The 71,194-nt window shown below is 43.2% G+C and overlaps 5 protein-coding genes across 6 annotated transcripts; all 5 read right to left on the reverse strand.

Moving 5' to 3' along the window:
- Positions 1–5,266: 5,266 nt before the first annotated feature.
- Positions 5,267–9,004, reverse strand: LOC116365264 (ladderlectin-like). Its single transcript, XM_031817947.1, has 6 exons — positions 8,880–9,004; positions 7,773–7,860; positions 7,316–7,431; positions 6,812–7,003; positions 5,630–5,744; positions 5,267–5,510 (listed from the first exon to the last, which is right to left on the reverse strand). Exons 1-6 carry the CDS (start codon positions 8,892–8,894, stop codon positions 5,419–5,421), a joined length of 618 nt encoding a protein of 205 aa, XP_031673807.1. The 5' UTR covers positions 8,895–9,004; the 3' UTR covers positions 5,267–5,418.
- Positions 9,005–22,454: 13,450 nt separating this feature from the next.
- On the reverse strand, positions 22,455–26,291 carry LOC116365267 (ladderlectin-like). Its single transcript, XM_031817950.1, has 6 exons — positions 26,167–26,291; positions 24,946–25,033; positions 24,489–24,604; positions 23,984–24,175; positions 22,799–22,913; positions 22,455–22,698 (listed from the first exon to the last, which is right to left on the reverse strand). The coding sequence occupies exons 1-6, from the start codon at positions 26,179–26,181 to the stop codon at positions 22,607–22,609; spliced, it is 618 nt and encodes a 205-aa protein (XP_031673810.1). The 5' UTR covers positions 26,182–26,291; the 3' UTR covers positions 22,455–22,606.
- An 8,371-nt stretch (positions 26,292–34,662) lies between these two features.
- On the reverse strand, positions 34,663–38,561 carry LOC116365265 (ladderlectin-like). The gene is made up of 6 exons (XM_031817948.1): positions 38,437–38,561; positions 37,201–37,288; positions 36,744–36,859; positions 36,259–36,450; positions 35,026–35,140; positions 34,663–34,906 (listed from the first exon to the last, which is right to left on the reverse strand). Exons 1-6 carry the CDS (start codon positions 38,449–38,451, stop codon positions 34,815–34,817), a joined length of 618 nt encoding a protein of 205 aa, XP_031673808.1. The 5' UTR covers positions 38,452–38,561; the 3' UTR covers positions 34,663–34,814.
- Positions 38,562–43,218: 4,657 nt separating this feature from the next.
- LOC116365266 (ladderlectin-like) lies at positions 43,219–46,522 on the reverse strand. Of its 2 annotated transcripts, XR_004208085.1 has the most exons (5): positions 46,396–46,521; positions 45,288–45,375; positions 44,831–44,946; positions 44,346–44,537; positions 43,219–43,289 (listed from the first exon to the last, which is right to left on the reverse strand). XR_004208085.1 is itself a non-coding variant. In XM_031817949.1 (4 exons), exons 1-4 carry the CDS (start codon positions 46,408–46,410, stop codon positions 44,508–44,510), a joined length of 249 nt encoding a protein of 82 aa, XP_031673809.1. In that variant the 5' UTR covers positions 46,411–46,522; the 3' UTR covers positions 44,345–44,507. The 2 variants fall into 2 exon arrangements, 1 of the variants encoding a protein (XP_031673809.1); XM_031817949.1 differs by lacking the exon at positions 43,219–43,289 and having other exon boundaries at positions 44,345–44,537; positions 46,396–46,522.
- A 13,425-nt stretch (positions 46,523–59,947) lies between these two features.
- LOC116365263 (ladderlectin-like) lies at positions 59,948–63,694 on the reverse strand. Its single transcript, XM_031817946.1, has 6 exons — positions 63,570–63,694; positions 62,462–62,549; positions 62,005–62,120; positions 61,520–61,711; positions 60,311–60,425; positions 59,948–60,191 (listed from the first exon to the last, which is right to left on the reverse strand). Exons 1-6 carry the CDS (start codon positions 63,582–63,584, stop codon positions 60,100–60,102), a joined length of 618 nt encoding a protein of 205 aa, XP_031673806.1. The 5' UTR covers positions 63,585–63,694; the 3' UTR covers positions 59,948–60,099.
- Between the last annotated feature and the right edge of the window lie 7,500 nt (positions 63,695–71,194).

Consider the following 71,194-nt stretch of genomic DNA (forward strand, 5'->3'; position numbering starts at 1 on the left):
GTGAAACCCAACCTGTCAATATATTTTCATACATTAAAGTTTATCGTTTTTGGTACAGTTGTGTCATAAATTTTTTTCCACTGATTTTCTGTACACTCACATGGCAATCATAGATAAAATACTGAATTCTGGTTTGTGGAATATAGAGGAGGTGGTTGCTGTGTGGGTGGGAGGTTCTGCCTGTCCCTTGTTCTCAACAGGCAGCCAGTCTCGGAAGGGGGACTGCAAAGTCCAGGCACTGCTGCGCTCTTGAGAACAGGAGCAGAGTTAAAGGGAACAGGGTAGGAGACAGACACATAAACAAGCAAACACAGGTTACACTGAGAACATGTCATGGATTAAAATCCTGCAGCGCACGCAAGGTCCCCCTGCTCAAGCCAGCACATGTCCAGGCCCGTCTGAAGTTTGCCAATGACCATCTGGATGATCTAGAGGAGGAATGGGAGAAGGTCATGTGGTCTGATGAGACAAAAATAGAGCTTTTTGGTCTAAACTCCACTCGCCGTGTTTAGAGGAAGAAGAAGGATGAGTACAACCCCAAGAACACCACCCCAACCGTGAAGCATGGAGGTGGAAACATCATTCTTTGGGGATGCTTTTCTGAAAAGGGGACATGACGACTGCACCGGATTGAGGGGAGGATGGATGGGGCCATGTATCGCGAGATCTTGGCCAACAACCTCCTTCCCTCAGTAAGGGGCTGGGTCTTCCTGCATGACAACGACCCGAAACACACAGCCAGGGCAACTAAGGAGTGGCTCCGTAAGAAGCATCTCAAGGTCCTGGAGTGGCCTAGCCAGACTCCAGACCTGAACCCAATAGAACATCTTTGGAGGGAGCTGAAAGTCCGTATTGCCCGGCGACAGCCCCGAAACCTGAAGGATCTGGAGAAGGTCTGTATGGAGGAGTGGGCTAAAATCCCTGCTTTAAGTAATTAATGCAAATTAATGACTTAAAAATCATAACGTGATTTTCGTTTTAGATTCCGTCTCTCACAGTTGAAGTGTACCTATGATAAAAATGACAGACTTCTACATGTTTTGTAAGTAGGAAACACTGCCGATTTGGCAGGTTATCAAATACTTGTTCTCCCCACTGTATATACTGTACTCTATACCATCTTGCCTATGCCATTCTGTACCATCATTATGCACATGTCCCTTTACACTTGTGTGTATTAGGTAGTAGTTTTGGAATTGTTAGGTTGGATTACTCGTTGGTTATTACTGCATTGTCGGAACTAGAAGCACAAGCATTTCCCTACACTCGCATTAACATCTGCTAACCATGTGTATGTGACAAATACATTTGATTTGAAGTAGCTTCAGGTTGTTTTGTATGCAAATGTTTGAGATTTTAAATTTTCACTTTAACAGATGGTGACCCCAGCTAGGAGCGAAAGAGCAGCGAGGTTTTCCCCAGGTCTCGCCTTCCTTTCGTCCTTCTTCCAAACCAAGTCATTTGCCCAGAAGTCATAGCACTTGGTCCCCTTCTCGATTCTGCTCCTGTAGCTCTCCACCTGCGCCTTGTCCAGTCTCACCTTGATTGAGAACAGGAATAAATACAATTATATTTCCTAGGAAGGTGGTCCTCCAAGGCGTTCTGATCTGGTTCAAACATATCAGGTGGGGTTTCAGTGATCAGAAAGTACGTTATTCAAAAATTTGAAAGACTACAGTATGTGCAATAACAATTGCATTGCTTACCTCAGTCAACAGCTGCGGCTCCCTTCCGTACTAGGTGGAGGCCTGGATGCTGCTGTCGTGTGCAAAGAGAGACTTACCTTCAGGTTGTTCTCCCATCCTTCCTGGTACCAAATAAAGGGACTTGCCCATGGCAGTCTTGAGGGTCTGGTTGGTCCAGTCACCAAACCTGGAGGAGGGGGTAGGAAAGCGATCTCTATTGACAATGTACCATGGAAGAAAAAATAAATAAATACATTCCAGCGTTCATGACCTCGGTCACTCAAGGATGACCTTGGGTGTTGATGTCCACCATAGTCTTGGAGGTGGCCTCGCCAGTCTCGTCCTTGATGGGTATCATACAAAACAAAAATCTATTTTTGGTTCCAAGCACCTTTAATGGTTTACGGAAGGGAGTTGAGTTAAGCACGTCCTCCTTCTTCCCTTACTGACCCTAATGGGTATTGCCGCCACCTTCACCTCATTACTGTGATACAATTATACTAGCTAGCTGTGCACGGAGGGAATAAACACACTGAGCATCATGCGATTCCATATGAAATGCATTTCCAATGCCCTTTTTACAGAAGATTTCACATGCTTATACAGACACCCAAACAGCAAGCAATGCAGATGTAGCAGCATGGTTGCTAGGGGGGAAAAAGACCTCCCTCGAAAGGCAGGAACCGTGCTCTGAGGGGTGGCCAGTCCTCTTCTGGCTGTGCCGGGTGGAGATTAGAGTACATGGCCATTAAGTTCAGATCGTTCAAGCTGTTATTTGACCAGCAGGGTCAAATAAGTGGTTGTAGGGGGTGCAACAGGTCAGCACATCCGGAGGAAACGTCAGTGGGCTTTTCATAGCCGAGCATTGAGGTCGAGAGAGAGTCGAAAACAGCACGTCCGATGAACAGGTACCATAGCTGCAGGTAGAACAGTCTAATACAGTTGGCTCTAATAAGTACTCACGTCTAAACCCAGCGAGAGTTTGGAAACGCAAAGCTACATTCTGGGATTCTACAAACCAAACGACTGCCCCACAGGGAACGGATGGAGTAGGGATATGTGACACTAATATTCACACAGCATTCTGACATCCACGTGATAATTTTCAACTTTGAAAGCTACACACACACTATTCGTTGACATTAGTGTTAGTAGAGTAATAAAGCAAAAAAGAAACATCCCTTTTTCAGGACCCTGTCTTTCAAAGAATTTGTAAAAATCCAAGTAACTTCACAGATCTTCATTGTCAATGGTTTAAACACCGTTTCCAGACGTTAATGAATATGCACCTGTCGTTAAGACACTAACAGCTTACAGACGGTAGGCAATTAAGGTCAGTTAGGACACTAGAGGCTTTTCTACTGAAAGACACCAAAAGATAGACGCCCAGGGTCCCTGCGTGAACGTGCCTTAGGCATGCTGCAAGGAGGCATGAGGACTGCAGATGTGGCCAGGGCATTAACTTGCATTGTCCGTGCAGTGAGACAGGAACGACAGCTGATCGTCCTCGCAGTGGCAGAACACGTGTAACACCTGCACAGGATCGGAACATCACACCTGCGGGACAGGTACAGGATGGCAACAACTGCCCGAGTTACACCAGGAACGCACAATCCCTCCATCAGTGCTCAGACTGTCCGCAATAGGCTGAGAGGCGCTGGACTGAGGTCTTGTTTTTCATTTTTTTATTTCACCTTTATTTAACCAGGTAGGCTAGTTGAGAACAAGTTCTCATTTGCAACTGCGACCTGGCCAAGATAAAGCATAGCAGTGTGAACAGACAACACAGAGTTACACATGGAGCAAACCATTAACAAGTCAGTAACACAGTAGAGAAAAAAAAGGGGGAGTCTATATACAATGTGTGCAAAAGGCATGAGGTAGGCGAATAATTAAAATTTAGGGATGATCAGTGAGATACACCTGCTGGAGCGCGTGCTACGGATGGGTGTTGCCATCGTGACCAGTGAACTGAGATAAGGCGGAGTTTTACCTAGTATGGACCTGTAGATGACCTGGAGCCAGTGGGTCTGGCGACGAATATGTAGCGAGGGCCAGCCGACTAGAGCATACAAGTCGCAGTGGTGGGTGGTATAAGGTGCTTTAGTGACAAAACGGATGGCACTGTGATAGACTGCATCCAGTTTGCTGAGTAGAGTGTTGGAAGCCATTTTGTAGATGACATCGCCGAAGTCGAGGATCGGTAGGATAGTCAGTTTTACTAGGGTAAGCTTGGCGGCGTGAGTGAAGGAGGCTTTGTTGCGGAATAGAAAGCCGACTCTTGATTTGATTTTCGATTGGAGATGTTTGATATGAGTCTGGAAGGAGAGTTTGCAGTCTAGCCAGACACCTAGGTACTTATAGATGTCCACATATTCAAGGTCGGAACCATCCAGGGTGGTGTGCTAGTCGGGCATGCGGGTGCAGGCAGCGATCGGTTGAAAAGCATGCATTTGGTTTTACTAGCTTTTAAGAGCAGTTGGAGACCACGGAAGGAGTGTTGTATGGCATTGAAGCTCGTTTGGAGGTTAGATAGCACTCTTGTTCTCCATGGACTTCAGTGTCCCAGAACTTTTTGGAGTTGGAGCTACAGGATGCAAACTTCTGCCTGAAGAAGCTGGCCTTCGCGTATTGGTTCCTGACTTCCCTGAACAGTTGCATATCACGGGGACTATTTGATGCTATTGTTGCCGGTGAGGACCTGCCTACGTCACCTATGGGCACAAACCCACCCTCGCTGGACCAGGCAGGACTGGCAAAAAAACAAAACAAGCTCGTCACTGACGAGTCGCGGATATGTCTCACCAGGGGTGGTCGGAGTCGCATTATAGTCTAAGGAATGAGCGTTACACCGAGGCCTGTAATCTGGAGCAGGATCGATTGAGGTGGAGGGTCCGTCATGGTCTGGGGCGGCGTGTCACAGCATCATCGGACTGAGGTTGCTGTCATAGCAGGTAATCACAACACTGTGCAGTACAGGGAAGACATCCTCCTCCCTCATTCTGACATGACCCTCCAGCATCAAATACACCACACTGCTAGTTCTGTGGGTGATTTCCTGCAAGACTGGAATGCCAGTGTTCAGCCATGGCCAGCGAAGAGCCCTGATTTCAATCCCATTGAGCACGTCTGAGACCTGTTGGATCGGCGGGTGAGGGCTAGGACCATTCCCCCCCAGAATTGTCCGGGAACTTGCAGGTGCCGTCGTGGAAGAGTGGGGTAACATCTCACAGCAAGAACTGGCAACCCTGGTGCAGTCCATGAGGAGATGCACTGCAGTACTTAATGCGGCCAGACACTGACTTACTTTTAACAGACCCCTTGGTTCAGGGACACATTCCATTTCTGTGGAACTTGTTCAGTTTATGTTTGTTTTTGAATCTCAAATATTTAAACATGTTAAGTCTGCTGAAATTTAACGCAGTTGACAGTGAGACCACATTTTTTTTACAACTTTTTGGGTCCTAAGAGAATTCTATTCTTCAAGAAACAATGGATCAAAGAATTGAAATGCCCACTGGACACCCAGACTGCATCTTCAAGAAACAAAGTGAAGCAATGTTAAATAACGACTCATGAGATTAAATACGTACACCAGTTTTATTGACAACAAGCTACAATAGTTACACAACAAGTCAAATGTATTTTACAGCAACAAATACCTTCAAAGTAATTCACTATAACATGAAACATTTGCAGTTAGGATGCTGACACCAGAGTAGCATTTTCTGTTTCAATTGACAGTTTGAAGGATTAAACAGGTTCTTATGGAGCACACGGAGGGATAGCTCTTTCCACATGAGACATCGTTCCAGCCGTTTTCAGCTTAAGAGGAAACACGAAATAGAAATTACCTCTCGATGTACACTCGAAAAGAGAAAAGTAGCTCACATTTATTTGTTAAACTTACTCAAAAAAGTTTAATTTGATGAATGATAATGTACCTCCAAAGTTGAAATGAATACATGGCTCTCTGGCACCATTGTTGTTATTCGGCTCCCCTTCAGCCCAGCTCTCGTGATCAAATTTGGAGCCGTCACTCCAGAACCATAGCCTGTCCTGTGTGGAAGTAGTGAGATCTCAGTATCAAATGTTACATGTGCTTGCTGAACAATTTCTAAAATACAACACTCATGGTCTTTCCTCCAACAAAACGGTAAAAGCCACCACTAGCAAAACGTGCAGACTGACACTGGAACTGTTGGGTGAAAAAAATACACAAGTGTTGATACACATTTCTAGAAATCCCAAAATTAGAAAAAGACAGCTAGTAAGTCGTTTCTGCGCCATAGCAAAGAGGAAGAGGCGAAGCGAGAAGGATAACTATAAGCCCAAAATCTGCCTTCTCAAGCGGGTAGCGTTTTTCCTGGTCACCAAGCAACTCGTTTTTGTATGGCCGTCAATAAGATGGCAAATTTAATTAACGAAAAACATAATGGCTTATTTGAGCAAATATATACGTTTTGTAATGCTTAGGTCGTTACGAGTACTGATACAAGTAGCACACATGACATGCCAGAAACTGAGAAAAACATTTCTCTCCGAGTTGTGCCTGTCCCTCGAATCTGCCCGACATTGCAGACTCTTCACATCGTTAGAGGCCAATGGAGTATCTGGTTCATCTAATGGATCATCTAATTCATCTAATGGATCATCTAATGGATCATCTAATGGATCATCTGTGGCAATTGCTCTGGATATTTCGAGATGCTCAACTCAAATCTAGACCTACAACCAACAGTATTTCTTTTGCTTTTGACAATGACTTCACGAGGCATAGGTCACATGCCTAAATACTTAAAGTCACATTAATATCAGTTTAAAGAGATGACATTGGGCCATGTTTACTTGAATAGTGTCTGGTTAAAAGGTAGGCAAGTAACTTCATGCCTACTGTGCCAAAGCAATTTACAGTTATTAAAATGGTAATATCCAAATTCCACGTAGAACTCGAGTTGCGAATGTCAATCTTTCCTCTGCGGTACCTCAAACTGTGGTCATTACCAGCTGAGAAACTGGCCAGTTGATTACTCCTGGCACAGAGTTGTCTGACCAGTGTCTTAACACCTACTCCGAGCTGATGGTTTTATTAGTCTTAAGTATTAAGGCATCTTCACTTTGGGTACCTTTTCCACCTTTGCTTGAACAGCATCAAATCCGCCAATCCAGGTAAGAGGGAAACTGCCAGTCGTGATCAACACCACCGCCTGTAGAAATTGGGACTCTTCATAGCTGTGCACAGATGCCAGGTTTGCGCCAAGGTACTTTACAGTGTTGTACACAGGCTTCAGTTTTTGTCCAAGTAACTGACAGTGGCGCTAGAGCAAGCAGTACACAGAGACAAAGACATGTCATAATGGAAGCATTAGTCAGTTGTCCAGTCTGAGAATTTGTCTTCTGGAATCTCAAATATAGGAATTAGTTCATCTCAGTCTTAACCCATGCCTTGAGGGTTCTAATATACAAGAGGGCCCAACTCCACACAATATTGAAAAGCCTATAGAAAATTGCAATTACAGCATATTAAGGGGACGTTCAGTATTTTACATGAGGCGCCTGTTAAAATAAGGCCAAAGCACCTTAAACTCAAAAACTAAGTTGACTTCAATTGTAGAAAGTAAGCATTATACCTCTGCATTGGGCCATGTCCTTGCAGTTTTGACAAACATGAAGCAGCGTGAATTAAATTGGAACCAGCCTCTGGGGCATGGGTTTCTTTGGTCTGCTGCAAATGTCACCAAATCATCTGAAAGGAGAAGACAGGGAGGGTTCCGAAATTGCAGCCGACTTTAAAGGATAGTCCAGACTGACCCTTGCATCAAAAATAACATTTGGAGATCAGTCATGCCACACTACAACAAAACATACACAATCAATGATGTAAAGCACAAACTCATTCCACAGAGCACAGAGTGTCTACAGGTTTTCGCTCCTCCCTCGATTGATCAATTTAGGTCACTAATTAGTAAGGAACTCCCCTCACCTGGTTGTCTAGGTCTTCATTGAAAGGTAAGCCAACTGCAGATGCAAGAGACTCCGTGGAATGCGTTTGACACTCGTGATGTAAAGTGTGAGGCTGACTCTTACTTGCTATGCGCGCAGTCATTCTGTCGCCCAGTGTAAAGGCAGCGCTGAGAAGCAGTAGAAGGGTCAACATCGCCATGGTGATAGTCTCCTGAGAGACACACGAGATAAGCCATCAGTGTTTCCCCAACCTCTCCTCGAGTACCCCAGCAAGTCCACTTAACACATTCAACTAATGAAGGGCTAAGGAATACCAGGTATCATCTCTTCCACCACAGAGTAGATTAGCCTGGCACACGGGAATAAGGAGAAGTCTATGCTCTTGGGTTCTCCCCGAAACAGCACCCTAGATAACTAACCCCGATGCATGGCACACCTAGTAAGTCACCTTTTTGCAAATGAAATTGGCTGGTAAAGTACATTTTTCTAGAGCAGGAGACTCAACTTGCCTGGCATGAGCTACCTTTATTAATACACACGTCGCAAGCGACTTCTTTCAAATAGGCTCATTCTTCTCTGCCCTACAACTCTTCAGTGTACCGGTCTGGCAATAGACACAGTAAAATGAGTAATAAACTACTAAAGGGGCCCTATAAAAAAAGCTGTGATTTTAAACCCCAAATTACAGCCATTTTCATAAATGTTCTCAGTTCAATTTCCTGGTTTGCCACTCAATTACAATTGGTAATGGAGAACAAAATGTAATGTTCTGAGTCCATGGCAGTGCTTAAATCACATCAGAATACCATTTCTTTTAGGTCTGGAAGAAAAGTAACTAGCGATGGTTCTGTATTGCCAATTGATGCTCATTTCATGGCAAGGTTTGCAAATAACAAAAGATACCATTTCTATACTTTTGACAAGTATACCTTGCAGTTAATACTTAGTTGTGAAAGAATCTGGCAACCCACTAGGCATCAACTGGCTACACAGGGAGTGAGCGACAAGGCAATATTGCTGGAAATTGGCAGATATGGTTTTAAATGTGACGTTTTAAGCCAATAGTTACAAACTACTATGAACGGTTGGAGACCCCTGCCCTATGTAACGCACTACATTTGAACAGGGTCACATATGCCCGATGGGTCCTGGTCAAAAGTAGTGCACCACATAGGTTACCATTTGGGATGAAAGCAGATACAGTACTAGATGACTATGTTGAACTCTCACCTGTAGTCTGGTCATGTCAGCGCTCTGTTTGTGAGTTGAGTTCTACTGCTTCCTGCTCTCCTTTTTTAAGGACCCATCCAGTCAGACCCCTCCCTCTCTCATCCTTTAACCGGTCAAATAATCAACTAATCATCAAGCTTTTATCATTTGAATCAGCTGTGTTGTGTTAGGGCAAAAACCAAAACGTATAGCCACGGGAAGAAGTTTGTTGGTGCAGGGTACTTTTAATGAATGTTATTTTCAATTGGGGTGCTGGAAAAATATCTTTGCCTGTGCTACAGGCGCTCTATTGGTCCACTATTATAGCACAACTTTTGTGAAAATGTAACAAATCTATAAAAAGTGAACATATATATATATATTGGACACACCTACTCATTCAAGGCTTTTTCTTTATTTTGACTATTTTCTTTGTAGAATAATAGTGAAGACATCAAAACTGTGAAATAACACATGAAGGCCTGATTCACACAGTCTCCTCTGAACAGTTGATGTTGAGATGTGTCTGTTACTTGAACTCTGTGAAGCATTTATTTGGGCTGCCATTTCTTTTCTTCTCTTTTTTTAATTGAACCTTTATTTAACCAGGTAGGCAAGTTGAGAACAAGTTCTCATTCACAATTGCGACCTGGCCAAGATATAGCCAAGCAGTTTGACACATACAGTGGGGCATAATTTGCAAATAAATTCATTAAAAATCCTACAATGTGATTTTCTGGATTTTTTTTGTCTGTCATAGTTGAAGTGTACCTATGATGAAAATTACAGGCCTCTGTCATTTTTTTAAGTGGGAGAACTTGCACAATTGGTGGCTGACTAAATACTTTTTTGCCCCACTGTACAACAACACAGAGTTACACATGGAGTTAAACAAACATACAGTCAGTAATACAGTAGAAACAAGTCTATACACGATGTGAGCAAATGAGGTGAGATAAGGGAGGTAAAGGTGAAAAAAAGGCCATGGTGGCAAAGTAAATACAATATAGCAAGTAAAACACTGGAATGGTAGATTTGCAGTGGAAGAATGTGCAAAGTAGAAATAAAAATTATGGGATGCAAAGGAGCAAAATAAATAGATAAATAAAATAAAATAAATACAGTAGGGAAAGAGGTAGTTGTTTGGGCTAAATTATAGGTGGGCTATGTACAGGTGCAGTAATCTGTGAGCTGCTCTGACAGCTGGTGCTTAAAGCTAGTCAGGGAGATAAGTGTTTCCAGTTTCAGAGATTTTTGGAGTTCGTTCCAGTCATTGGCAGCAGAGAACTGAAAGGAGAGGCGGCCAAAGAAAGAATTGGTTTTGGGGGTGACCAAAGAGATATACCTGCTGGAGCGCGTGCTACAGGTGGGTGATGCTATGGTGACCAGCGAGCTGAGATAAGGGGGGACTTTACCTAGCAGGGTCTTGCAGATGACATGGAGCCAGTGGGTTTGGCGACGAGTATGAAGCGAGGGCCAGCCAACGAGAGTGTACAGGTCGCAATGGTGGGTAGTATATGGGGCTTTGGTGACAAAACGGATGGCACTGTGATAGACTGCATCCAATTTGTTGAGTAGGGTATTGGAGGCTATTTTGTAAATGATGACCGCAGCTGTTTTCCAATCTTTGGGACGACACGAAAGAGAGGTTGAACAGGCTAGTAATAGGGGTGGCAACAATTTCGGCAGATAATTTTAGAAAGAAAGGGTCCAGATTGTCTAGCCCGGCTGATTTATAGGGGTCCAGATTTTGTAGCTCTTTCAGAGCATCAGCTGACTGGATTTGGGAGAAGGAGAAATGGGGAAGGCTTGGGCGAGTTGCTGTGGGGGGTGCAGTGCTGTTGACCGGGGTAGGGGTAGCCAGGTGGAAAGCATGGCCAGCCGTAGAAAAATGCTTATTGAAATTCTCAATTATAGTGGATTTATCAGTGGTGACAGTGTTTCCTATCTTCAGTGCAGTGGGCAGCTGGGAGGAGGTGTTCTTATTCTCCATGGACTTTACAGTGTCCCAGAACCTTTTGGAGTTAGTGTTGCAGGAAGCAAATTTCTGCTTGAAAAAGCTAGCCTTGGCTTTTCTAACTGCCTGTGTATAATGGTTTCTAGCTTCTCTGAAAAGCTGCATATCACGGGGGCTGTTCGATGCTAATACAGAACGCCATAGGATGTTTTTGTGTTGGTTAAGTGCAGTCAGGTCTGGGGAGAACCAAGGGCTATATCATTTCCTGGTTCTAAATTTCTTGAATGGGGCATGCTTATTTAAGATGGTTAGGAAGACATTGAAAAAAAATAACCAGGCATGATGAGATCCATATTCTTCCAGGATACCCAGGCCAGGTCGATTAGAAAGGCCTGCTCGCTGAAGTGTTTCAGGGAGCGTTTGACAGTGATGAGTGGAGGTCGTTTGACCGCTGACCCATTACGGATGCAGGCAATGAGGCAGTGATCGCTGAGATCTTGGTTGAAGACAGCAGAGGTGTATTTAGAGGGCAAGTTGGTTCAGATGATATCTATGAGGGTGCCCGTGTTTACGACTTTGGGGGGATACCTAGTAGGTTCATTGATAATTTGTGTGAGATTGAGGGCATCAAGCTTAGATTGTAGGATGGCTGGGGTGTTAAGCGTGTTCCAGTTTAGGTCGCCTAGCAAAACGAGCTCTGAAGATAGATGGGGGGCAATCAGTTCACATATGGTGTCCAGAGCACAACTGGGGGCAGAGGGTGGTCTATAGCAGGCGGCAACGGTGAGAGACTTGTTTTAAGAGAGGTGGATTTTTGAAAGTAGAAGTTCAAATTGTTTGGGTACAGACCTGGACAGAACTCTGCTTTGCAGTAGATTGCAACACTGCCCCCTTTGGCAGTTCTATCTTGTCTGAAAATGTTGTAGATAGGGATAAACATTTCAGAATTGTTGGTGGTCTTCCTAAGCCAGGATTCAGACACAGCTAGAACATCCGGGTTGGCAGAGTGTGCTAAAGCAGTGAATAAAACAAACTTAGGGAGGAGGCTTCTAATGTTAACATGCATGAAACCCAGGCTATAACGGTTACAGAAGTCATCAAAAAAGAGCACCTGGGGAATAGGAGTGGAGCTAGGCACTGCAGGGCCTGGATTCACCTCTACATCACCGGAGGAAAAGAGGAGGATAAGGGTATGGCTAAAAGCAATGAGAATTGGTCGTCTAGAACGTCTGGAACAGAGAGTAAAAGGAGGTTTCTGGGGCGATGAAATAGCTTCAAGGTATAATGTACAGACAAAGGTATGGATGTGAATACAGTGGAGGTAAACCTAGGTATTGAGTGATGATGAGAGAGATATTGTCTCTAGAAACATCATTGACACCAGGAGATGTCATCGCATGTGTGGGTGGTAGAACTAATTGGTTGGATAAGGTATAGTGAGCCTGACAGAGATGCTCTACAGTGAAATAAGCCAATAAACACGAACCAGAACAGCAATGGACAAGGCATATTGACATTAAGGAGAGGCATGCTTAGTCGAGTGATCAAAAAGGTTCAGTGAGTAGTTTTTTATTAATTTTTATTTTACCTTTATTTAACCAGGCAAGTCAGTTCAGAACAAATTCTTATTTTCAATGATGGCCTAGGAACAGTGGGTCAACTGCCTGTTCAGGGGCAGAACGACAGATTTGCAACCTTCCGGTTACTAGCCCAACGCTCTAACCACTAGGCTACCCTGCCGCCCCTGCAGGGTAGTGAGGTTGGTTGGGGTCACGGCGATTCAGACAGCTAGCCGGGCCATCGGTAGCAAGCTAGCATAGGATGGAGGTCTGTTTTTAGCCACCTCGTGCGTTTCCGTCGGTAGGATTAGTGGGGTTCCGTGTGGTAGAGGGGATCAATCCAATTCGCAAAAAAAATAGATACAGTTATAGAGGCCCAAGAAAAAGAAAAAAATTGTCCGACAGATCTATTCAGATAGCAGCCGATAAGACAGCTAACGATTAGCGGACCCCAGATGGGCGTTCAGGTAACGACGCGACGGAGGAGCCAGCTGGATAACTCCCTCGGGCAGATAACGTCGGTAGTCCAGTTGTGATGTCCCGGTGGGGCAGTAAAACGGGTCCGGATAGGTGATTGTAGCCCAGGAGTGGCTGATGGAACTCTTCAGCTGGCTAGCTCCGGAATAATTGATGTTTGCACCGGGATCGAAGTAAGCAGATAGTCACATGGATAGCAGCTAGCTAGCTGCGAGATCCAGGTATAAATGTCCAGAGCTTGCGATTCAAATCCGGGAACATGGAGAGAAAAATAGGTCCGGTGTGTTCCGGTCCGAGCCGCTCCGTACAAAACTGGCGATAGATTTTCGAGCTAAAGGATAGCTGATGAACACAAACCGTGGTTAGCTTAATACTAACGATTAGCCAGTAAAGAAGCTAACTAGCTTCTGGCTAGCTTCTGATTAGCTTCTGGTTAGCTTCAGGGTAGCTTCTGGTTAGCTTCTATGGAGGATTACAGATGAGGGAAATAATACTTTCTTTTATTTTTATAAATTGGTGAGGCGGGTTGCAGGAGAGTGTTTTGAAGTTGAGTTCATGGAAAATAAAAAATATATATAAAAAGGTATGCGAAGAAAGTTGTAAATATATATACAGTGCCTTGCGAAAGTATTCGGCCCCCTTGAACTTTGCGACCTTTTGCCACATTTCAGGCTTCAAACATAAAGATATAAAACTGTATTTTTTGTGAAGAATCAACAACAAGTGGGACACAATCATGAAGTGGAACGACATTTATTGGATATTTCAAACTTTTTTAACAAATCAAAAACTGAAAAATTGGGCGTGCAAAATTATTCAGCCCCTTTACTTTCAGTGCAGCAAACTCTCCAGAAGTTCAGTGAGGATCTCTGAATGATCCAATGTTGACCTAAATGACTAATGATGATAAATACAATCCACCGGTGTGTAATCAAGTCTCCGTATAAATGCACCTGCACTGTGATAGTCTCAGAGGTCCGTCAAAAGCGTAGAGAGCATCATGAAGAACAAGGAACACACCAGGCAGGTCCGAGATACTGTTGTGAAGAAGTTTAAAGCCGGATTTGGATACAAAAAGATTTCCCAAGCTTTAAACATCCCAAGGAGCACCGTGCAAGCGATAATATTGAAATGGAAGGAGTATCAGACCACTGCAAATCTACCAAGACCTGGCCGTCCCTCTAAACTTTCAGCTCATACAAGGAGAAGACTGATCAGAGATGCAGCCAAGAGGCCCATGATCACTCTGGATGAACTGCAGAGATCTACAGCTGAGGTGGGAGACTCTGTCCATAGGACAACAATTAGTCGTATATTGCACAAATCTGGCCTTTATGGAAGAGTGGCAAGAAGAAAGCCATTTCTTAAAGATATCCATAAAAAGTGTTGTTTAAAGTTTGCCACAAGCCACCTGGGAGACACACCAAACATGTGGAAGAAGGTGCTCTGGTCAGATGAAACCAAAATTGAACTTTTTGGCAACAATGCGAAACGTTATGTTTGGCGTAAAAGCAACACAGCTCATCACCCTGAACACACCATCCCCACTGTCAAACATGGTGGTGGCAGCATCATGGTTTGGGCCTGCTTTTCTTCAGCAGGGACAGGGAAGATGGTTAAAATTGATGGGAAGATGGATGGAGCCAAATACAGGACCATTCTGGAAGAAAACCTGATGGAGTCTGCAAAAGACCTGAGACTGGGACGGAGATTTGTCTTCCAACAAGACAATGATCCAAAACATAAAGCAAAATCTACAATGGAATGGTTGAAAAATAAACATATCCAGGTGTTAGAATGGCCAAGTCAAAGTCCAGACCTGAATCCAATCGAGAATCTGTGGAAAGAACTGAAAACTGCTGTTCACAAACGCTCTCCATCCGACTTACAGCTGTAATCGCAGCAAAAGGTAGCGCTACAAAGTATTAACTTAAGGGGGCTGAATAATTTTGCACACCCAATTTTTACGTTTTTGATTTGTTTAAAAAAGTTTGAAATATCCAATAAATGTCGTTCCACTTCATGATTGTGTCCCACTTGTTGTTGATTCTTCACAAAAAAATACAGTTTTATATCTTTATGTTTGAAGCCTGAAATGTGGCAAAAGGTCGCAAAGTTCAAGGGGGCCGAATACTTTCGCAAGGCACTGTATATATACGGGACACGACAAGACGAGGACAAAAGACGTCTGACTGCTATGCCATCTTGGTGACAGTGTGAGGCTGGTAACTCTAATGAACTTATCCTCTACAGCAAAGGTAACTCTGGGTCTTCCTTTCCTGTGGCGGTCCACAGGAGAGCCAGTTTCATCATAGCGCTTGATGGTTTTTGCGACTGCAATTGAAGAAACTTTCAAAGTTCTTGAAATGTTCCTCATTGACTGACCTTCATGTCTTAAAGCAATGATGGACTGTCATTTCTCTTTGCTTATTTGAGCTGTTCTTGTCAAATAAATGGACTTGGTCTTTTACCAAATAGGGCTATCTTCTGTATACCACCCCTACCTTGCCACAACACAACTGACTGGCTCAACACATTAAGAAGGAATGAAATTCAACAAATTCAGTTTTAACAAGGCACACCTGTTAACTGAATTGCATTCCAGGTGACTACATCATGAATCTGGATATGAGAATGCCAAGAGCGTGCAAAGCTGTCATCAAGGCAAAGGGTGGCTACTTTGAAGAATCTCAAATATAAAAAGATTTTGTTTTGTTTAACACTTCTTTGGTTACAACATGATTCCATATGTGTTATGTCAGAGTTTTGATGTCGTCATTATTATTCTACAATGTAGAAAATAGTAAAGAATAAAGAAAAACCTTGGAATGAGTGGGTGTGTCCAAACTTTTGACTGCTACTATATATATGTATGCTCTTTACTTGTCAGTGTTCCAAATGGGGACCTTATTTGTATCTTGACCTAAACACGCAAATACAATCAGATAGAATTAATTGCAAGCAGTGCACTGGGTTAGTCAGATTTGATTAAATATAACAGAACAGATGAACTGGCGTGACACTCACTCTCATGGGATGGGTTGCCAAAAAGAACTAACTGAAAGCCACACTCCCAGATCTGTTTATGCTGTTCTGTCAATGCTATCACTGTTTTGGTTTACAGCAAAAATACAGTTGAATTGCAGCTGATATTTTGATGCTTCTGTATCCCTGGATATCACCTGCAGGAATAGCCATTTTTGTTAAGCTCATTCCTACCCTGCTCCTGTATTCTTTTCAAACATCGACCAGTAGTATCGACAGTGCCTCTTTCTCTCTCTCTGCCAGAGTCTACCCCCTTATAAGAACCCCAACAATAATTGCTAAAAGCCTATGTAAGCCTGTTGGCTGATTGGCATGTATGAGATGATGGAATTTGCTTTTGGAAAAAAGTTGAGGCTTTTTGACACTGGCTTGAGCGGGTCTTAGCAGAGCATGTGTATATGAGCATCAACAAGCCTTGTTACCATATACCCTTTGAGAATGAATGAACAAATTGTTACTTCACACAAACATATGTACCAGATTAATTTGGGTAGTTTTCTTTGCACATTGGAGGACCCCTGCAAAACCAAGCGTGAGGTAATGGCAATGATGTCATGTGTGCTATCCACATCCTGGTGCTGAACTGTGAAACGTGGGGGACAGTATTTGGCTGCTGAACAATTTGAATCAGCTTGCCTCGTGGAATACTCTTTGATCAAAACTGATACATTAATGAAATCGTTGCACTAATGAATTCTTTGGAAACTAGAATCTGATTAAGGGAAAGTTACACACTTTTTTCTGTGAGCGCAATCAACAACCTATTTGTGCATGCCCAACGGAATGAACATTGTGGTGCGGGGACTGCCATATTGTGTCATCATTTTGACATAAGGTGTAGAGACATTTTTGCGGTTGTAAAGCTAATTTCCACTAATTGTACACATTTTGCTATATGAGTGAGAGACTAATACATTCAATGGGGGCCTGTCATGCCAAATACTGTCCCCCACTGCGTCACAATGGGATTCGATCGACTATTAGCGTCCATTGCTATATCGACGGAGTGATTCGAATTTTGGAGATCACAGCCTAAATTGTGTTCTTTTCTTCGTCGCTCTGCAAACAAGGCTGATTTCTGCGACAATTTCTCTGTTTAAACAAGCTTTGTTTAGCTTGTAACATGGAAACGTTCATTCAAACTACTTTTTGGGGTACCTCGTCAACATTACAACATGAAATCCATGTCTTAAACGTTGCTACGTTTCAGGAAATGGCAAAGAAAACATGTATTCTGCTTGACACATTAAAGTTACTTACCTTACAGATCACAAAGTAAGCTTATGTCCACTCCATTCAGATGTAAATCCTTTTGATTCAGTCACTGACTTGTCTGGCTGTCATCTTTTTATTAAACCTGCCCTCATCTACACTGAAATAATACCATTTCAGTAGTCCTCTATTATGATTCCCCCCACCTCTCTCTCATTTAATACACCCTTGTGGTTGAATACATATATAATCATCTGGTGTAGGTCCAAGGATACAACAATGAATAACCTGGAACAAATAAATGCCATCAAAGGATACCTTACAGCTTCCAATAATGAACACCTTGTGAAACCCAACCTGTCAATATATTTTCATACATAAACTTGAATCGTTTTTGGTACAGTTGTGTCATGAATTTTTTTCCACTGATTTTCTGTACACTCACATGGCAATCATAGATAAAATACTGAATTCTGGTTTGTGGAATATAGAGGAGGTGGTTGCTGTGTGGGTGGGAGGGAGGTTCTGCCTGTCCCTTGTTCTCAACAGGCAGCCAGTCTCGGAAGGGGGACTGCAAAGTCCAGGCACTGCTGCTCTCTTGAGAACAGGAGCAGAGTTAAAGGGAACAGGTTAGGAGACAGACACATAAACAAGCAAACACAGGTTACACTGAGAACATGTCATGGATTGGTGCAGTGTTAGAAATGGGAGATATGTACTTCAACACTTTTGGAAGGTATAGCCTAACTGGTCCCACTCCGACTCAGAGCACAGCAAACCAAACTGATCCGAACTCACTGGTTCTGGTGGATGGAATACCTCCTGGGGGGCTCGGCCAGTCGATGGTCCTAAAGTCATTTGTAGAGGTAAATTGAAGAGGTAAATATTTTATACGCTTAGCATAACTACAATTTCTTGCTTTTCTCAACCAAAACTTTACGTAGTTTGTCTATCGAGCTTCCCCGAAGTGTAGGGCGTCAGGGCTTTCAGTGGTCGACTAATTGTTGGCTTCCACCGAGGTAACCCTAGGAAGACAGAAAAAAAGATCAGCATTAGGGAAACTAAAAGGTTGTTTCAGGTTGTTTTGTATGCAAATAGTAAAAACGCTAAATAGTATAAAGTGAATATAAATATTCACTTAACAGATGGTGACCCCAGCTAGGAGCAAAAGAGCAGAGAGGTTTTCCCCAGGTCTCACCTTCCTTTCATCCTTTTCTCCTTCTGTTTCTCCTGCGCCTTGTCAAGTCTCACCTTGATTGATAACAGGAATAAATACAATCATATACATTTCATAGGAAGGTGGTCCTCAAAGGCGTTCTGATCTGGTTCAAAAACTTCCACCACATCAGATGGGGTTTCAGGGATCTGAAAGTACGTTATACAAACATTTGAAAGACTACAGTATGTGCAATAACAATTGCATTGTTTACCTCAGTCAACAGCTGCGGCTCCCGTTTGTACTCGGTGGAGGCCTGGATGCTGCTGTTGTGTGCAAAGAGAGACTCACCTTCAGGTTGTTCTCACATCCTTCCTGGTACCAATCAAGGGACTTGCCCATGGCGGTCTTGAGGGTCTCGTTGGTCCAGTCACCAAACCTGGAGGAGGGGGTAGGAAAGCGATATTGAAATATGTCTAATTATGTACCATGGAAAAAACAAAAAGAAATTGTAAAAAAATAACCATTCCAGCATTCATGACCTCGGTCACTCAAGATGACCGTGGGTGTTGATGTCCACCATCGTCTTGGAGGTGGCCTCGCCAGTCTATCATACAAAACAAAAATCTATTTTTGGTTCCAAGCACCTTTAATGGTTCACAGAAGGGAATTTAGATTTAAACACGTACTCTTCTTTCCCTTACTGACCCTAATGGGTATTGCCTCCACCCACTTGGTAAAGTGACGGCCTTCAGTTCAATACCATGATCACGGTGATGTAATTATACTAGCTAGCTGTGCATGGAGGGAGTAAACACGTCATGCTGAGCATCATGGGATTCCATATGCAATTCATTTCTAAAGCCCTTTTTAGGTCAGATTTCACACAAAGTGCTTCTACAGAAAACCAGCCTAGAACCCCAAACAGCAAGCAATACAGATGTAGACGCACGGTGATCCGCAGGCAGAACAGTTGAAACCAGTCTAATACATTTGGCTCTAATAAATTCCATCTTGTACTCACACGTCTATACCCAGCGAGAGTTTGGAAATGCAAAGCTACATTCTGGGATTCGAACCACCAAAGGGCTGCCCCACTACTTGGTATTTGTTATTTCTTACATTGTTACCCCAGGAAATCTTAAGTTTCATTACATGCAGCCGGGAGGAACTATTGGATATAAGAGCAACGTCAACTCCCCAACATTACGACCAGGAATACGACTTTCCCGAAACGGCTCCTCTGTTTGGTCCACCACTCAGGACAATCGGATCCCAGCCGGCGACCTAAAACAACAGCGCCGTAGAATGGGCAGACGGAGCGGTCTTCTGGTCAGGCTCCGTAGACGGGCAAATCGCGCACCGCTCCCGAGCATACTACTCGCCAATGTCCAGTCTCTTGACAACATGGTAGACGAAATCCGAGCAAGAGTCGGTACAGCCACCTGGTTTCTTCACGCATCGCGCCGACAGAAACAAACATCTCTCTGGCAAGAAGAAGGGCGGGGGTGTATGCCTTATGATTAACGAGACGTGGTGTGATCATAACATACAGGAACTCAAGTCCTTTTGTTCACCAATCAAATGCCAACCGCATTATCTACCAAGAGAATTCTCTTCGATACCCCACCCAAGCAGACACATCGACGGCCCTGAAAGAACTTCATTTGGACTTCCATGTAAACTGGAAACCACATATCCTGAGGCTGCATTTAGTGTAGCTGGGGATTTTAACAAGGCTAATCTGAAAACAAGGCTCCCTAAATGTTATCAGCATATCGAATGCGCGACCCGGGCTGGCAAAACCCTGGATCATTGTTATTCTAACTTCCGCGACGCATACAAAGCCCTCCCCTGCCCTCATTTTGGAAAATCTGACCACGACTCCATTTTGTTGCTGCCAGCCTATAGACAGAAACGCCCGTGCTCAGGTCTGTTCAAAGCTGGTCCGACCAATCAGATTCCACGCTTCAAGATTGCTTCGATCACGTGGACTGGGATATGTTCCGAATAGCGTCGGACAATAACATTGATGAATACGCTGATTCGGTGTGCGAGTTTATTAGCAAGTGCATAGGTGATGTTGTACCCACAGTGTCTATTAAACCCTTCCAACCAGAAACCGTGGATTGATGGCAGCATTCGCGCAAAACTGAAAGCGCAAATCACTGCTTTTAAATCTGGGCAAGGAAACCGGAAACATGACCGAATACAAACAGTGTAGCTATTCCCGCCGCAAGGCAATCAAACAAGCTAAGCGTCAGTATAGAGACAAAGTAGAGTCGCAATTCAACGGCTCAGACACGAGAGGTATGTGGCAGGGGCTACAGTCAATCACGGACTACAAAAACAAAACCGGCTCAGTCACGAACCACGATGTCTTGCTCCCAGACAAACAACTTCTTTGCTCGCTTTGAGGACAATACATTGCCACCGACACGGCCCGCTCCCAAAACCTGCGGGCTCTCCTTCACCGCAGCCAACGTGAGTAAAACACTTAAACGTATTACCGGGCCAGACGGCATCCCTAGCCGCGTCCTCAGAGCATGCGCAGACCAGCTGGCTAGTGTGTTCACGGACATATTCAAGCAATCCTTTCCATGTCTGCTGTGCCCACATGCTTCAAGAGGGCCACCATTGTTTCTGTTCCCAAGAAAGCTAAGGTAACGGAGCTAAATGTCTATCGCCCCGTAGCACTCACTTGCGTCATCATGAAGTGCTTTGAGAGACTAGACAACGACCATATCACCTCCACCCTACCCGACACCCACTCCAATAGGTTCACAGACGCAATCACACTGCCCTAACCCATCTGGACAAGAGGAATACCTATGTAAGAATGCTGTTCATCGACTACAGCTCAGCATTTAACGCCATAGTACCCTCCAAACCTGTCATTAAGCGCGAGACCCTGGGCCTCGACCCCACCCTGTGCAACTGGGTCCTGGACTTCCTGACGGGCTGCCCCCAGGTGGTGAGGGTAGGAAACAACTTCTCCACCCTGCTGATCCTCAACACTGAGGCCCCACACGGGAGCGTTCTCAGCCCTCTCCTGTACGCCCTGTTCACCCATGACTGCGTGGACATGCACGCCTCCAACTCAAGTTTGTAGACAACACTAGTGATAGGCTTGATTACCAACAACGAGACGGCCTACAGGAAGGAGGTGAGGGCCCTCGGAGTGAGGTGTCAGGAAAATAACCTCAAAACAAAGGAGATGATCGTGGACATCAGGAAACAGCAGAGGGAGCAGACCCCTATCCATATCGACGGAACAGTAGTGGAAAGTTCGGACACATTACGGACAAACTGAAATGATCCACCCACACAGGCGGCACATCAGCGCCTCTTCAACCTCGGTAGGCTGAAGAAACTCTGCTTGTCACCAGAAACTCACTTTTACAGACACACAATCGAGAGCATCCTGTATCACCGCCTGGTACGGCAACTGCGCCGCCCACAACCGTAAGGCTCTCCAGAAGGTAGTGAGGTCTGCACAACGCATCACCAGGGGCAACCTACCTGCCCTCCAGGACACCTACACCACCCCATGTCACAGGAAGGCCAAAAAGATCAAGGACCAACCTGTTCACCCCACTATCATCCAGAAGGCGAGGTCAGTACAGGTGCATCAAAGCGGGGACAGAGACTGAAAACCAGCTTCTCTCTCAAGGCCATCACTGTTACCCCCATCACTAACATTGAGTGGCTGCTGCCAACCTCTAACCACTTTATAGAATGTTTACAAACAGGTATATACACTGTACTCTAAACCATTTTCTGCATCTTGCCTATGCCGGTCGGCCATCCATATTTTTTATGTACATATGTGAAATTGTTAGATATTACTGCATGGTCAGAACTAGAAGCACAAGCATTTCTCGACACTCGCATTAGCATCTGCTAACCATGTGTATGTGACAAATAAAATTGATAGGGAACAGATGGGGTAGGGAAATGTAACACTTAAAATTCACAGAAGGTGCTCTGACAACAGCATGATCATTTTCTACTTATTTTAAAGCTATATACACTGTTCGTTTACGTTAATGTTTGTGGAGTAAGACAACTTTTTGGGTCCTCATAGAATCCTATTCTTCAAGAAACAATGGATCAAAGAATTGAAATGCCCACCCAGACTGCATCTTCAAGAAACAAAGTGAAGCAATGTTAAATAACGACTCATGAGATTAAATACGTACACCAGTTTTATTGACAACAAGCTACAATAGTTACACAACAAGTCAAATGTATTTTACAGCAACAAATACCTTCAAAGTAATTCACTATAACATGAAACATTTGCAGTTAGGATGCTGACACCAGAGTAGCATTTTCTGTTTCAATTGACAGTTTGAAGGATTAAACAGGTTCTTATGGAGCACACGGAGGGATAGCTCTTTCCACATGAGACATCGTTCCAGCCGTTTTCAGCTTAAGAGGAAACACGAAATAGAAATTACCTCTCGATGTACACTCGAAAAGAGAAAAGTAGCTCACATTTATTTGTTTAATTTGATGAATGATAATGTACCTCCAAAGTTGAAATGAATACATGGCTCTCTGGCACCATTGTTGTTATTCGGCTCCCCTTCAGCCCAGCTCTCGTGATCAAATTTGGAGCCGTCACTCCAGAACCATAGCCTGTCCTGTGTGGAAGTAGTGAGATCTCAGTATCAAATGTTACATGTGCTTGCTGAACAATTTCTAAAATACAACACTCATGGTCTTTCCTCCAACAAAACGGTAAAAGCCACCACTAGCAAAACGTGCAGACTGACACTGGAACTGTTGGGTGAAAAAAATACACAAGTGTTGATACACATTTCTAGAAATCCCAAAATTAGAAAAAGACAGCTAGTAAGTCGTTTCTGCGCCATAGCAAAGAGGAAGAGGCGAAGCGAGAAGGATAACTATAAGCCCAAAATCTGCCTTCTCAAGCGGGTAGCGTTTTTCCTGGTCACCAAGCAACTCGTTTTTGTATGGCCGTCAATAAGATGGCAAATTTAATTAACGAAAAACATAATGGCTTATTTGAGCAAATATATACGTTTTGTAATGCTTAGGTCGTTACGAGTACTGATACAAGTAGCACACATGACATGCCAGAAACTGAGAAAAACATTTCTCTCCGAGTTGTGCCTGTCCCTCGAATCTGCCCGACATTGCAGACTCTTCACATCGTTAGAGGCCAATGGAGTATCTGGTTCATCTAATGGATCATCTAATGGATCATCTAATGGATCATCTAATGGATCATCTAATGGATCATCTGTGGCAATTGCTCTGGATATTTCGAGATGCTCAACTCAAATCTAGACCTACAACCAACAGTATTTCTTTTGCTTTTGACAATGACTTCACGAGGCATAGGTCACATGCCTAAATACTTAAAGTCACATTAATATCAGTTTAAAGAGATGACATTGGTCCATGTTTACTTGAATAGTGTCTGGTTAAAAGGTAGGCAAGTAACTTCATGCCTACTGTGCCAAAGCAATTTACAGTTATTAAAATGGTAATATCCAAATTCCACGTAGAACTCGAGTTGCGAATGTCAATCTTTCCTCTGCGGTACCTCAAACTGTGGTCATTACCAGCTGAGAAACTGGCCAGTTGATTACTCCTGGCACAGAGTTGTCTGACCAGTGTCTTAACACCTACTCCGAGCTGATGGTTTTATTAGTCTTAAGTATTAAGGCATCTTCACTTTGGGTACCTTTTCCACCTTTGCTTGAACAGCATCAAATCCGCCAATCCAGGTAAGAGGGAAACTGCCAGTCGTGATCAACACCACCGCCTGTAGAAATTGGGACTCTTCATAGCTGTGCACAGATGCCAGGTTTGCGCCAAGGTACTTTACAGTGTTGTACACAGGCTTCAGTTTTTGTCCAAGTAACTGACAGTGGCGCTAGAGCAAGCAGTACACAGAGACAAAGACATGTCATAATGGAAGCATTAGTCAGTTGTCCAGTCTGAGAATTTGTCTTCTGGAATCTCAAATATAGGAATTAGTTCATCTCAGTCTTAACCCATGCCTTGAGGGTTCTAATATACAAGAGGGCCCAACTCCACACAATATTGAAAAGCCTATAGAAAATTGCAATTACAGCATATTAAGGGGACGTTCAGTATTTTACATGAGGCGCCTGTTAAAATAAGGCCAAAGCACCTTAAACTCAAAAAACTAAGTTGACTTCAATTGTAGAAAGTAAGCATTATACCTCTGCATTGGGCCATGTCCTTGCAGTTTTGACAAACATGAAGCAGCGTGAATTAAATTGGAACCAGCCTCTGGGGCATGGGTTTCTTTGGTCTGCTGCAAATGTCACCAAATCATCTGAAAGGAGAAGACAGGGAGGGTTCCGAAATTGCAGCAGACTTTAAAGGATAGTCCAGACTGACCCTTGCATCAAAAATAACATTTGGAGATCAGTCATGCCACACTACAACAAAACATACACAATCAATGATGTAAAGCACAAACTCATTCCACAGAGCACAGAGTGTCTACAGGTTTTCGCTCCTCCCTCGATTGATCAATTTAGGTCACTAATTAGTAAGGAACTCCCCTCACCTGGTTGTCTAGGTCTTCATTGAAAGGTAAGCCAACTGCAGATGCAAGAGACTCCGTGGAATGCGTTTGACACTCGTGATGTAAAGTGTGAGGCTGACTCTTACTTGCTATGCGCGCAGTCATTCTGTCGCCCAGTGTAAAGGCAGCGCTGAGAAGCAGTAGAAGGGTCAACATCGCCATGGTGATAGTCTCCTGAGAGACACACGAGATAAGCCATCAGTGTTTCCCCAACCTCTCCTCGAGTACCCCAGCAAGTCCACTTAACACATTCAACTAATGAAGGGCTAAGGAATACCAGGTATCATCTCTTCCACCACAGAGTAGATTAGCCTGGCACACGGGAATAAGGAGAAGTCTATGCTCTTGGGTTCTCCCCGAAACAGCACCCTAGATAACTAACCCCGATGCATGGCACACCTAGTAAGTCACCTTTTTGCAAATGAAATTGGCTGGTAAAGTACATTTTTCTAGAGCAGGAGACTCAACTTGCCTGGCATGAGCTACCTTTATTAATACACACGTCGCAAGCGACTTCTTTCAAATAGGCTCATTCTTCTCTGCCCTACAACTCTTCAGTGTACCGGTCTGGCAATAGACACAGTAAAATGAGTAATAAACTACTAAAGGGGCCCTATAAAAAAAGCTGTGATTTTAAACCCCAAATTACAGCCATTTTCATAAATGTTCTCAGTTCAATTTCCTGGTTTGCCACTCAATTACAATTGGTAATGGAGAACAAAATGTAATGTTCTGAGTCCATGGCAGTGCTTAAATCACATCAGAATACCATTTCTTTTAGGTCTGGAAGAAAAGTAACTAGCGATGGTTCTGTATTGCCAATTGATGCTCATTTCATGGCAAGGTTTGCAAATAACAAAAGATACCATTTCTATACTTTTGACAAGTATACCTTGCAGTTAATACTTAGTTGTGAAAGAATCTGGCAACCCACTAGGCATCAACTGGCTACACAGGGAGTGAGCGACAAGGCAATATTGCTGGAAATTGGCAGATATGGTTTTAAATGTGACGTTTTAAGCCAATAGTTAACTAACCAGAGGTGGGATAACGTCAAGTCGTGTTGATTTAGTAACTTGCAGTGTCTGATACTTGAGATTTGTTTGACAGTTGAACACGTGAAAAAATATATATTTTTTAAAATCTGAATTGTTTGGCAAACTACTATGACCTGTTGGAGACCCCTGCACTACATTTGAACAGGGTCACATATGCCCGATGGGTCCTGGTAAAAAGTAGTGTACCACATAGGTTACCATTTGGGATGAAAGCAGATACAGTACTAGATGACTATGTTGAACTCTCACCTGTAGTCTGGTCATGTCAGCGCTCTGTTTGTGAGTTGAGTTCTACTGCTTCCTGCTCTCCTTTTTTAAGGACCCATCCAGTCAGACCCCTCCCTCTCTCATCCTTTAACCGGTCAAATAATCAACTAATCATCAAGCTTTTATCATTTGAATCAGCTGTGTTGTGTTAGGGCAAAAACCAAAACGTATAGCCACGGGAAGAAGTTTGTTGGTGCAGGGTACTTTTAATGAATGTTATTTTCAATTGGGGTGCTGGAAAAATATCTTTGCCTGTGCTACAGGCGCTCTATTGGTCCACTATTATAGCACAACTTTTGTGAAAATGTAACAAATCTATAAAAAGTGAACATATATACATATATACAGTACCAGTCAAAAGTTTGGACACACCTACTCATTCAAGGCTTTTTCTTTATTTTGACTATTTTCTTGTATAATAGTGAAGACCTCAAAACTGTAAATAACACATATGGAATCATGAGGTAACCAAAGAAAGTGTTACACGAAACCAAATATATGTTAGATTCTTCAAAGTAGCCACCTTTAAACTTGATGACAGCTTTGTACACTCTTGGCCTTCTCTCAACCAGCTTCACCTGGTATGCTTTTCCAACATTCTTAAAGGAATTCCCACATATGTTGAGCACTTGTTTGCTGCTTTTCCTTAACTCTGCGGTCCAACTCATCCCAAACCATCTCAATTGGGTTGAGGTTGGGTGATTGTGGAGGCCAGGGCGGTCTGATGCAGCACTACATCACTCTACCTTATTGGTCAAACAGCCTGGAGGTATGTTGGGTCGTTGTCCTGTTGAAAAACAAATGATAGTCCCACTAAGTGCAAACCAGATGGGATGGTGTATCGCTGCAGAATGCTGTGGTAACCATGCTGGTTAAGCGTGCCTTGAATTCTAAATAAAACACAGACAGTGTTACCAGCAAAGCACCATCACACCTCCTACTCCATGCTTCATGGTGGGAACCACACATGCGGAGATCATTCGTTCACCTACTCTGCATCTCACAAAGACACACTAATCAGACCAAAGGACAGATTTCCACCGGTCTAATGTCCATTGCTCGTGTTTCTTGCCCCAAGCAAGTCTCTTGTTCTTATCGGTGTCCTTTAGGAGTGGTTTCTTTGCAGCAGTTTGACATGAAGGCCTGATTCACGCAGTCTCCTCTGAACAGTTGATGTTGAGATGTGTCTGTTACTTCAACTCTGTGAAGCATTTATTTGGGCTGCAATTTCTGAGGCTGGTAACTCTAATGAACTTATCCTCTGCAGCAGAGGTAACTCTGGGTCTTCCTTTCCTGTGGCGGTCCTCGGGAGAGCCAGTTTCATCATAGCGCTTGATGGTTTTTGCGACTGCAATTGAAGAAACTTTCAAAGTTCTTGAAATGTTCCGCATTGACTGACCTTCATGTCTTAAAGCAATGATGGACTGTCATTTCTCTTTGCTTATTTGAGCTGTTCTTGTCAAATAAATGGACTTGGTCTTTTACCAAACAGGGCTATCTACTTTATACCACCCCTACCTTGCCACAACACAACCTCATGAATCTGGATAAGAGAATGCCAAGAGCGTGCAAAGCTGTCATCAAGGCAAAGGGTGGCTACTTTGAAGAATCTCAAATATAACATCAATTTTGATTTGTTTAACACTTTTCTGGTTACTACATGATTCCATATGTGTTATGTCATAGTTTTGATGTCGTCATTATTCTACAATGTAGAAAATAGTAGAGAATAAAGAAAAACCCTGGAATGAGTGGGTGTGTCCAAACTTTTGACTGGATATCACCTGCAGGAATAGCCATTTTTGTTAAGCTCATTCCTACACTGCTCCTGTATTCTTTTCAAACATCGACCAGTAGCATCGATAGTGCCTCTCTCTCTCTCTGCCAGAGTCTACCCCATTATAAGAACCCCAACAATAATTGCTAAAAGCCTATGTAAGCCTGTTGGCTGATTGGCATGTATGAGATGATGGAATTTGCTTTTGGAAAAAAGTTGAGGCTTTTTGACACTGGCTTGAGCGGGTCTTAGCAGAGCATGTGTATATAAGCATCAACAAGCCTTGTTACCATATACCCTTTGAGAATGAATGAACAAATAGTTACTTCACACAAACATATGTACCAGATTCCTTTTGGGAAATTCATTTGGGTAGTTTTCTTTGCACATTGGAGGACCCCTGCAAAACCAAGCGTGAGGTAATGGCAATGATGTCATGTGTGCTATCCACATCCTGGTGCTGAACTGTGAAACGTCATGCGGTGCTGAACAATTTGAATCAGCTTGGCTCGTGTCTTGTGGAATCAAAACTGATACATTAATGAAATCGTTGCACTAAATGAATTATTTGGAAACTAGAATCTGATTAAGGGAAAGTTACACACTTTTTTCTGTGAGCGCAATCAACAACCTATTTGTGCATGCCCAACGGAATGAACATTGTGGTGCGGGGACTGCCATATTGTGTCATCATTTTGCCATAAGGTGTAGAGACATTTTTGCGGTTTTAAAGCCAATTTCCAATAATTGTACACATTTTGCTATATGAGTGAGAGACTAATACATTCAATGGGGGCCTGTCATGCCAAATACTGTCCCCCACTGCGTCACAATGGGATTCGATCGACTATTAGCGTCCATTGCTATATCGACGGAGTGATTAGAATTTAAGATCACAGCCTAAATTGTGTTCTTTTCTTCGTCGCTATGCAAACAAGGCTGATTTCTGCGACAATTTCTCTGTTTAAACAAGCTTTGTTTAGCTTGTAACATGGAAACGTTCATTCAAACTACTTTTTGGGGTACCAAGTCAACATTACAACATGAAATCCATGTCTTAAACGTTGCTACGTTTCGGGAAATGGCAAAGAAAACATGTATTCTGCTTGACACATTAAAGTTACTTACCTTACAGATCACAAAGTAAGCTTATGTCCACTCCATTCAGATGTAAATCCTTTTGATTCAGTCACTGACTTGTCTGGCTGTCATCTTTTTATTTAACCTGCCCTCATCTACACTGAAATAATACCATTTCAGTAGTCCTCTATTATGATTCCCCCCCCCTCTCTCTCATTTAATACACCCTTGTGGTTGAATACATATATAATCATCTGGTGTAGGTCCAAGGATACAACAATGAATAACCTGGAACAAATAAATGCCATCAAAGGATACCTTACAGCTTCCAATAATGAACACCTTGTGAAACCCAACCTGTCAATATATTTTCATACATTAAAGTTTATCGTTTTTGGTACAGTTGTGTCATAAATTTTTTTCCACTGATTTTCTGTACACTCACATGGCAATCATAGATAAAATACTGAATTCTGGTTTGTGGAATATAGAGGAGGTGGTTGCTGTGTGGGTGGGAGGTTCTGCCTGTCCCTTGTTCTCAACAGGCAGCCAGTCTCGGAAGGGGGACTGCAAAGTCCAGGCACTGCTGCGCTCTTGAGAACAGGAGCAGAGTTAAAGGGAACAGGGTAGGAGACAGACACATAAACAAGCAAACACAGGTTACACTGAGAACATGTCATGGATTAAAATCCTGCAGCGCACGCAAGGTCCCCCTGCTCAAGCCAGCACATGTCCAGGCCCGTCTGAAGTTTGCCAATGACCATCTGGATGATCTAGAGGAGGAATGGGAGAAGGTCATGTGGTCTGATGAGACAAAAATAGAGCTTTTTGGTCTAAACTCCACTCGCCGTGTTTAGAGGAAGAAGAAGGATGAGTACAACCCCAAGAACACCACCCCAACCGTGAAGCATGGAGGTGGAAACATCATTCTTTGGGGATGCTTTTCTGAAAAGGGGACATGACGACTGCACCGGATTGAGGGGAGGATGGATGGGGCCATGTATCGCGAGATCTTGGCCAACAACCTCCTTCCCTCAGTAAGGGGCTGGGTCTTCCTGCATGACAACGACCCGAAACACACAGCCAGGGCAACTAAGGAGTGGCTCCGTAAGAAGCATCTCAAGGTCCTGGAGTGGCCTAGCCAGACTCCAGACCTGAACCCAATAGAACATCTTTGGAGGGAGCTGAAAGTCCGTATTGCCCGGCGACAGCCCCGAAACCTGAAGGATCTGGAGAAGGTCTGTATGGAGGAGTGGGCTAAAATCCCTGCTTTAAGTAATTAATGCAAATTAATGACTTAAAAATCATAACGTGATTTTCGTTTTAGATTCCGTCTCTCACAGTTGAAGTGTACCTATGATAAAAATGACAGACTTCTACATGTTTTGTAAGTAGGAAACACTGCCGATTTGGCAGGTTATCAAATACTTGTTCTCCCCACTGTATATACTGTACTCTATACCATCTTGCCTATGCCATTCTGTACCATCATTATGCACATGTCCTTTATCCCTTTACACTTGTGTGTATTAGGTAGTAGTTTTGGAATTGTTAGGTTGGATTACTCGTTGGTTATTACTGCATTGTCGGAACTAGAAGCACAAGCATTTCCCTACACTCGCATTAACATCTGCTAACCATGTGTATGTGACAAATACATTTGATTTGAAGTAGCTTCAGGTTGTTTTGTATGCAAATGTTTGAGATTTTAAATTTTCACTTTAACAGATGGTGACCCCAGCTAGGAGCGAAAGAGCAGCGAGGTTTTCCCCAGGTCTCGCCTTCCTTTCGTCCTTCTTCCAAACCAAGTCATTTGCCCAGAAGTCATAGCACTTGGTCCCCTTCTCGATTCTGCTCCTGTAGCTCTCCACCTGCGCCTTGTCCAGTCTCACCTTGATTGAGAACAGGAATAAATACAATTATATTTCCTAGGAAGGTGGTCCTCCAAGGCGTTCTGATCTGGTTCAAACATATCAGGTGGGGTTTCAGTGATCAGAAAGTACGTTATTCAAAAATTTGAAAGACTACAGTATGTGCAATAACAATTGCATTGCTTACCTCAGTCAACAGCTGCGGCTCCCTTCCGTACTAGGTGGAGGCCTGGATGCTGCTGTCGTGTGCAAAGAGAGACTTACCTTCAGGTTGTTCTCCCATCCTTCCTGGTACCAAATAAAGGGACTTGCCCATGGCAGTCTTGAGGGTCTGGTTGGTCCAGTCACCAAACCTGGAGGAGGGGGTAGGAAAGCGATCTCTATTGACAATGTACCATGGAAGAAAAAATAAATAAATACATTCCAGCGTTCATGACCTCGGTCACTCAAGGATGACCTTGGGTGTTGATGTCCACCATAGTCTTGGAGGTGGCCTCGCCAGTCTCGTCCTTGATGGGTATCATACAAAACAAAAATCTATTTTTGGTTCCAAGCACCTTTAATGGTTTACGGAAGGGAGTTGAGTTAAGCACGTCCTCCTTCTTCCCTTACTGACCCTAATGGGTATTGCCGCCACCTTCACCTCATTACTGTGATACAATTATACTAGCTAGCTGTGCACGGAGGGAATAAACACACTGAGCATCATGCGATTCCATATGAAATGCATTTCCAATGCCCTTTTTACAGAAGATTTCACATGCTTATACAGACACCCAAACAGCAAGCAATGCAGATGTAGCAGCATGGTTGCTAGGGGGGAAAAAAACCTCCCTCGAAAGGCAGGAACCGTGCTCTGAGGGGTGGCCAGTCCTCTTCTGGCTGTGCCGGGTGGAGATTAGAGTACATGGCCATTAAGTTCAGATCGTTCAAGCTGTTATTTGACCAGCAGGGTCAAATAAGTGGTTGTAGGGGGTGCAACAGGTCAGCACATCCGGAGGAAACGTCAGTGGGCTTTTCATAGCCGAGCATTGAGGTCGAGAGAGAGTCGAAAACAGCACGTCCGATGAACAGGTACCATAGCTGCAGGTAGAACAGTCTAATACAGTTGGCTCTAATAAGTACTCACGTCTAAACCCAGCGAGAGTTTGGAAACGCAAAGCTACATTCTGGGATTCTACAAACCAAACGACTGCCCCACAGGGAACGGATGGAGTAGGGATATGTGACACTAATATTCACACAGCATTCTGACATCCACGTGATAATTTTCAACTTTGAAAGCTACACACACACTATTCGTTGACATTAGTGTTAGTAGAGTAATAAAGCAAAAAAGAAACATCCCTTTTTCAGGACCCTGTCTTTCAAAGAATTTGTAAAAATCCAAGTAACTTCACAGATCTTCATTGTCAATGGTTTAAACACCGTTTCCAGACGTTAATGAATATGCACCTGTCGTTAAGACACTAACAGCTTACAGACGGTAGGCAATTAAGGTCAGTTAGGACACTAGAGGCTTTTCTACTGAAAGACACCAAAAGATAGACGCCCAGGGTCCCTGCGTGAACGTGCCTTAGGCATGCTGCAAGGAGGCATGAGGACTGCAGATGTGGCCAGGGCATTAACTTGCATTGTCCGTGCAGTGAGACAGGAACGACAGCTGATCGTCCTCGCAGTGGCAGAACACGTGTAACACCTGCACAGGATCGGAACATCACACCTGCGGGACAGGTACAGGATGGCAACAACTGCCCGAGTTACACCAGGAACGCACAATCCCTCCATCAGTGCTCAGACTGTCCGCAATAGGCTGAGAGGCGCTGGACTGAGGTCTTGTTTTTCATTTTTTTATTTCACCTTTATTTAACCAGGTAGGCTAGTTGAGAACAAGTTCTCATTTGCAACTGCGACCTGGCCAAGATAAAGCATAGCAGTGTGAACAGACAACACAGAGTTACACATGGAGCAAACCATTAACAAGTCAGTAACACAGTAGAGAAAAAAAAGGGGGAGTCTATATACAATGTGTGCAAAAGGCATGAGGAGGTAGGCGAATAATTAAAATTTAGGGATGATCAGTGAGATACACCTGCTGGAGCGCGTGCTACGGATGGGTGTTGCCATCGTGACCAGTGAACTGAGATAAGGCGGAGTTTTACCTAGTATGGACCTGTAGATGACCTGGAGCCAGTGGGTCTGGCGACGAATATGTAGCGAGGGCCAGCCGACTAGAGCATACAAGTCGCAGTGGTGGGTGGTATAAGGTGCTTTAGTGACAAAACGGATGGCACTGTGATAGACTGCATCCAGTTTGCTGAGTAGAGTGTTGGAAGCCATTTTGTAGATGACATCGCCGAAGTCGAGGATCGGTAGGATAGTCAGTTTTACTAGGGTAAGCTTGGCGGCGTGAGTGAAGGAGGCTTTGTTGCGGAATAGAAAGCCGACTCTTGATTTGATTTTCGATTGGAGATGTTTGATATGAGTCTGGAAGGAGAGTTTGCAGTCTAGCCAGACACCTAGGTACTTATAGATGTCCACATATTCAAGGTCGGAACCATCCAGGGTGGTGTGCTAGTCGGGCATGCGGGTGCAGGCAGCGATCGGTTGAAAAGCATGCATTTGGTTTTACTAGCTTTTAAGAGCAGTTGGAGACCACGGAAGGAGTGTTGTATGGCATTGAAGCTCGTTTGGAGGTTAGATAGCACTCTTGTTCTCCATGGACTTCAGTGTCCCAGAACTTTTTGGAGTTGGAGCTACAGGATGCAAACTTCTGCCTGAAGAAGCTGGCCTTCGCGTATTGGTTCCTGACTTCCCTGAACAGTTGCATATCACGGGGACTATTTGATGCTATTGTTGCCGGTGAGGACCTGCCTACGTCACCTATGGGCACAAACCCACCCTCGCTGGACCAGGCAGGACTGGCAAAAAAACAAAACAAGCTCGTCACTGACGAGTCGCGGATATGTCTCACCAGGGGTGGTCGGAGTCGCATTATAGTCTAAGGAATGAGCGTTACACCGAGGCCTGTAATCTGGAGCAGGATCGATTGAGGTGGAGGGTCCGTCATGGTCTGGGGCGGCGTGTCACAGCATCATCGGACTGAGGTTGCTGTCATAGCAGGTAATCACAACACTGTGCAGTACAGGGAAGACATCCTCCTCCCTCATTCTGACATGACCCTCCAGCATCAAATACACCACACTGCTAGTTCTGTGGGTGATTTCCTGCAAGACTGGAATGCCAGTGTTCAGCCATGGCCAGCGAAGAGCCCTGATTTCAATCCCATTGAGCACGTCTGAGACCTGTTGGATCGGCGGGTGAGGGCTAGGACCATTCCCCCCCAGAATTGTCCGGGAACTTGCAGGTGCCGTCGTGGAAGAGTGGGGTAACATCTCACAGCAAGAACTGGCAACCCTGGTGCAGTCCATGAGGAGATGCACTGCAGTACTTAATGCGGCCAGACACTGACTTACTTTTAACAGACCCCTTGGTTCAGGGACACATTCCATTTCTGTGGAACTTGTTCAGTTTATGTTTGTTTTTGAATCTCAAATATTTAAACATGTTAAGTCTGCTGAAATTTAACGCAGTTGACAGTGAGACCACATTTTTTTTACAACTTTTTGGGTCCTAAGAGAATTCTATTCTTCAAGAAACAATGGATCAAAGAATTGAAATGCCCACTGGACACCCAGACTGCATCTTCAAGAAACAAAGTGAAGCAATGTTAAATAACGACTCATGAGATTAAATACGTACACCAGTTTTATTGACAACAAGCTACAATAGTTACACAACAAGTCAAATGTATTTTACAGCAACAAATACCTTCAAAGTAATTCACTATAACATGAAACATTTGCAGTTAGGATGCTGACACCAGAGTAGCATTTTCTGTTTCAATTGACAGTTTGAAGGATTAAACAGGTTCTTATGGAGCACACGGAGGGATAGCTCTTTCCACATGAGACATCGTTCCAGCCGTTTTCAGCTTAAGAGGAAACACGAAATAGAAATTACCTCTCGATGTACACTCGAAAAGAGAAAAGTAGCTCACATTTATTTGTTAAACTTACTCAAAAAAGTTTAATTTGATGAATGATAATGTACCTCCAAAGTTGAAATGAATACATGGCTCTCTGGCACCATTGTTGTTATTCGGCTCCCCTTCAGCCCAGCTCTCGTGATCAAATTTGGAGCCGTCACTCCAGAACCATAGCCTGTCCTGTGTGGAAGTAGTGAGATCTCAGTATCAAATGTTACATGTGCTTGCTGAACAATTTCTAAAATACAACACTCATGGTCTTTCCTCCAACAAAACGGTAAAAGCCACCACTAGCAAAACGTGCAGACTGACACTGGAACTGTTGGGTGAAAAAAATACACAAGTGTTGATACACATTTCTAGAAATCCCAAAATTAGAAAAAGACAGCTAGTAAGTCGTTTCTGCGCCATAGCAAAGAGGAAGAGGCGAAGCGAGAAGGATAACTATAAGCCCAAAATCTGCCTTCTCAAGCGGGTAGCGTTTTTCCTGGTCACCAAGCAACTCGTTTTTGTATGGCCGTCAATAAGATGGCAAATTTAATTAACGAAAAACATAATGGCTTATTTGAGCAAATATATACGTTTTGTAATGCTTAGGTCGTTACGAGTACTGATACAAGTAGCACACATGACATGCCAGAAACTGAGAAAAACATTTCTCTCCGAGTTGTGCCTGTCCCTCGAATCTGCCCGACATTGCAGACTCTTCACATCGTTAGAGGCCAATGGAGTATCTGGTTCATCTAATGGATCATCTAATGGATCATCTAATGGATCATCTAATGGATCATCTAATGGATCATCTAATGGATCATCTAATGGATCATCTAATGGATCATCTAATGGATCATCTGTGGCAATTGCTCTGGATATTTCGAGATGCTCAACTCAAATCTAGACCTACAACCAACAGTATTTCTTTTGCTTTTGACAATGACTTCACGAGGCATAGGTCACATGCCTAAATACTTAAAGTCACATTAATATCAGTTTAAAGAGATGACATTGGGCCATGTTTACTTGAATAGTGTCTGGTTAAAAGGTAGGCAAGTAACTTCATGCCTACTGTGCCAAAGCAATTTACAGTTATTAAAATGGTAATATCCAAATTCCACGTAGAACTCGAGTTGCGAATGTCAATCTTTCCTCTGCGGTACCTCAAACTGTGGTCATTACCAGCTGAGAAACTGGCCAGTTGATTACTCCTGGCACAGAGTTGTCTGACCAGTGTCTTAACACCTACTCCGAGCTGATGGTTTTATTAGTCTTAAGTATTAAGGCATCTTCACTTTGGGTACCTTTTCCACCTTTGCTTGAACAGCATCAAATCCGCCAATCCAGGTAAGAGGGAAACTGCCAGTCGTGATCAACACCACCGCCTGTAGAAATTGGGACTCTTCATAGCTGTGCACAGATGCCAGGTTTGCGCCAAGGTACTTTACAGTGTTGTACACAGGCTTCAGTTTTTGTCCAAGTAACTGACAGTGGCGCTAGAGCAAGCAGTACACAGAGACAAAGACATGTCATAATGGAAGCATTAGTCAGTTGTCCAGTCTGAGAATTTGTCTTCTGGAATCTCAAATATAGGAATTAGTTCATCTCAGTCTTAACCCATGCCTTGAGGGTTCTAATATACAAGAGGGCCCAACTCCACACAATATTGAAAAGCCTATAGAAAATTGCAATTACAGCATATTAAGGGGACGTTCAGTATTTTACATGAGGCGCCTGTTAAAATAAGGCCAAAGCACCTTTAACTCAAAAAACTAAGTAAGCATTATACCTCTGCATTGGGCCATGTCCTTGCAGTTTTGACAAACATGAAGCAGCGTGAATTAAATTGGAACCAGCCTCTGGGGCATGGGTTTCTTTGGTCTGCTGCAAATGTCACCAAATCATCTGAAAGGAGAAGACAGGGAGGGTTCCGAAATTGCAGCCGACTTTAAAGGATAGTCCAGACTGACCCTTGCATCAAAAATAACATTTGGAGATCAGTCATGCCACACTACAACAAAACATACACAATCAATGATGTAAAGCACAAACTCATTCCACAGAGCACAGAGTGTCTACAGGTTTTCGCTCCTCCCTCGATTGATCAATTTAGGTCACTAATTAGTAAGGAACTCCCCTCACCTGGTTGTCTAGGTCTTCATTGAAAGGTAAGCCAACTGCAGATGCAAGAGACTCCGTGGAATGCGTTTGACACTCGTGATGTAAAGTGTGAGGCTGACTCTTACTTGCTATGCGCGCAGTCATTCTGTCGCCCAGTGTAAAGGCAGCGCTGAGAAGCAGTAGAAGGGTCAACATCGCCATGGTGATAGTCTCCTGAGAGACACACGAGATAAGCCATCAGTGTTTCCCCAACCTCTCCTCGAGTACCCCAGCAAGTCCACTTAACACATTCAACTAATGAAGGGCTAAGGAATACCAGGTATCATCTCTTCCACCACAGAGTAGATTAGCCTGGCACACGGGAATAAGGAGAAGTCTATGCTCTTGGGTTCTCCCCGAAACAGCACCCTAGATAACTAACCCCGATGCATGGCACACCTAGTAAGTCACCTTTTTGCAAATGAAATTGGCTGGTAAAGTACATTTTTCTAGAGCAGGAGACTCAACTTGCCTGGCATGAGCTACCTTTTATTAATACACACGTCGCAAGCGACTTCTTTCAAATAGGCTCATTCTTCTCTGCCCTACAACTCTTCAGTGTACCGGTCTGGCAATAGACACAGTAAAATGAGTAATAAACTACTAAAGGGGCCCTATAAAAAAAGCTGTGATTTTAAACCCCAAATTACAGCCATTTTCATAAATGTTCTCAGTTCAATTTCCTGGTTTGCCACTCAATTACAATTGGTAATGGAGAACAAAATGTAATGTTCTGAGTCCATGGCAGTGCTTAAATCACATCAGAATACCATTTCTTTTAGGTCTGGAAGAAAAGTAACTAGCGATGGTTCTGTATTGCCAATTGATGCTCATTTCATGGCAAGGTTTGCAAATAACAAAAGATACCATTTCTATACTTTTGACAAGTATACCTTGCAGTTAATACTTAGTTGTGAAAGAATCTGGCAACCCACTAGGCATCAACTGGCTACACAGGGAGTGAGCGACAAGGCAATATTGCTGGAAATTGGCAGATATGGTTTTAAATGTGACGTTTTAAGCCAATAGTTAACTAACCAGAGGTGGGATAACGTCAAGTCGTGTTGATTTAGTAACTTGCAGTGTCTGATACTTGAGATTTGTTTGACAGTTGAACACGTGAAAAAAAAATATATTTTTTAAAATCTGAATTGTTTGGCAAACTACTATGACCTGTTGGAGACCCCTGCCCTATGTAACGCACTACATTTGAACAGGGTCACATATGCCCGATGGGTCCTGGTCAAAAGTAGTGTCACCACATAGGTTACCATTTGGGATGAAAGCAGATACAGTACTAGATGACTATGTTGAACTCTCACCTGTAGTCTGGTCATGTCAGCGCTCTGTTTGTGAGTTGAGTTCTACTGCTTCCTGCTCTCCTTTTTTAAGGACCCATCCAGTCAGACCCCTCCCTCTCTCATCCTTTAACCGGTCAAATAATCAACTAATCATCAAGCTTTTATCATTTGAATCAGCTGTGTTGTGTTAGGGCAAAAACCAAAACGTATAGCCACGGGAAGAAGTTTGTTGGTGCAGGGTACTTTTAATGAATGTTATTTTCAATTGGGGTGCTGGAAAAATATCTTTGCCTGTGCTACAGGCGCTCTATTGGTCCACTATTATAGCACAACTTTTGTGAAAATGTAACAAATCTATAAAAAGTGAACATATATACATATATACAGTACCAGTCAAAAGTTTGGACACACCTACTCATTCAAGGCTTTTTCTTTATTTTGACTATTTTCTTGTATAATAGTGAAGACCTCAAAACTGTAAATAACACATATGGAATCATGAGGTAACCAAAGAAAGTGTTACACGAAACCAAATATATGTTAGATTCTTCAAAGTAGCCACCTTTAAACTTGATGACAGCTTTGTACACTCTTGGCCTTCTCTCAACCAGCTTCACCTGGTATGCTTTTCCAACATTCTTAAAGGAATTCCCACATATGTTGAGCACTTGTTTGCTGCTTTTCCTTAACTCTGCGGTCCAACTCATCCCAAACCATCTCAATTGGGTTGAGGTTGGGTGATTGTGGAGGCCAGGGCGGTCTGATGCAGCACTACATCACTCTACCTTATTGGTCAAACAGCCTGGAGGTATGTTGGGTCGTTGTCCTGTTGAAAAACAAATGATAGTCCCACTAAGTGCAAACCAGATGGGATGGTGTATCGCTGCAGAATGCTGTGGTAGCCATGCTGGTTAAGCGTGCCTTGAATTCTAAATAAAACACAGACAGTGTTACCAGCAAAGCACCATCACACCTCCTACTCCATGCTTCATGGTGGGAACCACACATGCGGAGATCATTCGTTCACCTACTCTGCATCTCACAAAGACACACTAATCAGACCAAAGGACAGATTTCCACCGGTCTAATGTCCATTGCACGTGTTTCTTGCCCCAAGCAAGTCTCTTGTTCTTATCGGTGTCCTTTAGGAGTGGTTTCTTTGCAGCAGTTTGACATGAAGGCCTGATTCACGCAGTCTCCTCTGAACAGTTGATGTTGAGATGTGTCTGTTACTTCAACTCTGTGAAGCATTTATTTGGGCTGCAATTTCTGAGGCTGGTAACTCTAATGAACTTATCCTCTGCAGCAGAGGTAACTCTGGGTCTTCCTTTCCTGTGGCGGTCCTCGGGAGAGCCAGTTTCATCATAGCGCTTGATGGTTTTTGCGACTGCAATTGAAGAAACTTTCTTGAAATGTTCCGCATTGACTGACCTTCATGTCTTAAAGCAATGATGGACTGTCATTTCTCTTTGCTTATTTGAGCTGTTCTTGTCAAATAAATGGACTTGGTCTTTTACCAAACAGGGCTATCTACTTTATACCACCCCTACCTTGCCACAACACAACCTCATGAATCTGGATAAGAGAATGCCAAGAGCGTGCAAAGCTGTCATCAAGGCAAAGGGTGGCTACTTTGAAGAATCTCAAATATAACATACATTTTGATTTGTTTAACACTTTTCTGGTTACTACATGATTCCATATGTGTTATGTCATAGTTTTGATGTCGTCATTATTCTACAATGTAGAAAATAGTAGAGAATAAAGAAAAACCCTGGAATGAGTGGGTGTGTCCAAACTTTTGACTGGATATCACCTGCAGGAATAGCCATTTTTGTTAAGCTCATTCCTACACTGCTCCTGTATTCTTTTCAAACATCGACCAGTAGCATCGATAGTGCCTCTCTCTCTCTCTGCCAGAGTCTACCCCATTATAAGAACCCCAACAATAATTGCTAAAAGCCTATGTAAGCCTGTTGGCTGATTGGCATGTATGAGATGATGGAATTTGCTTTTGGAAAAAAGTTGAGGCTTTTTGACACTGGCTTGAGCGGGTCTTAGCAGAGCATGTGTATATAAGCATCAACAAGCCTTGTTACCATATACCCTTTGAGAATGAATGAACAAATAGTTACTTCACACAAACATATGTACCAGATTCCTTTTGGGAAATTCATTTGGGTAGTTTTCTTTGCACATTGGAGGACCCCTGCAAAACCAAGCGTGAGGTAATGGCAATGATGTCATGTGTGCTATCCACATCCTGGTGCTGAACTGTGAAACGTCATGCGGTGCTGAACAATTTGAATCAGCTTGGCTCGTGTCTTGTGGAATCAAAACTGATACATTAATGAAATCGTTGCACTAAATGAATTATTTGGAAACTAGAATCTGATTAAGGGAAAGTTACACACTTTTTTCTGTGAGCGCAATCAACAACCTATTTGTGCATGCCCAACGGAATGAACATTGTGGTGCGGGGACTGCCATATTGTGTCATCATTTTGCCATAAGGTGTAGAGACATTTTTGCGGTTTTAAAGCCAATTTCCAATAATTGTACACATTTTGCTATATGAGTGAGAGACTAATACATTCAATGGGGGCCTGTCATGCCAAATACTGTCCCCCACTGCGTCACAATGGGATTCGATCGACTATTAGCGTCCATTGCTATATCGACGGAGTGATTAGAATTTAAGATCACAGCCTAAATTGTGTTCTTTTCTTCGTCGCTATGCAAACAAGGCTGATTTCTGCGACAATTTCTCTGTTTAAACAAGCTTTGTTTAGCTTGTAACATGGAAACGTTCATTCAAACTACTTTTTGGGGTACCAAGTCAACATTACAACATGAAATCCATGTCTTAAACGTTGCTACGTTTCGGGAAATGGCAAAGAAAACATGTATTCTGCTTGACACATTAAAGTTACTTACCTTACAGATCACAAAGTAAGCTTATGTCCACTCCATTCAGATGTAAATCCTTTTGATTCAGTCACTGACTTGTCTGGCTGTCATCTTTTTATTTAACCTGCCCTCATCTACACTGAAATAATACCATTTCAGTAGTCCTCTATTATGATTCCCCCCCCTCTCTCTCATTTAATACACCCTTGTGGTTGAATACATATATAATCATCTGGTGTAGGTCCAAGGATACAACAATGAATAACCTGGAACAAATAAATGCCATCAAAGGATACCTTACAGCTTCCAATAATGAACACCTTGTGAAACCCAACCTGTCAATATATTTTCATACATTAAAGTTTATCGTTTTTGGTACAGTTGTGTCATAAATTTTTTTCCACTGATTTTCTGTACACTCACATGGCAATCATAGATAAAATACTGAATTCTGGTTTGTGGAATATAGAGGAGGTGGTTGCTGTGTGGGTGGGAGGTTCTGCCTGTCCCTTGTTCTCAACAGGCAGCCAGTCTCGGAAGGGGGACTGCAAAGTCCAGGCACTGCTGCGCTCTTGAGAACAGGAGCAGAGTTAAAGGGAACAGGGTAGGAGACAGACACATAAACAAGCAAACACAGGTTACACTGAGAACATGTCATGGATTAAAATCCTGCAGCGCACGCAAGGTCCCCCTGCTCAAGCCAGCACATGTCCAGGCCCGTCTGAAGTTTGCCAATGACCATCTGGATGATCTAGAGGAGGAATGGGAGAAGGTCATGTGGTCTGATGAGACAAAAATAGAGCTTTTTGGTCTAAACTCCACTCGCCGTGTTTAGAGGAAGAAGAAGGATGAGTACAACCCCAAGAACACCACCCCAACCGTGAAGCATGGAGGTGGAAACATCATTCTTTGGGGATGCTTTTCTGAAAAGGGGACATGACGACTGCACCGGATTGAGGGGAGGATGGATGGGGCCATGTATCGCGAGATCTTGGCCAACAACCTCCTTCCCTCAGTAAGGGGCTGGGTCTTCCTGCATGACAACGACCCGAAACACACAGCCAGGGCAACTAAGGAGTGGCTCCGTAAGAAGCATCTCAAGGTCCTGGAGTGGCCTAGCCAGACTCCAGACCTGAACCCAATAGAACATCTTTGGAGGGAGCTGAAAGTCCGTATTGCCCGGCGACAGCCCCGAAACCTGAAGGATCTGGAGAAGGTCTGTATGGAGGAGTGGGCTAAAATCCCTGCTTTAAGTAATTAATGCAAATTAATGACTTAAAAATCATAACGTGATTTTCGTTTTAGATTCCGTCTCTCACAGTTGAAGTGTACCTATGATAAAAATGACAGACTTCTACATGTTTTGTAAGTAGGAAACACTGCCGATTTGGCAGGTTATCAAATACTTGTTCTCCCCACTGTATATACTGTACTCTATACCATCTTGCCTATGCCATTCTGTACCATCATTATGCACATGTCCTTTATCCCTTTACACTTGTGTGTATTAGGTAGTAGTTTTGGAATTGTTAGGTTGGATTACTCGTTGGTTATTACTGCATTGTCGGAACTAGAAGCACAAGCATTTCCCTACACTCGCATTAACATCTGCTAACCATGTGTATGTGACAAATACATTTGATTTGAAGTAGCTTCAGGTTGTTTTGGTATGCAAATGTTTGAGATTTTAAATTTTCACTTTAACAGATGGTGACCAGCCAGCTAGGAGCGAAAGAGGAGCACGAAATCCCCAGGTTACCTCTCGATGTACACTCGAAAAGAGAAAAGTAGCTCACATTTATTTGCTTAAACTTACTCAAAAAAGTTTAATTGATGAATGATAATGTACCTCCAAAGTTGAAATGAATACATGGCTCTCTGGCACCATTGTTGTTATTCGGCTCCCCTTCAGCCCAGCTCTCGTGATCAAATTTGGAGCCGTCACTCCAGAACCATAGCCTGTCCTGTGTGGAAGTAGTGAGATCTCAGTATCAAATGTTACATGTGCTTGCTGAACAATTTCTAAAATACAACACTCATGGTCTTTCCTCCAACAAAACGGTAAAAGCCACCACTAGCAAAACGTGCAGACTGACACTGGAACTGTTGGGTGAAAAAAATACACAAGTGTTGATACACATTTCTAGAAATCCCAAAATTAGAAAAAACAGCTAGTAAGTCGTTTCTGCGCTCATAGCAAAGAGGAAGAGGCGAAGCGAGAAGGATAACTATAAGCCCAAAATCTGCCTTCTCAAGCGGGTAGCGTTTTTCCTGGTCACCAAGCAACTCGTTTTTGTATGGCCGTCAATAAGATGGCAAATTTAATTAACGAAAAACATAATGGCTTATTTGAGCAAATATATACGTTTTGTAATGCTTAGGTCGTTACGAGTACTGATACAAGTAGCACACATGACATGCCAGAAACTGAGAAAAACATTTCTCTCCGAGTTGTGCCTGTCCCTCGAATCTGCCCGACATTGCAGACACATCTTCACATCGTTAGGCAATGCGTAGGTACCAATGGAGTATCTGGGCTCATTCTAATGGCCATGGTGCATCTATATGGATCATCTGTGGCAATTGCTCTGGATATTTCGAGATGCTCAAACTCAAATCTAGACCTACAACCAACAGTATTTCTTTGCTTTTGACAATGACTTCACGAGGCATAGGTCACATGCCTAAATACTTAAAGTCACATTAATATCAGTTTAAAGAGATGACATTGGGCCATGTTTACTGAATAGTGTCTGGTTAAAAGGTAGGCAAGTAACTTCATGCCTACTGTGCCAAAGCAATTTACAGTTATTAAAATGGTAATATCCAAATTCCACGTAGAACTCGAGTTGCGAATGTCAATCTTTCCTCTGCGGTACCTCAAACTGTGGTCATTACCAGCTGAGAAACTGGCCAGTTGATTACTCCTGGCACAGAGTTGTCTGACCAGTGTCTTAACACCTACTCCGAGCTGATGGTTTTATTAGTCTTAAGTATTAAGGCATCTTCACTTTGGGTACCTTTTCCACCTTTGCTTGAACAGCATCAAATCCGCCAATCCAGGTAAGAGGGAAACTGCCAGTCGTGATCAACACCACCGCCTGTAGAAATTGGGACTCTTCATAGCTGTGCACAGATGCCAGGTTTGCGCCAATGGTACTTTACAGTGTTGTACACAGGCTTCAGTTTTGTCCAAGTAACTGACAGTGGCGCTAGAGCAAGCAGTACACAGAGACAAAGACATGTCATAATGGAAGCATTAGTCAGTTGTCCAGTCTGAGAATTTGTCTTCTGGAATCTCAAATATAGGAATTAGTTCATCTCAGTCTTAACCCATGCCTTGAGGGTTCTAATATACAAGAGGGCCCAACTCCACACAATATTGAAAAGCCTATAGAAAATTGCAATTACAGCATATTAAGGGGACGTTCAGTATTTTACATGAGGCGCCTGTTAAAATAAGGCCAAAGCACCTTTAACTCAAAAAACTAAGTAAGCATTATACCTCTGCATTGGGCCATGTCCTTGCAGTTTTGACAAACATGAAGCAGCGTGAATTAAATTGGAACCAGCCTCTGGGGCATGGGTTTCTTTGGTCTGCTGCAAATGTCACCAAATCATCTGAAAGGAGAAGACAGGGAGGGTTCCGAAATTGCAGCCGACTTTAAAGGATAGTCCAGACTGACCCTTGCATCAAAAATAACATTTGGAGATCAGTCATGCCACACTACAACAAAACATACACAATCAATGATGTAAAGCACAAACTCATTCCACAGAGCACAGAGTGTCTACAGGTTTTCGCTCCTCCCTCGATTGATCAATTTAGGTCACTAATTAGTAAGGAACTCCCCTCACCTGGTTGTCTAGGTCTTCATTGAAAGGTAAGCCAACTGCAGATGCAAGAGACTCCGTGGAATGCGTTTGACACTCGTGATGTAAAGTGTGAGGCTGACTCTTACTTGCTATGCGCGCAGTCATTCTGTCGCCCAGTGTAAAGGCAGCGCTGAGAAGCAGTAGAAGGGTCAACATCGCCATGGTGATAGTCTCCTGAGAGACACACGAGATAAGCCATCAGTGTTTCCCCAACCTCTCCTCGAGTACCCCAGCAAGTCCACTTAACACATTCAACTAATGAAGGGCTAAGGAATACCAGGTATCATCTCTTCCACCACAGAGTAGATTAGCCTGGCACACGGGAATAAGGAGAAGTCTATGCTCTTGGGTTCTCCCCGAAACAGCACCCTAGATAACTAACCCCGATGCATGGCACACCTAGTAAGTCACCTTTTTGCAAATGAAATTGGCTGGTAAAGTACATTTTTCTAGAGCAGGAGACTCAACTTGCCTGGCATGAGCTACCTTTTATTAATACACACGTCGCAAGCGACTTCTTTCAAATAGGCTCATTCTTCTCTGCCCTACAACTCTTCAGTGTACCGGTCTGGCAATAGACACAGTAAAATGAGTAATAAACTACTAAAGGGGCCCTATAAAAAAAGCTGTGATTTTAAACCCCAAATTACAGCCATTTTCATAAATGTTCTCAGTTCAATTTCCTGGTTTGCCACTCAATTACAATTGGTAATGGAGAACAAAATGTAATGTTCTGAGTCCATGGCAGTGCTTAAATCACATCAGAATACCATTTCTTTTAGGTCTGGAAGAAAAGTAACTAGCGATGGTTCTGTATTGCCAATTGATGCTCATTTCATGGCAAGGTTTGCAAATAACAAAAGATACCATTTCTATACTTTTGACAAGTATACCTTGCAGTTAATACTTAGTTGTGAAAGAATCTGGCAACCCACTAGGCATCAACTGGCTACACAGGGAGTGAGCGACAAGGCAATATTGCTGGAAATTGGCAGATATGGTTTTAAATGTGACGTTTTAAGCCAATAGTTACAAACTACTATGAACGGTTGGAGACCCCTGCCCTATGTAACGCACTACATTTGAACAGGGTCACATATGCCCGATGGGTCCTGGTCAAAAGTAGTGCACCACATAGGTTACCATTTGGGATGAAAGCAGATACAGTACTAGATGACTATGTTGAACTCTCACCTGTAGTCTGGTCATGTCAGCGCTCTGTTTGTGAGTTGAGTTCTACTGCTTCCTGCTCTCCTTTTTTAAGGACCCATCCAGTCAGACCCCTCCCTCTCTCATCCTTTAACCGGTCAAATAATCAACTAATCATCAAGCTTTTATCATTTGAATCAGCTGTGTTGTGTTAGGGCAAAAACCAAAACGTATAGCCACGGGAAGAAGTTTGTTGGTGCAGGGTACTTTTAATGAATGTTATTTTCAATTGGGGTGCTGGAAAAATATCTTTGCCTGTGCTACAGGCGCTCTATTGGTCCACTATTATAGCACAACTTTTGTGAAAATGTAACAAATCTATAAAAAGTGAACATATATATATATATTGGACACACCTACTCATTCAAGGCTTTTTCTTTATTTTGACTATTTTCTTTGTAGAATAATAGTGAAGACATCAAAACTGTGAAATAACACATGAAGGCCTGATTCACACAGTCTCCTCTGAACAGTTGATGTTGAGATGTGTCTGTTACTTGAACTCTGTGAAGCATTTATTTGGGCTGCCATTTCTTTTCTTCTCTTTTTTTAATTGAACCTTTATTTAACCAGGTAGGCAAGTTGAGAACAAGTTCTCATTCACAATTGCGACCTGGCCAAGATATAGCCAAGCAGTTTGACACATACAGTGGGGCATAATTTGCAAATAAATTCATTAAAAATCCTACAATGTGATTTTCTGGATTTTTTTGGTCTGTCATAGTTGAAGTGTACCTATGATGAAAATTACAGGCCTCTGTCATTTTTTTAAGTGGGAGAACTTGCACAATTGGTGGCTGACTAAATACTTTTTTGCCCCACTGTACAACAACACAGAGTTACACATGGAGTTAAACAAACATACAGTCAGTAATACAGTAGAAACAAGTCTATACACGATGTGAGCAAATGAGGTGAGATAAGGGAGGTAAAGGTGAAAAAAAGGCCATGGTGGCAAAGTAAATACAATATAGCAAGTAAAACACTGGAATGGTAGATTTGCAGTGGAAGAATGTGCAAAGTAGAAATAAAAATTATGGGATGCAAAGGAGCAAAATAAATAGATAAATAAAATAAAATAAATACAGTAGGGAAAGAGGTAGTTGTTTGGGCTAAATTATAGGTGGGCTATGTACAGGTGCAGTAATCTGTGAGCTGCTCTGACAGCTGGTGCTTAAAGCTAGTCAGGGAGATAAGTGTTTCCAGTTTCAGAGATTTTTGGAGTTCGTTCCAGTCATTGGCAGCAGAGAACTGAAAGGAGAGGCGGCCAAAGAAAGAATTGGTTTTGGGGGTGACCAAAGAGATATACCTGCTGGAGCGCGTGCTACAGGTGGGTGATGCTATGGTGACCAGCGAGCTGAGATAAGGGGGGACTTTACCTAGCAGGGTCTTGCAGATGACATGGAGCCAGTGGGTTTGGCGACGAGTATGAAGCGAGGGCCAGCCAACGAGAGTGTACAGGTCGCAATGGTGGGTAGTATATGGGGCTTTGGTGACAAAACGGATGGCACTGTGATAGACTGCATCCAATTTGTTGAGTAGGGTATTGGAGGCTATTTTGTAAATGATGACCGCAGCTGTTTTCCAATCTTTGGGACGACACGAAAGAGAGGTTGAACAGGCTAGTAATAGGGGTGGCAACAATTTCGGCAGATAATTTTAGAAAGAAAGGGTCCAGATTGTCTAGCCCGGCTGATTTATAGGGGTCCAGATTTTGTAGCTCTTTCAGAGCATCAGCTGACTGGATTTGGGAGAAGGAGAAATGGGGAAGGCTTGGGCGAGTTGCTGTGGGGGGTGCAGTGCTGTTGACCGGGGTAGGGGTAGCCAGGTGGAAAGCATGGCCAGCCGTAGAAAAATGCTTATTGAAATTCTCAATTATAGTGGATTTATCAGTGGTGACAGTGTTTCCTATCTTCAGTGCAGTGGGCAGCTGGGAGGAGGTGTTCTTATTCTCCATGGACTTTACAGTGTCCCAGAACCTTTTGGAGTTAGTGTTGCAGGAAGCAAATTTCTGCTTGAAAAAGCTAGCCTTGGCTTTTCTAACTGCCTGTGTATAATGGTTTCTAGCTTCTCTGAAAAGCTGCATATCACGGGGGCTGTTCGATGCTAATACAGAACGCCATAGGATGTTTTTGTGTTGGTTAAGTGCAGTCAGGTCTGGGGAGAACCAAGGGCTATATCATTTCCTGGTTCTAAATTTCTTGAATGGGGCATGCTTATTTAAGATGGTTAGGAAGACATTGAAAAAAAATAACCAGGCATGATGAGATCCATATTCTTCCAGGATACCCCGGCCAGGTCGATTAGAAAGGCCTGCTCGCTGAAGTGTTTCAGGGAGCGTTTGACAGTGATGAGTGGAGGTCGTTTGACCGCTGACCCATTACGGATGCAGGCAATGAGGCAGTGATCGCTGAGATCTTGGTTGAAGACAGCAGAGGTGTATTTAGAGGGCAAGTTGGTTCAGATGATATCTATGAGGGTGCCCGTGTTTACGACTTTGGGGGGATACCTAGTAGGTTCATTGATAATTTGTGTGAGATTGAGGGCATCAAGCTTAGATTGTAGGATGGCTGGGGTGTTAAGCGTGTTCCAGTTTAGGTCGCCTAGCAAAACGAGCTCTGAAGATAGATGGGGGGCAATCAGTTCACATATGGTGTCCAGAGCACAACTGGGGGCAGAGGGTGGTCTATAGCAGGCGGCAACGGTGAGAGACTTGTTTTAAGAGAGGTGGATTTTTGAAAGTAGAAGTTCAAATTGTTTGGGTACAGACCTGGACAGAACTCTGCTTTGCAGTAGATTGCAACACTGCCCCCTTTGGCAGTTCTATCTTGTCTGAAAATGTTGTAGATAGGGATAAACATTTCAGAATTGTTGGTGGTCTTCCTAAGCCAGGATTCAGACACAGCTAGAACATCCGGGTTGGCAGAGTGTGCTAAAGCAGTGAATAAAACAAACTTAGGGAGGAGGCTTCTAATGTTAACATGCATGAAACCCAGGCTATAACGGTTACAGAAGTCATCAAAAAAGAGCACCTGGGGAATAGGAGTGGAGCTAGGCACTGCAGGGCCTGGATTCACCTCTACATCACCGGAGGAAAAGAGGAGGATAAGGGTATGGCTAAAAGCAATGAGAATTGGTCGTCTAGAACGTCTGGAACAGAGAGTAAAAGGAGGTTTCTGGGGCGATGAAATAGCTTCAAGGTATAATGTACAGACAAAGGTATGGATGTGAATACAGTGGAGGTAAACCTAGGTATTGAGTGATGATGAGAGAGATATTGTCTCTAGAAACATCATTGACACCAGGAGATGTCATCGCATGTGTGGGTGGTAGAACTAATTGGTTGGATAAGGTATAGTGAGCATGACTAGAGGCTCTACAGTGAAATAAGCCAATAAACACGAACCAGAACAGCAATGGACAAGGCATATTGACATTAAGGAGAGGCATGCTTAGTCGAGTGATCAAAAAGGTTCAGTGAGTAGTTTTTTATTAATTTTTATTTTACCTTTATTTAACCAGGCAAGTCAGTTCAGAACAAATTCTTATTTTCAATGATGGCCTAGGAACAGTGGGTCAACTGCCTGTTCAGGGGCAGAACGACAGATTTGCAACCTTCCGGTTACTAGCCCAACGCTCTAACCACTAGGCTACCCTGCCGCCCCTGCAGGGTAGTGAGGTTGGTTGGGGTCACGGCGATTCAGACAGCTAGCCGGGCCATCGGTAGCAAGCTAGCATAGGATGGAGGTCTGTTTTTAGCCACCTCGTGCGTTTCCGTCGGTAGGATTAGTGGGGTTCCGTGTGGTAGAGGGGATCAATCCAATTCGCAAAAAAAATAGATACAGTTATAGAGGCCCAAGAAAAAGAAAAAAATTGTCCGACAGATCTATTCAGATAGCAGCCGATAAGACAGCTAACGATTAGCGGACCCCAGATGGGCGTTCAGGTAACGACGCGACGGAGGAGCCAGCTGGATAACTCCCTCGGGCAGATAACGTCGGTAGTCCAGTTGTGATGTCCCGGTGGGGCAGTAAAACGGGTCCGGATAGGTGATTGTAGCCCAGGAGTGGCTGATGGAACTCTTCAGCTGGCTAGCTCCGGAATAATTGATGTTTGCTCCGGGATCGAAGTAAGCAGATAGTCACATGGATAGCAGCTAGCTAGCTGCGAGATCCAGGTATAAATGTCCAGAGCTTGCGATTCAAATCCGGGAACATGGAGAGAAAAATAGGTCCGGTGTGTTCCGGTCCGAGCCGCTCCGTACAAAACTGGCGATAGATTTTCGAGCTAAAGGATAGCTGATGAACACAAACCGTGGTTAGCTTAATACTAACGATTAGCCAGTAAAGAAGCTAACTAGCTTCTGGCTAGCTTCTGATTAGCTTCTGGTTAGCTTCAGGGTAGCTTCTGGTTAGCTTCTATGGAGGATTACAGATGAGGGAAATAATACTTTCTTTTATTTTTATAAATTGGTGAGGCGGGTTGCAGGAGAGTGTTTTGAAGTTGAGTTCATGGAAAATAAAAAATATATATAAAAAGGTATGCGAAGAAAGTTGTAAATATATATACAGTGCCTTGCGAAAGTATTCGGCCCCCTTGAACTTTGCGACCTTTTGCCACATTTCAGGCTTCAAACATAAAGATATAAAACTGTATTTTTTGTGAAGAATCAACAACAAGTGGGACACAATCATGAAGTGGAACGACATTTATTGGATATTTCAAACTTTTTTAACAAATCAAAAACTGAAAAATTGGGCGTGCAAAATTATTCAGCCCCTTTACTTTCAGTGCAGCAAACTCTCCAGAAGTTCAGTGAGGATCTCTGAATGATCCAATGTTGACCTAAATGACTAATGATGATAAATACAATCCACCGGTGTGTAATCAAGTCTCCGTATAAATGCACCTGCACTGTGATAGTCTCAGAGGTCCGTCAAAAGCGTAGAGAGCATCATGAAGAACAAGGAACACACCAGGCAGGTCCGAGATACTGTTGTGAAGAAGTTTAAAGCCGGATTTGGATACAAAAAGATTTCCCAAGCTTTAAACATCCCAAGGAGCACCGTGCAAGCGATAATATTGAAATGGAAGGAGTATCAGACCACTGCAAATCTACCAAGACCTGGCCGTCCCTCTAAACTTTCAGCTCATACAAGGAGAAGACTGATCAGAGATGCAGCCAAGAGGCCCATGATCACTCTGGATGAACTGCAGAGATCTACAGCTGAGGTGGGAGACTCTGTCCATAGGACAACAATCAGTCGTATATTGCACAAATCTGGCCTTTATGGAAGAGTGGCAAGAAGAAAGCCATTTCTTAAAGATATCCATAAAAAGTGTTGTTTAAAGTTTGCCACAAGCCACCTGGGAGACACACCAAACATGTGGAAGAAGGTGCTCTGGTCAGATGAAACCAAAATTGAGCTTTTTGGCAACAATGCAAAACGTTATGTTTGGCGTAAAAGCAACACAGCTCATCACCCTGAACACACCATCCCCACTGTCAAACATGGTGGTGGCAGCATCATGGTTTGGGCCTGCTTTTCTTCAGCAGGGACAGGGAAGATGGTTAAAATTGATGGGAAGATGGATGGAGCCAAATACAGGACCATTCTGGAAGAAAACCTGATGGAGTCTGCAAAAGACCTGAGACTGGGACGGAGATTTGTCTTCCAACAAGACAATGATCCAAAACATAAAGCAAAATCTACAATGGAATGGTTGAAAAATAAACATATCCAGGTGTTAGAATGGCCAAGTCAAAGTCCAGACCTGAATCCAATCGAGAATCTGTGGAAAGAACTGAAAACTGCTGTTCACAAACGCTCTCCATCCGACTTACAGCTGTAATCGCAGCAAAAGGTAGCGCTACAAAGTATTAACTTAAGGGGGCTGAATAATTTTGCACGCCCAATTTTTACGTTTTTGATTTGTTTAAAAAAGTTTGAAATATCCAATAAATGTCGTTCCACTTCATGATTGTGTCCCACTTGTTGTTGATTCTTCACAAAAAAATACAGTTTTATATCTTTATGTTTGAAGCCTGAAATGTGGCAAAAGGTCGCAAAGTTCAAGGGGGCCGAATACTTTCGCAAGGCACTGTATATATACGGGACACGACAAGACGAGGACAAAAGACGTCTGACTGCTATGCCATCTTGGTGACAGTGTGAGGCTGGTAACTCTAATGAACTTATCCTCTACAGCAAAGGTAACTCTGGGTCTTCCTTTCCTGTGGCGGTCCACAGGAGAGCCAGTTTCATCATAGCGCTTGATGGTTTTTGCGACTGCAATTGAAGAAACTTTCAAAGTTCTTGAAATGTTCCTCATTGACTGACCTTCATGTCTTAAAGCAATGATGGACTGTCATTTCTCTTTGCTTATTTGAGCTGTTCTTGTCAAATAAATGGACTTGGTCTTTTACCAAATAGGGCTATCTTCTGTATACCACCCCTACCTTGCCACAACACAACTGACTGGCTCAACACATTAAGAAGGAATGAAATTCAACAAATTCAGTTTTAACAAGGCACACCTGTTAACTGAATTGCATTCCAGGTGACTACATCATGAATCTGGATATGAGAATGCCAAGAGCGTGCAAAGCTGTCATCAAGGCAAAGGGTGGCTACTTTGAAGAATCTCAAATATAAAAAGATTTTGATTTGTTTAACACTTCTTTGGTTACAACATGATTCCATATGTGTTATGTCAGAGTTTTGATGTCGTCATTATTATTCTACAATGTAGAAAATAGTAAAGAATAAAGAAAAACCTTGGAATGAGTGGGTGTGTCCAAACTTTTGACTGCTACTATATATATGTATGCTCTTTACTTGTCAGTGTTCCAAATGGGGACCTTATTTGTATCTTGACCTAAACACGCAAATACAATCAGATAGAATTAATTGCAAGCAGTGCACTGGGTTAGTCAGATTTGATTAAATATAACAGAACAGATGAACTGGCGTGACACTCACTCTCATGGGATGGGTTGCCAAAAAGAACTAACTGAAAGCCACACTCCCAGATCTGTTTATGCTGTTCTGTCAATGCTATCACTGTTTTGGTTTACAGCAAAAATACAGTTGAATTGCAGCTGATATTTTGATGCTTCTGTATCCCTGGATATCACCTGCAGGAATAGCCATTTTTGTTAAGCTCATTCCTACCCTGCTCCTGTATTCTTTTCAAACATCGACCAGTAGTATCGACAGTGCCTCTTTCTCTCTCTCTGCCAGAGTCTACCCCCTTATAAGAACCCCAACAATAATTGCTAAAAGCCTATGTAAGCCTGTTGGCTGATTGGCATGTATGAGATGATGGAATTTGCTTTTGGAAAAAAGTTGAGGCTTTTTGACACTGGCTTGAGCGGGTCTTAGCAGAGCATGTGTATATGAGCATCAACAAGCCTTGTTACCATATACCCTTTGAGAATGAATGAACAAATTGTTACTTCACACAAACATATGTACCAGATTAATTTGGGTAGTTTTCTTTGCACATTGGAGGACCCCTGCAAAACCAAGCGTGAGGTAATGGCAATGATGTCATGTGTGCTATCCACATCCTGGTGCTGAACTGTGAAACGTGGGGGACAGTATTTGGCTGCTGAACAATTTGAATCAGCTTGCCTCGTGGAATACTCTTTGATCAAAACTGATACATTAATGAAATCGTTGCACTAATGAATTCTTTGGAAACTAGAATCTGATTAAGGGAAAGTTACACACTTTTTTCTGTGAGCGCAATCAACAACCTATTTGTGCATGCCCAACGGAATGAACATTGTGGTGCGGGGACTGCCATATTGTGTCATCATTTTGACATAAGGTGTAGAGACATTTTTGCGGTTGTAAAGCTAATTTCCACTAATTGTACACATTTTGCTATATGAGTGAGAGACTAATACATTCAATGGGGGCCTGTCATGCCAAATACTGTCCCCCACTGCGTCACAATGGGATTCGATCGACTATTAGCGTCCATTGCTATATCGACGGAGTGATTCGAATTTTGGAGATCACAGCCTAAATTGTGTTCTTTTCTTCGTCGCTCTGCAAACAAGGCTGATTTCTGCGACAATTTCTCTGTTTAAACAAGCTTTGTTTAGCTTGTAACATGGAAACGTTCATTCAAACTACTTTTTGGGGTACCTCGTCAACATTACAACATGAAATCCATGTCTTAAACGTTGCTACGTTTCAGGAAATGGCAAAGAAAACGTGTATTCTGCTTGACACATTAAAGTTACTTACCTTACAGATCACAAAGTAAGCTGATGTCCACTCCATTCAGATGTAAATCCTTTTGATTCAGTCACTGACTTGTCTGGCTGTCATCTTTTTATTAAACCTGCCCTCATCTACACTGAAATAATACCATTTCAGTAGTCCTCTATTATGATTCCCCCCACCTCTCTCTCATTTAATACACCCTTGTGGTTGAATACATATATAATCATCTGGTGTAGGTCCAAGGATACAACAATGAATAACCTGGAACAAATAAATGCCATCAAAGGATACCTTACAGCTTCCAATAATGAACACCTTGTGAAACCCAACCTGTCAATATATTTTCATACATAAACTTGAATCGTTTTTGGTACAGTTGTGTCATGAATTTTTTTCCACTGATTTTCTGTACACTCACATGGCAATCATAGATAAAATACTGAATTCTGGTTTGTGGAATATAGAGGAGGTGGTTGCTGTGTGGGTGGGAGGGAGGTTCTGCCTGTCCCTTGTTCTCAACAGGCAGCCAGTCTCGGAAGGGGGACTGCAAAGTCCAGGCACTGCTGCTCTCTTGAGAACAGGAGCAGAGTTAAAGGGAACAGGTTAGGAGACAGACACATAAACAAGCAAACACAGGTTACACTGAGAACATGTCATGGATTGGTGCAGTGTTAGAAATGGGAGATATGTACTTCAACACTTTTGGAAGGTATAGCCTAACTGGTCCCACTCCGACTCAGAGCACAGCAAACCAAACTGATCCGAACTCACTGGTTCTGGTGGATGGAATACCTCCTGGGGGGCTCGGCCAGTCGATGGTCCTAAAGTCATTTGTAGAGGTAAATTGAAGAGGTAAATATTTTATACGCTTAGCATAACTACAATTTCTTGCTTTTCTCAACCAAAACTTTACGTAGTTTGTCTATCGAGCTTCCCCGAAGTGTAGGGCGTCAGGGCTTTCAGTGGTCGACTAATTGTTGGCTTCCACCGAGGTAACCCTAGGAAGACAGAAAAAAAGATCAGCATTAGGGAAACTAAAAGGTTGTTTCAGGTTGTTTTGTATGCAAATAGTAAAAACGCTAAATAGTATAAAGTGAATATAAATATTCACTTTAACAGATGGTGACCCCAGCTAGGAGCAAAAGAGCAGAGAGGTTTTCCCCAGGTCTCACCTTCCTTTCATCCTTTTCTCCTTCTGTTTCTCCTGCGCCTTGTCAAGTCTCACCTTGATTGATAACAGGAATAAATACAATCATATACATTTCATAGGAAGGTGGTCCTCAAAGGCGTTCTGATCTGGTTCAAAAACTTCCACCACATCAGATGGGGTTTCAGGGATCTGAAAGTACGTTATACAAACATTTGAAAGACTACAGTATGTGCAATAACAATTGCATTGTTTACCTCAGTCAACAGCTGCGGCTCCCGTTTGTACTCGGTGGAGGCCTGGATGCTGCTGTTGTGTGCAAAGAGAGACTCACCTTCAGGTTGTTCTCACATCCTTCCTGGTACCAATCAAGGGACTTGCCCATGGCGGTCTTGAGGGTCTCGTTGGTCCAGTCACCAAACCTGGAGGAGGGGGTAGGAAAGCGATATTGAAATATGTCTAATTATGTACCATGGAAAAAACAAAAAGAAATTGTAAAAAAATAACCATTCCAGCATTCATGACCTCGGTCACTCAAGATGACCGTGGGTGTTGATGTCCACCATCGTCTTGGAGGTGGCCTCGCCAGTCTATCATACAAAACAAAAATCTATTTTTGGTTCCAAGCACCTTTAATGGTTCACAGAAGGGAATTTAGATTTAAACACGTACTCTTCTTTCCCTTACTGACCCTAATGGGTATTGCCTCCACCCACTTGGTAAAGTGACGGCCTTCAGTTCAATACCATGATCACGGTGATGTAATTATACTAGCTAGCTGTGCATGGAGGGAGTAAACACGTCATGCTGAGCATCATGGGATTCCATATGCAATTCATTTCTAAAGCCCTTTTTAGGTCAGATTTCACACAAAGTGCTTCTACAGAAAACCAGCCTAGAACCCCAAACAGCAAGCAATACAGATGTAGACGCACGGTGATCCGCAGGCAGAACAGTTGAAACCAGTCTAATACATTTGGCTCTAATAAATTCCATCTTGTACTCACACGTCTATACCCAGCGAGAGTTTGGAAATGCAAAGCTACATTCTGGGATTCGAACCACCAAAGGGCTGCCCCACTACTTGGTATTTGTTATTTCTTACATTGTTACCCCAGGAAATCTTAAGTTTCATTACATGCAGCCGGGGGGAACTATTGGATATAAGAGCAACGTCAACTCCCCAACATTACGACCAGGAATACGACTTTCCCGAAACGGCTCCTCTGTTTGGTCCACCACTCAGGACAATCGGATCCCAGCCGGCGACCTAAAACAACAGCGCCGTAGAATGGGCAGACGGAGCGGTCTTCTGGTCAGGCTCCGTAGACGGGCAAATCGCGCACCGCTCCCGAGCATACTACTCGCCAATGTCCAGTCTCTTGACAACATGGTAGACGAAATCCGAGCAAGAGTCGGTACAGCCACCTGGTTTCTTCACGCATCGCGCCGACAGAAACAAACATCTCTCTGGCAAGAAGAAGGGCGGGGGTGTATGCCTTATGATTAACGAGACGTGGTGTGATCATAACATACAGGAACTCAAGTCCTTTTGTTCACCAATCAAATGCCAACCGCATTATCTACCAAGAGAATTCTCTTCGATACCCCACCCAAGCAGACACATCGACGGCCCTGAAAGAACTTCATTGGACTCCATGTAAACTGGAAACCACATATCCTGAGGCTGCATTTAGTGTAGCTGGGGATTTTAACAAGGCTAATCTGAAAACAAGGCTCCCTAAATGTTATCAGCATATCGAATGCGCGACCCGGGCTGGCAAAACCCTGGATCATTGTTATTCTAACTTCCGCGACGCATACAAAGCCCTCCCCTGCCCTCATTTTGGAAAATCTGACCACGACTCCATTTTGTTGCTGCCAGCCTATAGACAGAAACGCCCGTGCTCAGGTCTGTTCAAAGCTGGTCCGACCAATCAGATTCCACGCTTCAAGATTGCTTCGATCACGTGGACTGGGATATGTTCCGAATAGCGTCGGACAATAACATTGATGAATACGCTGATTCGGTGTGCGAGTTTATTAGCAAGTGCATAGGTGATGTTGTACCCACAGTGTCTATTAAACCCTTCCAACCAGAAACCGTGGATTGATGGCAGCATTCGCGCAAAACTGAAAGCGCAAATCACTGCTTTTAAATCTGGGCAAGGAAACCGGAAACATGACCGAATACAAACAGTGTAGCTATTCCCGCCGCAAGGCAATCAAACAAGCTAAGCGTCAGTATAGAGACAAAGTAGAGTCGCAATTCAACGGCTCAGACACGAGAGGTATGTGGCAGGGGCTACAGTCAATCACGGACTACAAAAACAAAACCGGCTCAGTCACGAACCACGATGTCTTGCTCCCAGACAAACAACTTCTTTGCTCGCTTTGAGGACAATACATTGCCACCGACACGGCCCGCTCCCAAAACCTGCGGGCTCTCCTTCACCGCAGCCAACGTGAGTAAAACACTTAAACGTATTACCGGGCCAGACGGCATCCCTAGCCGCGTCCTCAGAGCATGCGCAGACCAGCTGGCTAGTGTGTTCACGGACATATTCAAGCAATCCTTTCCATGTCTGCTGTGCCCACATGCTTCAAGAGGGCCACCATTGTTTCTGTTCCCAAGAAAGCTAAGGTAACGGAGCTAAATGTCTATCGCCCCGTAGCACTCACTTGCGTCATCATGAAGTGCTTTGAGAGACTAGACAACGACCATATCACCTCCACCCTACCCGACACCCACTCCAATAGGTTCACAGACGCAATCACACTGCCCTAACCCATCTGGACAAGAGGAATACCTATGTAAGAATGCTGTTCATCGACTACAGCTCAGCATTTAACGCCATAGTACCCTCCAAACCTGTCATTAAGCGCGAGACCCTGGGCCTCGACCCCACCCTGTGCAACTGGGTCCTGGACTTCCTGACGGGCTGCCCCCAGGTGGTGAGGGTAGGAAACAACTTCTCCACCCTGCTGATCCTCAACACTGAGGCCCCACACGGGAGCGTTCTCAGCCCTCTCCTGTACGCCCTGTTCACCCATGACTGCGTGGACATGCACGCCTCCAACTCAAGTTTGTAGACAACACTAGTGATAGGCTTGATTACCAACAACGAGACGGCCTACAGGAAGGAGGTGAGGGCCCTCGGAGTGAGGTGTCAGGAAAATAACCACAAAGGAGATGATCGTGGACATCAGGAAACAGCAGAGGGAGCAGACCCCTATCCATATCGACGGAACAGTAGTGGAAAGTTCCGGACACATTACGGACAAACTGAAATGATCCACCCACACAGGCGGCACATCAGCGCCTCTTCAACCTCGGTAGGCTGAAGAAACTCTGCTTGTCACCAGAAACTCACTTTTACAGACACACAATCGAGAGCATCCTGTATCACCGCCTGGTACCACAACCGTAAGGCTCTCCAGAAGGTAGTGAGGTCTGCACAACGCATCACCAGGGGCAACCTACCTGCCCTCCAGGACACCTACACCACCCCATGTCACAGGAAGGCCAAAAAGATCAAGGACCAACCTGTTCACCCCACTATCATCCAGAAGGCGAGGTCAGTACAGGTGCATCAAAGCGGGGACAGAGACTGAAAACCAGCTTCTCTCTCAAGGCCATCACTGTTACCCCCATCACTAACATTGAGTGGCTGCTGCCAACCTCTAACCACTTTATAGAATGTTTACAAACAGGTATATACACTGTACTCAACCATTTTCTGCATCTTGCCTATGCCGGTCGGCCATCCATATTTTTTATGTACATATGTGAAATTGTTAGATATTACTGCATGGTCAGAACTAGAAGCACAAGCATTTCTCGACACTCGCATTAGCATCTGCTAACCATGTGTATGTGACAAATAAAATTGATAGGGAACAGATGGGGTAGGGAAATGTAACACTTAAAATTCACAGAAGGTGCTCTGACAACAGCATGATCATTTTCTACTTATTTTAAAGCTATATACACTGTTCGTTTACGTTAATGTTTGTGGAGTAAGACAACTTTTTGGGTCCTCATAGAATCCTATTCTTCAAGAAACAATGGATCAAAGAATTGAAATGCCCACCCAGACTGCATCTTCAAGAAACAAAGTGAAGCAATGTTAAATAACGACTCATGAGATTAAATACGTACACCAGTTTTATTGACAACAAGCTACAATAGTTACACAACAAGTCAAATGTATTTTACAGCAACAAATACCTTCAAAGTAATTCACTATAACATGAAACATTTGCAGTTAGGATGCTGACACCAGAGTAGCATTTTCTGTTTCAATTGACAGTTTGAAGGATTAAACAGGTTCTTATGGAGCACACGGAGGGATAGCTCTTTCCACATGAGACATCGTTCCAGCCGTTTTCAGCTTAAGAGGAAACACGAAATAGAAATTACCTCTCGATGTACACTCGAAAAGAGAAAAGTAGCTCACATTTATTTGTTAAACTTACTCAAAAAAGTTTAATTTGATGAATGATAATGTACCTCCAAAGTTGAAATGAATACATGGCTCTCTGGCACCATTGTTGTTATTCGGCTCCCCTTCAGCCCAGCTCTCGTGATCAAATTTGGAGCCGTCACTCCAGAACCATAGCCTGTCCTGTGTGGAAGTAGTGAGATCTCAGTATCAAATGTTACATGTGCTTGCTGAACAATTTCTAAAATACAACACTCATGGTCTTTCCTCCAACAAAACGGTAAAAGCCACCACTAGCAAAACGTGCAGACTGACACTGGAACTGTTGGGTGAAAAAAATACACAAGTGTTGATACACATTTCTAGAAATCCCAAAATTAGAAAAAGACAGCTAGTAAGTCGTTTCTGCGCCATAGCAAAGAGGAAGAGGCGAAGCGAGAAGGATAACTATAAGCCCAAAATCTGCCTTCTCAAGCGGGTAGCGTTTTTCCTGGTCACCAAGCAACTCGTTTTTGTATGGCCGTCAATAAGATGGCAAATTTAATTAACGAAAAACATAATGGCTTATTTGAGCAAATATATACGTTTTGTAATGCTTAGGTCGTTACGAGTACTGATACAAGTAGCACACATGACATGCCAGAAACTGAGAAAAACATTTCTCTCCGAGTTGTGCCTGTCCCTCGAATCTGCCCGACATTGCAGACTCTTCACATCGTTAGAGGCCAATGGAGTATCTGGTTCATCTAATGGATCATCTAATGGATCATCTAATGGATCATCTAATGGATCATCTAATGGATCATCTAATGGATCATCTAATGGATCATCTGTGGCAATTGCTCTGGATATTTCGAGATGCTCAACTCAAATCTAGACCTACAACCAACAGTATTTCTTTTGCTTTTGACAATGACTTCACGAGGCATAGGTCACATGCCTAAATACTTAAAGTCACATTAATATCAGTTTAAAGAGATGACATTGGGCCATGTTTACTTGAATAGTGTCTGGTTAAAAGGTAGGCAAGTAACTTCATGCCTACTGTGCCAAAGCAATTTACAGTTATTAAAATGGTAATATCCAAATTCCACGTAGAACTCGAGTTGCGAATGTCAATCTTTCCTCTGCGGTACCTCAAACTGTGGTCATTACCAGCTGAGAAACTGGCCAGTTGATTACTCCTGGCACAGAGTTGTCTGACCAGTGTCTTAACACCTACTCCGAGCTGATGGTTTTATTAGTCTTAAGTATTAAGGCATCTTCACTTTGGGTACCTTTTCCACCTTTGCTTGAACAGCATCAAATCCGCCAATCCAGGTAAGAGGGAAACTGCCAGTCGTGATCAACACCACCGCCTGTAGAAATTGGGACTCTTCATAGCTGTGCACAGATGCCAGGTTTGCGCCAAGGTACTTTACAGTGTTGTACACAGGCTTCAGTTTTTGTCCAAGTAACTGACAGTGGCGCTAGAGCAAGCAGTACACAGAGACAAAGACATGTCATAATGGAAGCATTAGTCAGTTGTCCAGTCTGAGAATTTGTCTTCTGGAATCTCAAATATAGGAATTAGTTCATCTCAGTCTTAACCCATGCCTTGAGGGTTCTAATATACAAGAGGGCCCAACTCCACACAATATTGAAAAGCCTATAGAAAATTGCAATTACAGCATATTAAGGGGACGTTCAGTATTTTACATGAGGCGCCTGTTAAAATAAGGCCAAAGCACCTTTAACTCAAAAAACTAAGTAAGCATTATACCTCTGCATTGGGCCATGTCCTTGCAGTTTTGACAAACATGAAGCAGCGTGAATTAAATTGGAACCAGCCTCTGGGGCATGGGTTTCTTTGGTCTGCTGCAAATGTCACCAAATCATCTGAAAGGAGAAGACAGGGAGGGTTCCGAAATTGCAGCCGACTTTAAAGGATAGTCCAGACTGACCCTTGCATCAAAAATAACATTTGGAGATCAGTCATGCCACACTACAACAAAACATACACAATCAATGATGTAAAGCACAAACTCATTCCACAGAGCACAGAGTGTCTACAGGTTTTCGCTCCTCCCTCGATTGATCAATTTAGGTCACTAATTAGTAAGGAACTCCCCTCACCTGGTTGTCTAGGTCTTCATTGAAAGGTAAGCCAACTGCAGATGCAAGAGACTCCGTGGAATGCGTTTGACACTCGTGATGTAAAGTGTGAGGCTGACTCTTACTTGCTATGCGCGCAGTCATTCTGTCGCCCAGTGTAAAGGCAGCGCTGAGAAGCAGTAGAAGGGTCAACATCGCCATGGTGATAGTCTCCTGAGAGACACACGAGATAAGCCATCAGTGTTTCCCCAACCTCTCCTCGAGTACCCCAGCAAGTCCACTTAACACATTCAACTAATGAAGGGCTAAGGAATACCAGGTATCATCTCTTCCACCACAGAGTAGATTAGCCTGGCACACGGGAATAAGGAGAAGTCTATGCTCTTGGGTTCTCCCCGAAACAGCACCCTAGATAACTAACCCCGATGCATGGCACACCTAGTAAGTCACCTTTTTGCAAATGAAATTGGCTGGTAAAGTACATTTTTCTAGAGCAGGAGACTCAACTTGCCTGGCATGAGCTACCTTTTATTAATACACACGTCGCAAGCGACTTCTTTCAAATAGGCTCATTCTTCTCTGCCCTACAACTCTTCAGTGTACCGGTCTGGCAATAGACACAGTAAAATGAGTAATAAACTACTAAAGGGGCCCTATAAAAAAAGCTGTGATTTTAAACCCCAAATTACAGCCATTTTCATAAATGTTCTCAGTTCAATTTCCTGGTTTGCCACTCAATTACAATTGGTAATGGAGAACAAAATGTAATGTTCTGAGTCCATGGCAGTGCTTAAATCACATCAGAATACCATTTCTTTTAGGTCTGGAAGAAAAGTAACTAGCGATGGTTCTGTATTGCCAATTGATGCTCATTTCATGGCAAGGTTTGCAAATAACAAAAGATACCATTTCTATACTTTTGACAAGTATACCTTGCAGTTAATACTTAGTTGTGAAAGAATCTGGCAACCCACTAGGCATCAACTGGCTACACAGGGAGTGAGCGACAAGGCAATATTGCTGGAAATTGGCAGATATGGTTTTAAATGTGACGTTTTAAGCCAATAGTTACAAACTACTATGAACGGTTGGAGACCCCTGCCCTATGTAACGCACTACATTTGAACAGGGTCACATATGCCCGATGGGTCCTGGTCAAAAGTAGTGCACCACATAGGTTACCATTTGGGATGAAAGCAGATACAGTACTAGATGACTATGTTGAACTCTCACCTGTAGTCTGGTCATGTCAGCGCTCTGTTTGTGAGTTGAGTTCTACTGCTTCCTGCTCTCCTTTTTTAAGGACCCATCCAGTCAGACCCCTCCCTCTCTCATCCTTTAACCGGTCAAATAATCAACTAATCATCAAGCTTTTATCATTTGAATCAGCTGTGTTGTGTTAGGGCAAAAAACAAAACGTATAGCCACGGGAAGAAGTTTGTTGGTGCAGGGTACTTTTAATGAATGTTATTTTCAATTGGGGTGCTGGAAAAATATCTTTGCCTGTGCTACAGGCGCTCTATTGGTCCACTATTATAGCACAACTTTTGTGAAAATGTAACAAATCTATAAAAAGTGAACATATACATATATAGTACCAGTCAAAAGTTGGACACACCTACTCATTCAAGGCTTTTTCTTTATTTTGACTATTTTCTTTGTAGAATAATAGTGAAGACATCAAAACTGTGAAATAACACATGAAGGCCTGATTCACACAGTCTCCTCTGAACAGTTGATGTTGAGATGTGTCTGTTACTTGAACTCTGTGAAGCATTTATTTGGGCTGCCATTTCTTTTCTTCTCTTTTTTTAATTGAACCTTTATTTAACCAGGTAGGCAAGTTGAGAACAAGTTCTCATTCACAATTGCGACCTGGCCAAGATATAGCCAAGCAGTTTGACACATACAGTGGGGCATAATTTGCAAATAAATTCATTAAAAATCCTACAATGTGATTTTCTGGATTTTTTTTGTCTGTCATAGTTGAAGTGTACCTATGATGAAAATTACAGGCCTCTGTCATTTTTTTAAGTGGGAGAACTTGCACAATTGGTGGCTGACTAAATACTTTTTTGCCCCACTGTACAACAACACAGAGTTACACATGGAGTTAAACAAACATACAGTCAGTAATACAGTAGAAACAAGTCTATACACGATGTGAGCAAATGAGGTGAGATAAGGGAGGTAAAGGTGAAAAAAAGGCCATGGTGGCAAAGTAAATACAATATAGCAAGTAAAACACTGGAATGGTAGATTTGCAGTGGAAGAATGTGCAAAGTAGAAATAAAAATTATGGGATGCAAAGGAGCAAAATAAATAGATAAATAAAATAAAATAAATACAGTAGGGAAAGAGGTAGTTGTTTGGGCTAAATTATAGGTGGGCTATGTACAGGTGCAGTAATCTGTGAGCTGCTCTGACAGCTGGTGCTTAAAGCTAGTCAGGGAGATAAGTGTTTCCAGTTTCAGAGATTTTTGGAGTTCGTTCCAGTCATTGGCAGCAGAGAACTGAAAGGAGAGGCGGCCAAAGAAAGAATTGGTTTTGGGGGTGACCAAAGAGATATACCTGCTGGAGCGCGTGCTACAGGTGGGTGATGCTATGGTGACCAGCGAGCTGAGATAAGGGGGGACTTTACCTAGCAGGGTCTTGCAGATGACATGGAGCCAGTGGGTTTGGCGACGAGTATGAAGCGAGGGCCAGCCAACGAGAGTGTACAGGTCGCAATGGTGGGTAGTATATGGGGCTTTGGTGACAAAACGGATGGCACTGTGATAGACTGCATCCAATTTGTTGAGTAGGGTATTGGAGGCTATTTTGTAAATGATGACCGCAGCTGTTTTCCAATCTTTGGGACGACACGAAAGAGAGGTTGAACAGGCTAGTAATAGGGGTGGCAACAATTTCGGCAGATAATTTTAGAAAGAAAGGGTCCAGATTGTCTAGCCCGGCTGATTTATAGGGGTCCAGATTTTGTAGCTCTTTCAGAGCATCAGCTGACTGGATTTGGGAGAAGGAGAAATGGGGAAGGCTTGGGCGAGTTGCTGTGGGGGGTGCAGTGCTGTTGACCGGGGTAGGGGTAGCCAGGTGGAAAGCATGGCCAGCCGTAGAAAAATGCTTATTGAAATTCTCAATTATAGTGGATTTATCAGTGGTGACAGTGTTTCCTATCTTCAGTGCAGTGGGCAGCTGGGAGGAGGTGTTCTTATTCTCCATGGACTTTACAGTGTCCCAGAACCTTTTGGAGTTAGTGTTGCAGGAAGCAAATTTCTGCTTGAAAAAGCTAGCCTTGGCTTTTCTAACTGCCTGTGTATAATGGTTTCTAGCTTCTCTGAAAAGCTGCATATCACGGGGGCTGTTCGATGCTAATACAGAACGCCATAGGATGTTTTTGTGTTGGTTAAGTGCAGTCAGGTCTGGGGAGAACCAAGGGCTATATCATTTCCTGGTTCTAAATTTCTTGAATGGGGCATGCTTATTTAAGATGGTTAGGAAGACATTGAAAAAAAATAACCAGGCATGATGAGATCCATATTCTTCCAGGATACCCAGGCCAGGTCGATTAGAAAGGCCTGCTCGCTGAAGTGTTTCAGGGAGCGTTTGACAGTGATGAGTGGAGGTCGTTTGACCGCTGACCCATTACGGATGCAGGCAATGAGGCAGTGATCGCTGAGATCTTGGTTGAAGACAGCAGAGGTGTATTTAGAGGGCAAGTTGGTTCAGATGATATCTATGAGGGTGCCCGTGTTTACGACTTTGGGGGGATACCTAGTAGGTTCATTGATAATTTGTGTGAGATTGAGGGCATCAAGCTTAGATTGTAGGATGGCTGGGGTGTTAAGCGTGTTCCAGTTTAGGTCGCCTAGCAAAACGAGCTCTGAAGATAGATGGGGGGCAATCAGTTCACATATGGTGTCCAGAGCACAACTGGGGGCAGAGGGTGGTCTATAGCAGGCGGCAACGGTGAGAGACTTGTTTTAAGAGAGGTGGATTTTTGAAAGTAGAAGTTCAAATTGTTTGGGTACAGACCTGGACAGAACTCTGCTTTGCAGTAGATTGCAACACTGCCCCCTTTGGCAGTTCTATCTTGTCTGAAAATGTTGTAGATAGGGATAAACATTTCAGAATTGTTGGTGGTCTTCCTAAGCCAGGATTCAGACACAGCTAGAACATCCGGGTTGGCAGAGTGTGCTAAAGCAGTGAATAAAACAAACTTAGGGAGGAGGCTTCTAATGTTAACATGCATGAAACCCAGGCTATAACGGTTACAGAAGTCATCAAAAAAGAGCACCTGGGGAATAGGAGTGGAGCTAGGCACTGCAGGGCCTGGATTCACCTCTACATCACCGGAGGAAAAGAGGAGGATAAGGGTATGGCTAAAAGCAATGAGAATTGGTCGTCTAGAACGTCTGGAACAGAGAGTAAAAGGAGGTTTCTGGGGCGATGAAATAGCTTCAAGGTATAATGTACAGACAAAGGTATGGATGTGAATACAGTGGAGGTAAACCTAGGTATTGAGTGATGATGAGAGAGATATTGTCTCTAGAAACATCATTGACACCAGGAGATGTCATCGCATGTGTGGGTGGTAGAACTAATTGGTTGGATAAGGTATAGTGAGCATGACTAGAGGCTCTACAGTGAAATAAGCCAATAAACACGAACCAGAACAGCAATGGACAAGGCATATTGACATTAAGGAGAGGCATGCTTAGTCGAGTGATCAAAAAGGTTCAGTGAGTAGTTTTTTATAAATTTTTATTTTACCTTTATTTAACCAGGCAAGTCAGTTCAGAACAAATTCTTATTTTCAATGATGGCCTAGGAACAGTGGGTCAACTGCCTGTTCAGGGGCAGAACGACAGATTTGCAACCTTCCGGTTACTAGCCCAACGCTCTAACCACTAGGCTACCCTGCCGCCCCTGCAGGGTAGTGAGGTTGGTTGGGGTCACGGCGATTCAGACAGCTAGCCGGGCCATCGGTAGCAAGCTAGCATAGGATGGAGGTCTGTTTTTAGCCACCTCGTGCGTTTCCGTCGGTAGGATTAGTGGGGTTCCGTGTGGTAGAGGGGATCAATCCAATTCGCAAAAAAAATAGATACAGTTATAGAGGCCCAAGAAAAAGAAAAAAATTGTCCGACAGATCTATTCAGATAGCAGCCGATAAGACAGCTAACGATTAGCGGACCCCAGATGGGCGTTCAGGTAACGACGCGACGGAGGAGCCAGCTGGATAACTCCCTCGGGCAGATAACGTCGGTAGTCCAGTTGTGATGTCCCGGTGGGGCAGTAAAACGGGTCCGGATAGGTGATTGTAGCCCAGGAGTGGCTGATGGAACTCTTCAGCTGGCTAGCTCCGGAATAATTGATGTTTGCTCCGGGATCGAAGTAAGCCGATAGTCACATGGATAGCAGCTAGCTAGCTGCGAGATCCAGGTATAAATGTCCAGAGCTTGCGATTCAAATCCGGGAACATGGAGAGAAAAATAGGTCCGGTGTGTTCCGGTCCGAGCCGCTCCGTACAAAACTGGCGATAGATTTTCGAGCTAAAGGATAGCTGATGAACACAAACCGTGGTTAGCTTAATACTAACGATTAGCCAGTAAAGAAGCTAACTAGCTTCTGGCTAGCTTCTGATTAGCTTCTGGTTAGCTTCAGGGTAGCTTCTGGTTAGCTTCTATGGAGGATTACAGATGAGGGAAATAATACTTTCTTTTATTTTTATAAATTGGTGAGGCGGGTTGCAGGAGAGTGTTTTGAAGTTGAGTTCATGGAAAATAAAAAAATATATAAAAAGGTATGCGAAGAAAGTTGTAAATATATATACAGTGCCTTGCGAAAGTATTCGGCCCCCTTGAACTTTGCGACCTTTTGCCACATTTCAGGCTTCAAACATAAAGATATAAAACTGTATTTTTTGTGAAGAATCAACAACAAGTGGGACACAATCATGAAGTGGAACGACATTTATTGGATATTTCAAACTTTTTTAACAAATCAAAAACTGAAAAATTGGGCGTGCAAAATTATTCAGCCCCTTTACTTTCAGTGCAGCAAACTCTCCAGAAGTTCAGTGAGGATCTCTGAATGATCCAATGTTGACCTAAATGACTAATGATGATAAATACAATCCACCGGTGTGTAATCAAGTCTCCGTATAAATGCACCTGCACTGTGATAGTCTCAGAGGTCCGTCAAAAGCGTAGAGAGCATCATGAAGAACAAGGAACACACCAGGCAGGTCCGAGATACTGTTGTGAAGAAGTTTAAAGCCGGATTTGGATACAAAAAGATTTCCCAAGCTTTAAACATCCCAAGGAGCACCGTGCAAGCGATAATATTGAAATGGAAGGAGTATCAGACCACTGCAAATCTACCAAGACCTGGCCGTCCCTCTAAACTTTCAGCTCATACAAGGAGAAGACTGATCAGAGATGCAGCCAAGAGGCCCATGATCACTCTGGATGAACTGCAGAGATCTACAGCTGAGGTGGGAGACTCTGTCCATAGGACAACAATCAGTCGTATATTGCACAAATCTGGCCTTTATGGAAGAGTGGCAAGAAGAAAGCCATTTCTTAAAGATATCCATAAAAAGTGTTGTTTAAAGTTTGCCACAAGCCACCTGGGAGACACACCAAACATGTGGAAGAAGGTGCTCTGGTCAGATGAAACCAAAATTGAGCTTTTTGGCAACAATGCAAAACGTTATGTTTGGCGTAAAAGCAACACAGCTCATCACCCTGAACACACCATCCCCACTGTCAAACATGGTGGTGGCAGCATCATGGTTTGGGCCTGCTTTTCTTCAGCAGGGACAGGGAAGATGGTTAAAATTGATGGGAAGATGGATGGAGCCAAATACAGGACCATTCTGGAAGAAAACCTGATGGAGTCTGCAAAAGACCTGAGACTGGGATGGAGATTTGTCTTCCAACAAGACAATGATCCAAAACATAAAGCTAAATCTACAATGGAATGGTTGAAAAATAAACATATCCAGGTGTTAGAATGGCCAAGTCAAAGTCCAGACCTGAATCCAATCGAGAATCTGTGGAAAGAACTGAAAACTGCTGTTCACAAACGCTCTCCATCCGACTTACAGCTGTAATCGCAGCAAAAGGTAGCGCTACAAAGTATTAACTTAAGGGGGCTGAATAATTTTGCACGCCCAATTTTTACGTTTTTGATTTGTTTAAAAAAGTTTGAAATATCCAATAAATGTCGTTCCACTTCATGATTGTGTCCCACTTGTTGTTGATTCTTCACAAAAAAATACAGTTTTATATCTTTATGTTTGAAGCCTGAAATGTGGCAAAAGGTCGCAAAGTTCAAGGGGGCCGAATACTTTCGCAAGGCACTGTATATATACGGGACACGACAAGACGAGGACAAAAGACGTCTGACTGCTATGCCATCTTGGTGACAGTGTGAGGCTGGTAACTCTAATGAACTTATCCTCTAAAGCAAAGGTAACTCTGGGTCTTCCTTTCCTGTGGCGGTCCACAGGAGAGCCAGTTTCATCATAGCGCTTGATGGTTTTTGCGACTGCAATTGAAGAAACTTTCAAAGTTCTTGAAATGTTCCTCATTGACTGACCTTCATGTCTTAAAGCAATGATGGACTGTCATTTCTCTTTGCTTATTTGAGCTGTTCTTGTCAAATAAATGGACTTGGTCTTTTACCAAATAGGGCTATCTTCTGTATACCACCCCTACCTTGCCACAACACAACTGACTGGCTCAACACATTAAGAAGGAATGAAATTCAACAAATTCAGTTTTAACAAGGCACACCTGTTAACTGAATTGCATTCCAGGTGACTACATCATGAATCTGGATATGAGAATGCCAAGAGCGTGCAAAGCTGTCATCAAGGCAAAGGGTGGCTACTTTGAAGAATCTCAAATATAAAAAGATTTTGTTTGTTTAACACTTCTTTGGTTACAACATGATTCCATATGTGTTATGTCAGAGTTTTGATGTCGTCATTATTATTCTACAATGTAGAAAATAGTAAAGAATAAAGAAAAACCTTGGAATGAGTGGGTGTGTCCAAACTTTTGACTGCTACTATATATATGTATGCTCTTTACTTGTCAGTGTTCCAAATGGGGACCTTATTTGTATCTTGACCTAAACACGCAAATACAATCAGATAGAATTAATTGCAAGCAGTGCACTGGGTTAGTCAGATTTGATTAAATATAACAGAACAGATGAACTGGCGTGACACTCACTCTCATGGGATGGGTTGCCAAAAAGAACTAACTGAAAGCCACACTCCCAGATCTGTTTATGCTGTTCTGTCAATGCTATCACTGTTTTGGTTTACAGCAAAAATACAGTTGAATTGCAGCTGATATTTTGATGCTTCTGTATCCCTGGATATCACCTGCAGGAATAGCCATTTTTGTTAAGCTCATTCCTACCCTGCTCCTGTATTCTTTTCAAACATCGACCAGTAGTATCGACAGTGCCTCTTTCTCTCTCTCTGCCAGAGTCTACCCCCTTATAAGAACCCCAACAATAATTGCTAAAAGCCTATGTAAGCCTGTTGGCTGATTGGCATGTATGAGATGATGGAATTTGCTTTTGGAAAAAAGTTGAGGCTTTTTGACACTGGCTTGAGCGGGTCTTAGCAGAGCATGTGTATATGAGCATCAACAAGCCTTGTTACCATATACCCTTTGAGAATGAATGAACAAATTGTTACTTCACACAAACATATGTACCAGATTAATTTGGGTAGTTTTCTTTGCACATTGGAGGACCCCTGCAAAACCAAGCGTGAGGTAATGGCAATGATGTCATGTGTGCTATCCACATCCTGGTGCTGAACTGTGAAACGTGGG

This window comes from Oncorhynchus kisutch, unplaced genomic scaffold (genome assembly GCF_002021735.2).
Source record: "Oncorhynchus kisutch isolate 150728-3 unplaced genomic scaffold, Okis_V2 scaffold1214, whole genome shotgun sequence".
Classification (NCBI taxonomy): Eukaryota; Metazoa; Chordata; class Actinopteri; order Salmoniformes; family Salmonidae; genus Oncorhynchus; species Oncorhynchus kisutch.

Bases quoted from the DNA above. Each gene is read 5' to 3' on its own strand.
- LOC116365264 (XM_031817947.1), bottom strand. The intron at 7,432-7,772 runs GTAAGAGTCAGC...TTCTCCTTTCAG, and splicing joins AATGACTGCGCGCATAGCAA to ATGATTTGGTGACATTTGCA. The intron at 7,004-7,315 runs GTATAATGCTTA...TGCTTGCTCTAG, and splicing joins GGACATGGCCCAATGCAGAG to CGCCACTGTCAGTTACTTGG.
- LOC116365267 (XM_031817950.1), bottom strand. The intron at 24,176-24,488 runs GTATAATGCTTA...TGCTTGCTCTAG, and splicing joins GGACATGGCCCAATGCAGAG to CGCCACTGTCAGTTACTTGG. The intron at 22,699-22,798 runs GTACATTATCAT...TTTCCTCTTAAG, and splicing joins TATTCATTTCAACTTTGGAG to CTGAAAACGGCTGGAACGAT.
- LOC116365265 (XM_031817948.1), bottom strand. The intron at 36,860-37,200 runs GTAAGAGTCAGC...TTCTCCTTTCAG, and splicing joins AATGACTGCGCGCATAGCAA to ATGATTTGGTGACATTTGCA. The intron at 34,907-35,025 runs GTACATTATCAT...TTTCCTCTTAAG, and splicing joins TATTCATTTCAACTTTGGAG to CTGAAAACGGCTGGAACGAT.
- LOC116365266 (XM_031817949.1), bottom strand. The intron at 44,947-45,287 runs GTAAGAGTCAGC...TTCTCCTTTCAG, and splicing joins AATGACTGCGCGCATAGCAA to ATGATTTGGTGACATTTGCA. The intron at 44,538-44,830 runs GTATAATGCTTA...TGCTTGCTCTAG, and splicing joins GGACATGGCCCAATGCAGAG to CGCCACTGTCAGTTACTTGG.
- LOC116365263 (XM_031817946.1), bottom strand. The intron at 61,712-62,004 runs GTATAATGCTTA...TGCTTGCTCTAG, and splicing joins GGACATGGCCCAATGCAGAG to CGCCACTGTCAGTTACTTGG. The intron at 60,426-61,519 runs GTACCCAAAGTG...ACTTCCACACAG, and splicing joins TTCAAGCAAAGGTGGAAAAG to GACAGGCTATGGTTCTGGAG.